Raw genomic sequence first — 72,089 nt, 5'->3', positions numbered from 1 at the left:
AAATATTGCATTTAAAAAATGTAATTATGGTACAAGGTGCTCAGGCAGCTGTGGTGACGTACATAGAGGAAGCTCTTGTCCTATTTTCAGTATGGGGAGAAGTATGTGGACCTCGTCTACCACCCTCGCCTGAAGCAAATAGTACATATTTCTGTGAAAGGTTCCTATTCCCATTCAGATGATATATATGGTAAATCTGAACTCCAGCAGAACTACCTTCAGTTTGTAGCGTTGTCAGGCTCCTCTCCTGTACTGAAATTGCTTACTCTGATTTTGCTGCACACTGTGAGCTTCTGACAGTGTGCATTAAAAGCCCACCTCATTTCCTGGCTGGAGGATGCCCAACACTGCCTAGTCCAGGACTACTGAATTAAATTCATTGAAGTCCAGTTAGTAAAAATGTTTTCCAGCAGATGTTCAAATCTTTGTGCAGTGACTCAGATCCTTCACCCCCCCCCCCCACCACCATTACATAAGTGTCCAATTCTCCTCTGCACATCACAGTCCCCCCTTTACATCAATGTCCTCGATCCCCCCCACCACTTTACATCAGAGCTCCCCTCCATATCGCAGCCCCTTGCATTACAGTTCTTTCCTCTTCACAGTCCCGCCTCCACATCATAGCCCCACCTTCACATCAAGATCCCCCCCCTTTACGTCACAGTTTCCCCTTTGTGTCAGTGTCCCCCCTTCACAAAAGTGCCCTCAGTCCCCCTTCACAACCCTACTTTCACAGGGTGGAGGGCAGGAGGTGCAGCAGGTCTGGATGGAGGGTGGGAGCTGCCCAACTTTTGATGTTCAATAAGCTGGTGAGTGGTTGCTGGGACTGCCATGCATCCCAGAAGCCAAGCACTTACATAGTAACCTGAAAAGTTAATGTCCAGACTTGCTGCACCTTCTGCCAACCATATAGCTGTGAGGACGGCAGTAGCCGGGAAGCTGAGGAAAAGAACCTGCAGAGGGATCTTCAGGGTGGCCAGACAAGACAGGGAGAGAGAGAGACCAAGCTCCTAAGTGCCGTGACTGCCACTCGGTCCGGATCCGTACCGAGGCTCGTCATTTAGTGATTCTGGATCTAGCCCTTTCCTCCCCCGCCTGACAGTCCATGATCTACCTCTTCCATTCATTGGGTTTCAATTCCTTCAATTTTGGTGGCTTAGCATCATATATGGGCATTACCTAGTGCCGTCTGCATGCAAATGCTATCTAAGAATAGAGGAGGACCTTTCATTTATTTTTATGGCACCATCAATTTATGCAGCATTTTACTAATCGGCACTCCAGATGAATGCATATGACAGGTCCCTTGGCTCTTTTAACCCCTGCGGCAACGAAAGATGATGGCCACAGGGATGGGGGGCCTGTCTGAAGATTTCATTTAACCCTTGTCCTACCGCCCTATAGCAGATATGCTGCTAAAGGACGGCAGGGGTGCGCAAAACCACGTATATACGCGGCCTCGGCTGTCAACGGGTCCCGGCCGGTGATTACTCGCCGGCACCCAGTGATCGAGGAGCGTTACCGACAGAGGGAGAGAACTGTATGTAAACAATATATGGCCACATGGCATTATGTGGGAAACCTGCCCCTTTGTTTACATTTATCCTCCGAGCCTGGGAGATGTCTTTCAGCAGGAGCGAGCAACAGTAGATTGTATCAATGGTCAGTGGGATTTTTTTCTTGCGGTGGGCTAGTGGAAATTGTTCTTAGATCTTCATTGCTGGATGATGTCATAAATGATAGATGTACATTGTGTGTCATGTTTTACATGACTGTCATATTGACTGTCATATGCCTTTAAATATATTCTATATTTTGTCTCTGCTCCTCCCTTTCCTTTGGTTTAGTTAATATTGTATCGATATCCCTCCCCCTTTCCCAGAGATGCATTGCAGCAAGCCTGATGGCATGGAGCAAGAAACAGTAGGATCTTTTGACCTATAGAATGTTCATTGTTGTAATATTCTCTGTTTATGGAATAAACTTCACAAGATCTACAAGATGTCATTCTCATTGAGTCACTGACTGTGGTATCCAACTGAGGTTGAAGTTATCGCTATCTCATCACAACTGTAAGTTACAGAGATCACACTATCAATGCTTAGATTGGAGAGACAGAACATTTTGGGACTTTTTGAGTATTTTATTCTTTTTAATCGTTTTCCATCCGCCCTATAGCAGTATTGCTACAGGGCAGCACGGGTGCGCAAAATCACATATATATATAGATAGATAGATTTTGCATTTCCGGGTAGGGGGCACACACGAGATGCCCTACCCATGCCACCATTCGCACCCACGGCTGTCAATCGCCGGGTCCCGGCCAGTGATCACTCGCTGGTGCCCGGTGATTGCCGAACATCTCCGATGGGGGGGAGAACTGTGTGTAAACAAAACAGTTCTCTCCCGTCAGCTCCTGCACACTGCTTTGCATGGCTGTGGAGGTTAAAAAGATCATAAGCCAACTTTTTAACCTCCACAAGATTCTTATTTCTGTTCAGCCTTTTGATCCAGGCATCCCTGCCCCTTGAAGCAACAAAGGACGCCACTTGATTACAATGTGCAGTGGATACCTCTGTTCCAGCCGGGGTTTTCTGAGCAGCTGTATACCTACACTACTAAGGTCTGCTGCCGACCACAAATTGCGAGCTGTTGGAGAAGCATCAGGCCAACCCCCTTTGTGCTACCATACTCTCATATTTGACTTTTATTTTAATTAATGTGTCTTTTTATAATACATAAGATCTTTGTGCCCTTTCTCTTCTTGTTTGTTGGTCCTCATACACACTGGACGTTTTTACAGTGGCTGTTTTTGGCTTTTGATGTTTTTTTTCTACAGCCAGTAAACTCCCCAGCATGTTATTCTATGTGTCCATGCACACATAGACTGTAATCAATAGTGGTGCACCGAAATGAAAATTCTGGTGCCGAAACCGAAAATTCAAAATGCACTTGTCCGAAAACCGAAATGTGCAGTTTTTAAAAATGAATATATATTTTTTGGAAAAAAATACACTTTGATTAAAAAAAACAATATATACCCCAAATGTTTTGTAAAATATGTAAGAGAATGTTACAGCGAGCAAATAGATACCCAACATGTCACGCTTTAAAATTTTGCACGCGCATGGCATGAAATTGCAGTACTTAAAAATGTCCATGAGTGATGCTTTAAAAATTTCTACAGGTTAGCAGTATAAAGTTAGAGAGGAGGTCTAGTGCAAGAATTATTGCTCTTGCTCCAACGTTCGTGGCGATACCTCGTGTGTGGTTTGAACACCATTTACATATGTGGGCATGGCCTACGTATGCATTCACCACTACATGCGCACTGGGGGACGGGGGCACTTTAAACTTTTTAAAAAAATGTATTTAATGTTTTTTGGTTTTGGTTTTGGTTTTTTTGCGCTGTTCCTTTTAAAAAAAATTGGAATCACTTTTTTTCTTATCACAAGAAATGCATGCATCCTTTGTAATAGCAATAATTAGTGACAGGTCCTCTTTACGGAGAGATATACGTTACCAGTGTTATCAAAATGCCCCGTGTGCATGGAGCCTTACTAATGTGGTATAGCATATCTGACGTACCCTACTATCCCAGGGTGGGTGCTTCTACGCAGAGAATTGCAGAACACTCTTATATAAAAATAGATCTAGCGCGTTTTAGCTATGTGTGGTACTACACCCTAAAGGGTTGCTTAGTAATTTTTGGGTTACCTGTCAATTTGGACCTCTTTTTGAAAACCCAACCTCTGCTGACACCACCATACCCTGGTGGCCAGAATAAGTCACCACTGGAAAATGGACTTTCACACAGGTTAGTGTAAACCAATATAAAGTTCATATAGGGCAGCACAGTGGCTAAATGGTTAGCACTTCCGCCTGGCAGTACTAGGGTTGTTGGTTCGAATCCCAGCCACGGCACCTCCTGCCTGGAGTTTGCATGTTCTCCCTATGCCTGCGTGGGTTTCCTCCCACACTTCAAAGACATGCTGGTAGGTTAATTGGATCCTGTCTAAATTGGCCCTTGTATATGAATGTGAGTTAGGGACCTTAGATTGTACTCCCCCTGAGGGTTAGGGACTGATGTGAATGTACAATATATATATAAAGTGCTGCATAAATTGACAGTGCTATATATGTACCTGAAATAAATAAATATTGAATTTAAATGTAGCATTGTCAGAAAGAACAAAATTCCATTGGCATACACAGCCAATAAGATCACTCTTGTCAGTTTTGAGCAAAAGTGACAGCATCCAAAGTAAAATACCAGTGAGTGTTAGCAGACCTCCTTTCAGAAATAATCCAATGCCTCCAATTTGAGGGGACTGTTGAATAACCAGTGAGTGAGAACAACTATGAAGAAACAGGTAAGCTCATTGTGGGTCCTCAGAACCTGATGACAAGGATTTTATTGGAAGTGTAGACAGCTCTCGTTTATAATTGACCAATGTCCCTTTAAGCATACTATTGAGTGTTCTGCGTGCCTGTTGGGGCCCAGTTGGTATGAAGTTGAACTAGGGTGTAGATCATGGTTCCTCAGGATGATAACACAAGGGATAATGAGGGAAAAAGGAAAGATTTAGTATTTCTCCTTTTGATGGTAGTAAATTAATGCAAGGTCCCCTTTAATGCACTAAATAAAGACAGATTTGGAATAGGGAGCTGTAACAATCGGCATAAGTGTCTATGTAGCAAGAACAACTCTAACTGGGTGTCAAGGACCAAAGGCAACAGTAGTAGAAATCCCGTTCTGCTGGAAAGGGTAAATTGTTGTTTCAGTTGGCACTGCTGTAATTGGGGATGCAGCTGTCTGTCCTGTGATCAGCTTGGATGATGAGACTGTAATGCAGATGTATCCCAACGATGGCAGCTGGGAGAACTAGGCCGAAAACTGGGGTATCTATGTGTAACGTCCACAACTATATGCAGGTAAATAGCAGATGTGATGAAATTGTCAGTGTTCACTTGGTCAATGGTGTATGGGACTCTCTTATCAACGATATCCAGCAGATCATAGCGATCCGTCTTTCTCTGCAGATGGTGGCCCCCATACTCTCCAGTTTTGTTCCTGAGTCCTGTCTGGTCTCCTGCTAACAGATTGGCTGGGTAGCATGGCAAGACAGGCTCTTTCTGCTCTTCCTCCCTCTCCAACTCTGGCTCCGTGGCCTGGTTCAGTACTCCAGCTGTCAACACACTTCCTGCTCTCTTGATCTCTCCCCTCACACTTCCCCCTCAGTCTCCCACGCTTTGATATTTATATGCCCCCACCCATACGCAAGCTCCCCTGGGAAATGTAGTTTTGCAGATGCACTGTTCTTTAGTAAAGTCCTGCAATTCAGCATACACGTTTCATTTTGCACTTTGTGGCATTATTTTTGATGATATCTCAAATTCTATCTCTGTTTTTCTTTTCGCTTCTTCCTTCCTTTTTTGAGGTTAATTACACCATTTGGTTTATCATATATTTTATATTGATTTTCATGTTAATAATACAATTTTATATGTTTTTACACACCCTTTTCTAGGAATGGTTTTAGTTATATATATCTATATATATATATATATATATATATATATATCTATATATATCCCTTAGTTGTTTGTACTTATATAATTATATAGATATTTTGTTGTATTTTTATACCTGTATTATTATTAGAATATTATGATCATTATGTATTATTTTGTATGGCCTTTGATCACCCAGTGCTGCTAGGACTTAATTATCTCATTAAATTATTTTAATCTTTTTAATATAGACTGTTTTATGATTACTAATGTTTGATATATACTATCATGCATTTATGGTTAATTCCTTTCAATTATACATTGGCTTGTCCTTATTTTGGCTCCGCTGGCACCTGTTGTTCCCCAGTACCACAACAAAATGGCAACCGCGGTGTTTATAGCCTTTTTCTATTTCATATTTTAGTTATAAACGACTTGCAAGGTTTTCATATTCATTTATGATGTTATATACATTCCGGTAGTTTATTTTTCTTAATAGATGCAAGTTTTCATGAATTCTCTACGATCCGGTCCTTGTTGATGTTTGGGTGATCCTCTGGTCTTCTTCAAAATGGCGCCCGACCGCGCACGCGCTCGGGGCTATATAAGGCCATGATGTTGGCGGCAGGCAGATCCCTTTGACAACGTGCATGCGCACGAAACGCATCAGAGAGGAGCCTTGCCATACTGATGTCACACCGCCGAGTCCGCATGGAGGGCCCGCTGCCATTTTTGTGAGTGTTTAGCTGCCAATTCTATGCTTTTATCCATGTGGATGCTTTGCTTTATTCAATAATAAAAAATACTACACTATCAGTATTCCCATTGTGGCTTGTTTATATGAGTCAGTTCCCTTAAGGTGAAACATATCAATTTTGACATTGTTTATCTATGGTGGAGAGGGACCATTGGAGCTATCCCTGAGAGAGGCCAGTGTTTGATATACGGTGTCTTCCCTATATACTGCTAATAAGCCAGTGGAGTTCCTTTCCTGTGTCCACACTTACATCGCGGAGGATTTGGATATGATTCTATGTGCATTTATAATGCTCTTCTGGTGAGTGCATTCATACAGCAGTCCCTTAGCACGGAGTCACTTGCACGGATATTTCACAGAATGTATTGGACTTTGTTCATTAATATTTACCTTGCATTATACCATATTCATGCCGGACTATTCACTATTGTCACCTTTATATATATATATATATATATATACCACTAAGCAACTTATCCACTCCCTTGTTATATCTCGTCTTGACTATTGTAACTCCCTCTTCATTGGCCTACCTCATCGCAGGCTATCCCCTCTTCAGTCTATCATGAATGCTGCTGCCAGACTCATCCACCTTACTAACTGTTCCATATCTGCCACCCCTCTCTGCCAATCACTCCACTGGCTTCCTATTGACAAAATTCAAAACACTAACAATAACGTATAAAGCCATTTATAACTCTGCCCCAAATTACATCACCGATCTTGTCTCTAAATATCACCCAAACCATACTCTCCGCTCCTCGCAAGACCGCCTACTCTCTAGCTCCCTTGTCTACTCCTCCCATTCTCATCTCCAGGACTTCTCCAGAGCTTCCCCATCCTCTGGTACTCTGTACCCCAATTTATCAGACTATCGCCTACTCTGCTCACTTTTAGGCATTCTCTGAAAACCTATCTCTTCAGGGAAGCCTATCCTGCCCTCAGCTAATACTGGAATCTTCTACTCTTCCAACCAGTCCACCCCACACAGTTACTACCTTTTGTACCACTAGCCCCTCTCTCCTAGATTGAAAGCTCCAAGGAGCATGGCCCTCCTATCCCTCTTGTATTGAACTGTATTGTCTCCTGTTATATTGCAAAGCGCTGAGCAAACTGTTGGTGCTACATAAATCCTGTATAATAATAATATGTCACTACCATCCTCGCTAGGCTCTTGCTTGGCAAGAGACTTTATTGCATAGTGGTCACTTTAGCGCTTAATCATTTGCGCTTCACTTCTGTATATAGTCACTTTTGTCACTTTCATTTATTGATCATATCACATAGCGTTGCTGTCAGACACCGCCTGGCGGCACCTCTAGCAATTCACAGGACAGGATTCCCCAGGGCGCGGGGTCTAAGCCCCAGTCTGCTTGTTCACCAGGGCCCCTGATGGTGGGGGTGGACTTGGAGCAGACAGCGATCAGGTCGCGGCCCCTGAGTACACCCGCCTGTGGTAGAGGGATCCGCCAGAGGTATATACTGGTAGAGAGCCTGACGTGAAGAGGTGGATAGGCCTGAGCAGCGGTGCCGAGATCCGTACAGGATGAATGGATGGCAGGGTAGTGAAGCGTGGTCAGACAGGCCGGGTCGGTAACAGTGGGGACAGCAGACAAAGAGTAGTCAGGTCACTCGCCGGGTTCAGTAACAGGAGTTCAGATCAATAGGGATATCCAGAAGAGTAGTCAAACGATCCAGGGATCAGAGCAGGAGATAGTCAGCAGAGGTCAGGATCAAGCAGGGTCGGTAACAAGTCAATCAGCAGGAACACACGAGCAGGAACAGGGTAATAAGACCATACGGCAACTAGTGTCTGTGCAGGGCTGGTTTAAATAGTGCGCCCTGCACTATCATTGGTGCCTGGTGCGTGTCCGCGATCGCTAGTGCGCATGCGCCGCCGCAGCTCTCTAGGTCCTAGCGCCTGCCGATTAGAGCGCATTGGTGTTCTGCGCATGCTCAGACCCGTGTGCCGCCGTGATTGCTGACAGTTGCATTCTACATTTGAGTTACATTTAACTTCCATATGGCTGCTCTTCAACATGTGGCTGCTGCTGTTCTGCAGAAAACTGCCATTTTGTGTTAGCTTCAACATCCTGCATTATACATTTATAGTAGGGTGTTACATATGTTTAAAGTGTCTAGTCATACTAGGCATCAGAAAAATTGTAGATGAAAATACTTTTGTAAAAAAAAACCCTATATATGTGTTTTGTGCAGATTTTAATTTTTTCAATTGAAAAGCATTTGGGTTATGTGACCTATTCAGATCCACACAGTGCCTGACAATGTTCTTCCATAGACTGGTAAGACTTATTGGGACTTGTAGTTCCCAAGCAGCTGTCGCTCCATTGTCAGCACACCTGCTGTATACTAAGGACATCACTGGTTTTAACAGCTTCCCGCCCGGCCTATAGCAGATTGACAGCTGGGCGGAACACTCGCCATTGTGACTGGGTGTCATGATGTCCTGTCAAAACAAGCCGCTCATGCAGCAGCGCACCGACGGCACGATCTGTCACTGGCTGTGTCCACGGGGCACAGCCGATGACATATCACTACCCCGGTCCATTGCCAGTGTCATGTGACCAATCACAGAAGATCACGTCAGTTGTATACAATGGATGGCTTCCATTCATACCATCCATTGTATACAATTATGTTGTTAGCTGTGACTGGTCAAGGCAGTCACATGATACAGACAGGGCCAATCACAGGCCATCTGTATCATGTGATCAGCTTTGCCCAATCACAGCTAATCACAGCAAAAGACTGAATGAATCAGTTTCATTCAGTAACAATCAATGATTGCAAATATCAATTAAATACATTGGTATTAGCAATAATAATGTGTTGGAAAAAAAAATCACTTGCCCAGAGTAGTTCAATGTTACTATGGTAGCATTGTATTGCTTTAGTAACAATGTGCTGAAAAATAAAATAATAAAAAAAAGAAATGTAATAAAAAAAGAAACATTTGAAAAAAAAATACAAAATCAAATTTATATTTTCACCAAAGAAATGTAGCAGAATACATTTTGACCTAAATTTTTTGAAGAAATGTTATTTGCAAAATTTTATAACAGAAACAAAGAAAAGTGTGAGGTTTTTTTTCAAACGTTTGGTGTTTTTTGTTTCATTTAGCAGTGACTAAATGCCACCAAAAGAAATCTCTATTTATGTGAAAAAAATGATAAAAATGTCATATGGGTACAGTGTTGCATGACCGCGCAATTGTCATTCAAAGTGAGACAGCGCTGAAAGCTGAAAATTGGCCAGGGCAGGAAGGGGGCATAAGTGCCTGGTAGTGAAGTGGTTAAACACGGCTTGTCTACATCCAGCAAATGGCATTGTGTTTTGCAGATTAGGCTTTGCATACGTTTGCATACTATACAAGTCTCTTTTGCATTGTAGCTACAGAGGCTGAAATACCAGAAATGTATCAGTTGGAGATGTTAGCCACATTTTATCAGAAGAGGGAGCTTAGGTGAGTGAGGGGGGCAAAAAACCCCTAGAAGAAAAAAAAAAACCTTAAAGTAATGTATGTGTACAACTGTTACACAATTTTGGAGTTAACATTACTAGAGAAAGAATGGGAGCGATAGAGAGGAAGGAAAGATCTCCATTGCAATTGTGTCATACCCACTTGAGCTCCGGAAAGGTTTTACCATCTTCATGACCAGGCAAATTTTTGCTATTCAGTATTGTGCTACTTTAACAATTGTGTGATCATGCAACACTGTACACATATGAAATTATTTTTTTCCACACAAATAGAACTTTCTGTTGGTAGTATTTGATCACCGCTGGGTTTTTTTTTTATCTTTTGCTATATAAACAAAAATAGATTTTTTTAAAAAAGTGATAACTTCTACTTTCTGTTATGAAACGTATCCAAAAAAAATACATTTTTTCAATAAATATAGACCAAAATGTATTTGCTACGCCTTTGGTAAGAAAAAATTCCGATAAGTGTTTAGTAATTGGTTGCGTGAATGTTATAGCATCTACAAACTATGGTATATATATCTGAAAATTGATCAGTCCTGGTGTACGGACGGTCGATCTCATTTCTTGAGACTCTAAAATTTCAGAACACATAAACCCCCCCCAAAGTAGACAATCTGAGGTAAAAGGCATGGTGAATTTATTGAAGTTGTAATTTTTTTTGTCCTAATTGTTTGGAAGATAACATTTTTTCAGTTTTTTTTTTTACATACTGTTACCAATGCAGTACAGTGTCGTCATATGACTAGTGTGGCAATGATCAGGAATACTGACTAATGATAGTATGTAAAATAATTTTTTTAAAATTAAATTTATATATTTTTTTTACATCCTGTCATCAGAGTAGATTAGCAACACCATAGTGACAATGTACCATTCTTGGGGGGTGCCCGCCGTCAGGGATTTATTTTTACACACTTATTGCTTATACAGTGAAGATCACTATACGAGCAATAGCTTTAGCTGTCATGAATGGGTTTCTCATTCATCAACAGCTTGCTTTTGATTGCCTAAGCTAATCACATGGTACAGGTAGCCAGGTACCATGTGACTGCTGTGGGCCAATCACAGATCACAATCAAAAGCAAGCTGTTCATCAATGGGAAACCATTAATGACAAGTTGCTTACATTGTTATCATGTGATCGCTACGACCAATCATAGTGATACCCAATTACCGGATTCCGGTAACAGTGATCCACCCCGTGCAGGAGGGGAGTGCTGTGTGCCCCTTAACAGGTGCAGGCCTAATCACGTGTATATACATGACTGGGTCCGCACATGCTGCCCTGCCGCATTAAATGAACAGTTGTCTCTTTTCTAGACCCCTTCATCATGGGATTGCCTCACTAAAATACCAGGCATAAGGGTTTTAACCTTTATTTGTATGCTTGCAGCTGCTAACCTCTCTATGATTCTGTGTATTTATGCCCCTGATTAGAAGCAATACTTGAAACGTGTCAGCATTTTCTACATCAAGACTGTTACCCCTAAGCCTATCAGAATGATAGATATGGGGTTTTGCTTCCCTATGGTCTATACCAGTGGTGTCCAACTTTTTGACTTTTCTGGGCCATATTGAAAGAAGAATTATCTTGGGCCACGCATAAAAAACACTAACAATAAGGAGAGCTGATGAGCAGAAAAAGTTACCAATCACAGATATAATGTACTAAGATGAGTAATAAACAATTTTTTTTATTGTAAAAGAGGGCAACAAAACTAGTGTGATATTTGACACGGTTTTTGATAAACTAGCACATCAATATCTGGTTCAATGGCTATAATAGCAATTCTCAATTACTTTTCAAGGTGCTCATATTTCTGGTTCTAATTTTGCCCTTCGTGTGCTTCATCCTTGAAAACAGTTACTCACAAATATAGGTGCTGCTGAATACTGACGACATGAATAAGGCACAATTGTGAAGAGTGGGAGACAAAACTCATAGAAGTCCATTACAGAGATGTTGTCAAATCTTTCTTTGCCTGCATGTGTTCCCCAAGTGTAAACGCATATTTAAAAAAAAAAAAATTTATATATATATATATAACAACCTTTTTAAGTTTACAATTTTGTGTTTGGCCACATTCATAGCTGTCTTGGGCCGCATAGAAGCCATGGGTTGGGCGCCTCTGGTTTTTGAATATTTGGTGCTGGGAAAGTCCCATGATACAATTTGTTGGATAGCCCACACAAAGTCTATTTTGTCCTGTATACAGCAGGAAAGGGTTAGACAGGGTCAAGACAAGGGGTAGGCAGAAGGGGTGATTTGGAGGAGGGTTTTGTACAAGGAGGGTGAATTTTGTGTTTGGGGGGGGGGGGAATCAGTGCTAGGAGAGAGGGATTTAGAGGAAGAGAGGGGATGGATTAATACTCAGAGGGGGAATTTGCACTGTAGAGGTTTGTGCAAAGAGGGGATTTGGGGAGTGGGAGGATTTAGGCTTGAAAAAGGTAATTTAGGCTTAGAGTGAATTTAGTCTAGGGTGAACAGTAGTGCTGGAATTTGTTTTTTTTTTTGGGGGGGGGGGGGGGGGGGGTTGCCAACACATAATGCTCATACATTTGGCATTTTTGCCCTGGGCACTCGATCTTTCCCCAGGGTTACAGACTTTGTCAGAGTTTTGTTACACTAACTGTAGTTAGTAGAGTAGGGGTGGGTCAGATTTTTTTTTTTTTTTTTTATCCAGTGGCATCACAGCAGAAATAAATTGAACTACACAGAAGATAAATGGTTAGCACTCCTGCCTAGCAAGTACTAGGGTAGTCGGTTCAAGTCCCAACTGCTTGCAGTTTGCATGTTCTCCCTGTGCAGGTTCCTTCCACTCTCCAAAGAGACATCGGTAGATTAATTGGCTCCTGTCTAAATTGGCCCCAGTATGTGTATGAATGTGAGTTAGGGACCTTAGGTTGTAGGCCCCTTGAGGGTTAGGGATTGATGTGAAGTTGCAATATACTGGATGTAAAGCACTGCATAAATTGACAGTGCAATATAAGTACCTCTAATAAATAATTCATCTACAAGAGTTTGACACCTTTAATACAGCCTTGCGGAAGTGAGAGGAGACAAGCCACAATGGGTAATTTGCCCAGAGATACAATAGGGGGCACGCGATTCAACATACCAGGGCCCATGCAAAGCATTTTTGGGTGGGACTGACCTTTAAACACATTTCTTATATAGCCCAGGCATGTTTGTAATAGGTTCTAATACCCATGAGACTTCTGTCACCGCAGACTGCCTAGTGTCATGCCATCCATTTCCAAGGGAACCCTAATGTAAAGTATCAGCCGCTCTGGAGGTGTAACCGAAGCATTGCATTGTTCAGAGTTTGTAATTACACACCGCTAGAAACTAGTCAATGTAAATATGTGTCACACAACCACCATTAGTAATAGATCATTATCACATAACTTTCTGTGGCTGTCTTTAGTATACGTTAACCTCCCTGAATAAAGTAAGTTCAAAGGCAATGAGGATATGCTACTGCCTATTAAGCCAGTTTGACCAAACAGATCACAAAATTAGAGCCAATGACTGATCTCCATTACAGGAAGCCTCTATGACCAATAATGAGTTACAAGAGGCAGGCCGCCTCATGACTTTCCTGTATAAATGGTCTAAAACTGCATTTTGAGGGAAAAAAAAGTGCTTTTGTAATACAGAGTTCTAGAGAAACTAAAAAGGAAAGGGGGGGAAAAAAAAAAAAAAAAAAAAAAAAAAAAAAAAAAAAGTGCTCAGCCCTATGATAATGGATCCTGGTTGGCAGTCCCTACATCTACACCCATTCAGCTTTCTAGTGACCATTAAGGGATCACAACTGGCACCTCTTGCGGATCTCTTCACATTCACAGCCAATTACAATCATCCTTCGGTCACTAGAGAGCATTTAACAATGCACACTATTCATTGTAAGGAAGTTTGGTTTAGAGATTACCTGTGATCTCAGGCTTGCAAGCAGCTCGGAATAAAACACATAACACCAGTCATTACAAATACAACAATTTCTTATTTGAACATTAGTCATTTAATTACACTTGTGTATATCTATATAAAAAAAAATAAATGGCATTGCACATTTCTGAGCTGCCTGGCACAGTCATGGGTTTTTTAGGTTAACACTTTTTGTGCCCTCAGCTACTTGTTCACTTGCAAAACATTCCTGTTGAAGAATTATAACGAGTCCAGGGTAGAGCCATAATGATGCAACTGGGTTCAGCCACAGACAGAGAAATTCCCTACATTGTGTCTTAATTACGCTCTCACATTTTGTAGTTCCTGATCTGCAAAGGTTTTAAGCCTGGCTCTACCAAGACTGGTTTGGACACATTAAAGAAAAATACAGGAGTCATTCTTTCTTCTAGGAGCCTGTAGGAAGTGTTCAGGAACATGGAGTTGAAGAATATGCCGACACCTGCTGTAATTCTTTAGAAATAATGCCCAACTTCGTTCTGGTGTTTGCCCAGACCTAGCCTTAGGCTCCAGGACTTGTTGAGCGGCTGTTAATCAAGCCGCAGGGCAAGATAGTCCAAAACGATCCATCTGAGCAAGGACCACTTTTATATCAACCCCACATTTGGCTAGTAAAATTCAAGCATATTGGCAACCTGGTACAAAGGACAGAATTTCAGGAATACCATTGAACAAACATCTAATAAACATTGACAAGGAGAGAAACATCAATTTAAGAATACACTGATTTAAAATACAAACAGACTACAAACATCCTTTCAATACCCAAGCTTACATTTTACCACAAAAAAAAAAAAAAAAAAAAAAAAAAAAAAAAAAAGTGACCGATACATCCTACAATGTATGTGATTTTTAAGGCATAAAATCAATTGAATAAGGCTTTATCAAGGGTTTTTTTTTTTGTTTTTTTAAAACCTCACTGCCAATTTTTGGCAGTTGCATCTACATTTGGCTGAGCTCTCTTGCCTTATACCAAGTAAACACCAAAATGACAAAGTTCCATCAAGAATCTTGGCAGGACTACCTGTGCATTCTCTCTTGGGTTAACATCTTCAGAACGACCCTCTCAATAGTCTCAGGAGGCACAAATACCATGTAAAAGGTTACAATTACCTTCCAATGTCCACTCTGTTCAACAGTTCCGTCTGCAGCTGACATTCGACACATCCGAGTGTGTTGAATGCCGTCCTCCCCACTGAGTGCTGTGGTTCCATCTGCCATCCCCTAAAAGACCCAGTAGTGAAAGAGGACAGTAAATTAAACCACAACATTCAGCTAGGGACCAAGAGTTTTAAACAGTGGTCAGCAGATTGAACTAAGCATCCCAACACACCTGAAATGTAATTATGCCAGTGGCAGTCATACCTCATGAGCAGAGTGTAGATTGGAGTCACTACTTGCCTGACCAGTACAAATCTTGTACATGGTGCTTGCCGCTAGGTTTCAGGACTAGAGAAAGATTGGATTTAATTTTAAAAAAGTCCACTGTGTTAATTTTCCAACAACTTATACCCCAAATAATCATGCTTGGTTGAGCTTGTTCCCACACAAAGATAGTAAGTTCCATCAAGGAATTTGACAAGAGTAGATGCATTTCTTTGGGTTTAAATTCAACAGTTTGTACTAACAGCCAAAGGGAACCTGGATAATTCTAAGGTTCCACTTTTTTTTAAGGCTTCCAGTTAAACCCAACAACAAACTGCCAGTTTTACTATTAAAACATTTGTTTTTAATCAGTTCTATAGAGTACACCACTCAGAACTGCGTTTTTCTTTAGAATTATTGCAGGAAAACTTACCAACTTCCTCATGCTTTCCTACTATTTCTCGATATTAACCCTCATTAAAAATGTAGTTCCTTCATCTTGCAGATCTGAGCCAGACATTAAATAATATCTGATCTGCTACCGGAGTGTTGAATGTAAGACATTAAATACTGTCAGTATATATATCATATTTAAATGAATCATATTACTAAGAGGCATCAATAATTTAGCCAACGAGGTGCCCCATATAGATTACTGCACATATTAAAGACGTGTAAGTAATATTTAGTGATCATAGTGCAGATTTAAAAAAAAAAAAAAAAAAAAAAAAAAAAAAAAAAAAAAACACAAAACACACACATTCACAAATATTGTACCAGCTAAAACAGGTGCCTTGGCATTAAGAATACTACAAACAAAATTGATCCAACAATTCAAAAACTGGTTCTCTTGTTTAAAGTCTCAGACTATTTGGCAACTGACCCTACCCAGAGAAGGCAGACCAGTCCCTTGTGATTGCACAGAATGGGATCAAGAATCCCAAGTAAAAATATTGCTTTAGAAAACTTGAGTTTAAAGTTTTTACCAACAAAAACATGCAGACATTTTCTGCTCCTCAATCATCTTGGGAAATCTTTTTGTTTTGTAGCTCAGGAGAGAAAGTCACCACTTGGCTAGACCAAAGTTTAAGAGGAGGGGTTTTTTCTTTAAGAGATGACACAGCAAGGCTTTCGACAACAAAAACAACATTTGCAACAACGGTAGCAGCAACAAGGTTTTTCTTCATATTTTGGAGGCTCTCTGGTGTATTGTTTGTCCAGATCAATGGTGTACATGGAACTGGGGTGGCCTCCATTTTGAGGCTTGTCAGGAGCATATGGATTATATGGTCGCCTCCATGATTCTTGGGTATGGATCTTGTTACCCTCCCACGAAGCAGAGTTTGGGGATTGGATGTTGACCCTGTCTGGTGTGGAGTAGGGGGGGTAGCTTGGTACTGCTGAGGGGTTGGTAATAACTACCCCATCAAGGTCCTCCCCAATGGTGTGCCGGACAAAGCTGCTCTTGAGTTGTGCTCGAGGTATATTGACCCCTGCATAGGGATTTTGGATGCTGGCTCCCTTGTCCATTTTGAAGCTGGATGGATTCAATGTTAGTCTCTTCTGTACGCAGTGAAGGGTTTCAAGTTAACACCTAGGAAGAAATAATAAAATATATTAAAATAACAGATACAAAAAAAAAAAAAAAAAAAAAAACCTAGTACAGTGTATATTGTGCAGCATCTTGTAAAGTTTGAGGATTCAAGTTAAAATGGAACCTCAACCAATATGTTCTAACCTCGGCCAAGTGGAAAAGAAATTCTGGCCTGGGAGACTATGAAATATGCCACTTCAGTCTAAGTTGAAGAGTGTTACCAGTCAGAAATCATGACAGCAACTTGAAAACATTTGGTCTAATGCTGTATAGTATGAAATGGGAGAAAGTCTCTTGTACCTGCATCTGGGAAGGCCATTATGCTGTTCTTCCAACCCCCTCCCTTTTTTTTGGTGGGGTAAGAGAACAGGTATCAAAAACCTGACATTAGGAAGACATAATGCAGCTTAACCACTTCCCGTCTGGCCCATGTACATAAAAACGGATGGAAGCGGGTGGCCATTTATAAATGTCCTCCCGCATTCCCTGCCTGTGCGTGCTCGGCACCTCCTCCGGACACAGCGGAACACCGATTACTGTATGGGACCTCTTTGTGAGGTCCCGGTCATGTGATCACATGAATAGTAGTAAGCAAGATGTCACTTCCTGACATCATTGCTTACTACTAGTGAAATATGTGAATGATCACAGGTCACATGGCACAAGGCTATTTACAACAGCCTTGTACCATGTGACCAATCACAGCTCTCAGTAATTTTCAATGGCTGCAAGAATGCAGCCAGAGAGGAGAAAAGGATTGCTTTTATGGGTGTAAAAGCAGTGTAAAAAAAAAAAAAAAAAAATCTTCAATCACACCCCACAAGTAGTACAGTATGAGATTATATATAACACATTTTTTGGTTATAAACTAAATTCATTTTTTTTTGTTTTACTAAAAATGATAGCTGAATACATTTTGGCCAAGATTTGTGATGAAAGATTATCCATTTGCAAAATGTTATAAGAAAAACATTTTTTTCATCAAAATGTTTGGACTTTTATTTATATAGCAAAAAAATAAAAGTCCCAGTGGTAAATAAATACCACCAAAATAAAGTTCTGTCTCAAAAAAAAAAAAAAAAAAAAAAAAATTAATATGGGTACAGTGTTGCATGACCGCACAATTGTCATTCAAAGTGTGATGGCACTGAAAGCTGAAAATTGGCCTGGACAGGAAGGGGTGAAAGTGTCCAGACTTTAAGTGGCTAAAACAAGAATGTCTAGGTTTTAAACACATTTACCATCTGCTTAATGCAAAACAATGTATACTTTTTTTTTATTTTACTTAAACACTCCACTTGCGTCTATATATATACACGTTCATGTACATAGTCATATTGACTTATTACTTATGCAGGCTCTGCTCCCTACTTTGGAGGTCACAGGCACTTACAATAACATTTGTTTTTTCTTGCACTGAAGGCCTACACCCAAATGAATTGGGCCAGGTACCTAAAGTGGCATAGCAATGTTTTATTAATGGCTACAATTAGTCACCATTTTATATTTGTATAGGGTTGTATCCATGTATTGTAAGCAGGCTAAAAACAGTGAGAAACATGACTGGTATGTAGGGCAGAGTGATGTCATTCAGCTCATAATTTTATTGCAGAAAATTGCTTTGTTCCTCCCAACCCTCTTACTAATATCCCTAGCTGCCTATTATACGGTGTGGGCTTCTACAAAAGGGAATAGCAGCAGAAAAACAGAGGCCTAAGGATGCTTGCAGCGGCTCTGGGGAAATAAGAAGAAAAAAAAAAAAAGAAAAAAAAAAAGGAAGGGGGTGAGTTGGGGGTTAGAAGAGGCATGGCTTGACCCTAAGACACAAATGGAGCCACACAGTATCATTGCTAAATTGCAGTTTCAGATGGACTTTAAAAAAGTGTAACTAAACAAGCAACATTTTTTTATCCATCTCTATTCAATTGGACACACACCACAATAGAAGTACAGAGGGAAAAAAAAAACCAAAAAAAAACAAAAAACAAAAAGCTAATAGCTAGAGCGGGAATTATGTGCACAACAGGGCTGCAGACCCTGGAATTCAGGGCAGAGATCTCATATCGATTTACTAAAACTGGCAAATGGTTTAATTCTCCAGCATTTTCTAAGCACTAAAATATCAGCTTTGGGTGGACTGACCCTTTAAAAATTACAAAAAAATGATCAATTCAGTTGTTACAGGATATACAGGGATTGAAGCAATACATTTGTTTTCAAATCTGTGCCAAGATCTTTCAGTCGCTGAGAGATATGTCCTCCCCCAAAGGCCACATTAACCCACAACAAAAAATTTAAAAGGAAACCTTTTCTAAAAGGTAGACATGATGTCTGCCATTTGGTACTGCAGTACTGACTTTTACCTTTACTGATCTCCAAAATTTGTTCCTGGACAGCAACCCCCAAATCACTGTTATTCTCAAGTCAGAATAACAGCCAGGCAACTAGCAGAGCAATGGCAGCCCCATTCTGCCGTTATACATAGAACGCTAGAATTAAACATTTTCCAAGGACAATATGAGGCCACTATTGCCATACTATTTGCCTGGCTGTTATTCTGACTTGGCCAGTACAATAATTTTGGAGTTGCTCTTCAGGAACAAGTTTACAGATCAATAACGTCAGAAGTCCAGATCAGTAAAAAAAAAAAAAAAAAAAAAAGTCAGCATGATGTCCAGTCAACATTTGCAGAACCCCTCAGACCAATCTTCTGTTCCTTAATTGACTATTGTTGTGGTCTGGGAGGCTGGTTAGCAGAATATGTTTTCAAGCTCTGTAGGGCCCAAATAATTGGCTGCCCTGTCCTTCCATACAATGGTACATTGAGCTATTGTCTGGTTACTGGACCGTTAAGAGTGTTCATGTTGCTAATGCACAGTACCTACACATTTATCACTCCATCTCACAAAAGCCATTGTATTCCTGAAGAATTGGTCCCAAGCTACAGTATCTCATCTATTAGGAGGAAAAACCGGCTCTGCAAGTTGCTACTCTCCATGGTGGCACATACACATGATTAGGGATAAATTAGGAATAGTTTGACAATAGGGTTGCCACCTTTTTCTTTGTACCAAACCAGAACACTTTACGGGCGTACAGCAATTTTTTTTTTCTAAACACCATAGAATTGAAAAAACCCTGGGACACCTTTTGGGTGCCCAAAAAAAAAAAAAAAAAAAGAAGGGGGGGGGGGGGGGGGGGGGAGTAGTAATGTGATGCACTTAGCATGCCACAGTGAACAGTGGGTGTGGCAAAACGGTGTTAACAGATTTGCGTTTGACATTCCTGGTTACTTGGAAAGCCACAGTCCAGTCTGAATAATGGACTGAAACCCAGACACACGATTCAAAACCCAGGCTGTCTGGGTTAATCCAGGACAGATGGCAACCCTACATGGGTCGCTCCAATGTCCATGGGGGTAGCTCTAAAATCTATGGGGTACTCAGTTTATGGGGCACCCTAACCTCCATGGGTCACACCTTGATAGCGACAGATCAGATGAACAGAGGTTATAGAATGACCACTACAGAATACAGCTTCAGTTGTTGAGAGCTTCTAGTGTGCAATAAATCTTTGATTTTGCAGTTCTGATTTTTACCGATTAAAGAATTCTTATTTTCAGGGAGTGTGCACTTGAAAGCAACCTTTGAGGTCACTTATGCATTTGTCTTCCTGTTCCATATTTGAAGACCATTTCACCTGTAGATCAGTGGTTCCCAACCTTTTTTCCACTTGTGTAACCTTCGGCAGTCTATTTCCATCAACTGTAAGCCTTCCGCTTTTTGTGAATCCTTAGCCCTAACCCTCTCTACTTGAACTTTTGGTCCTGTAATAAACTCTTTAAGACACCCCAGTGACTGGCACCCAAATTTTTCCACCCCACAGAAGGTCAAGGGTTCCACCCCAAGGTTTGAGATGCTTGCCCATGAGCTTCCTGGAGGTCTCAAACTGCCTCCCATGGGTAAGGGGGTGGTATAATAACACTGATGAAGTACAGAACATATATACAAATGTGTTTTATATATATATATATATATATATATATATATATATATTTTATTTTTTTTTTTTAACATTGTTGAAAATGAAATGGAGTCACCATCATTATTAATACTTTTTCAAGTACGCCGGGGAAACTTGGCATGTACTCCAGGGGGTATGTCTACCCCAAGTTGGGAACCAGTGATGTAAAATAATTCTCTGTCCTGTGGTTGTCCTCAAGTTACATTCTGAAGGACCACAGCATTAGTCTTATGGACAGTGGCATATAGAAAAAAAAAAAATCAAAACAACCACACATCCAAAAAACGCTTTCCTGCCCAGATTACAGAGGGGCTTTGCCCTTCCTATCTGCAACACCAATATACAGAGCAGAAAGATTTCATGTAACAGATCCACCTGCCAGGTAACCTATTCCATGCGTAACATAACTCGAGAGCTTGATACTGACACCGCTTGCTGGGAAAGGTGATGTACCATGGCCGGAAGGTGTATGCAAAGCGAATCCTAGGAGATCAACCACAGGAGATAGCAAGGGACACCCATACAAAAACAAAAAAAAAAAAAAAAAAAAAACACCACACACAATCAGGTTTTACAGACCAGACGTAAACCAAAATAAAAATCAATCACTTTTCCACATTTGCTGAGTAACCAGCAATTGAAACATTTCTGGTTTCAGAGTCCCCAGCTGAAGGGAATTGTGGACATGAAGTTATCGAGATCATGGAGGACGTCTTGGAAGAGTCATTTACATGCCACATTGCAGACAAGTTTCTAGATTGTGGTTTATGTCAAAATGCTACACGGGTGAGAGTTACAGGAAGGTTAACATAACTAGTGGCGAAGCCACTCTTCCTCTTGTTTGATGGCCACAAACACCCAGCTCATTGGACAGTAATCAGACCTCTGATAGATAAATTATGCACTTTCGAAATGGCTGAGCTCATCCACATTCCCTTTCTCCCACAACTTGACAACACTCCCTATCTAAGTCTGGAGTCACTGGGTAAGTATATCAACACGCAACCACAGAAAAACTTTTCACCCTCTTATGAAACTACTGTGGCTTGTTTGTAAAGAAAATTGGTGGTGGTGGTGGTGGGGGGTTGGTGACTACATCCAATATGGAAAAAAAAAAAAAAAAAACACACCACACCTTTATGGCCATACAAATAAGAGAACAAAATCTTATAATCATGCTAGTCACCCCTAGTCTGCCTTATTCATAATTTTCCCAATGGATCAGTTTTGCCAGTGCCAATTTTGAAAAATGTAATCGATGGACAGCTTCTTCTCTGCTGGTCCACCAATGACTCATCTCAAGTGTCTCATCTCAAGTGCACTCTTGAGAGAAACGGAAAGGATTTGTAACACTGTATGACACAATATTTTCTATAGGTTGAAATTCTTAGAGACCCCATTACCAAACACTTTGCAATTAAGAGCAAAAAGGGGATTACTATAGAACAGCATGTTTAACACAGAGGAGACCTTGATGAAAAACAAAACAAGACGAAAAAAAACAAAACAAAAACACAACAGGTCCTGTGGAACACCTTTTAAAGGCCTCATGCACACTGAGAAGCTAAAAAACATTTTAGCTACAGGAGGTTTCTGAATATAAAATGTGGTAAGCTGCATTTTTGCATTCGCGTTCCTGCATTCAATTGCCCAGAATTTTGATCATTAGAATTCATTAAAAGCATGCTAATGCATATCTATGCACACGAATGCACTTTTTGAGTGTTTCTTATGCCCAAAAAGCCTCTCTCCTAAACACACAAGTGGTTTTTTTTCTCTGCCTGTAAAACTCCCCTACCACTAAACTCTTGAAAATGCCTATAGTGTTCATGGACACATAGGCCAACATGGAGGAGTTAAGAGGCAGAGAAAAGTAAAAGCTCAAACAGCTGTAGGAGCAGCTTTGAGCTGCAGTGTGCATGACGCCTGATAATGACTATATCCACAACTCAGTGCTCATTGGCATGGTGGTTATAAGGGACGAATGTTCCTTAAATGGTGGCCATGGGGGGCAAAAAAAAAAAAAAAAAAAAGTTCTCAAGTAGTGAGGCTTTCCCTGCTTGTTTTTGTGTAGGGGAGAGGAGAAAGGGGGTATATATACCTATTCCTCCAATCTTCCCAGCAGAAGACTGGTTTGGCACCCTTGCGATCCATTGGTCTTGAGATGTGAACTGTTCCTAACGTCATCAAGTCCAGAGCAGACTCTCTAGACCAAGAACAGTCCACCGCTGGACTGTGGGGGAGTGTCATTTGGACAGAACCAAGGATCAGGCGAGGATCTCCACCCCTAAACAAAAGGAGCAGGTGACCTGTGCAGTGTGGGCATTGGTGTCGCCAGTAACATGCTTTAGGAGGTAAATATTTTTCAAGGACACCCTTGCAACCTCTGATGGAACCCTGGCTGAGAAAGGCTGCTATACCTCAGTCTGCTGACCAGAGGCAGACTGACAACTGTTGGGGCCCCTGTGTCCTAGCTCATACTCAAACAAGCCTATGGGGGGAAAAAAAAAAAAAAAAAAAAAAAGTGTACCAAGGGCATCTCATGGAGCTCCCTTCTGATCCCGGGCCCTCGGGCAGCGCCCGAGTGGTCAGTCTGCCCCTGACATCACAACGATGATAACACCCAGCAGCAGTCTTGGACTTTTGGATTTTCTACACAAGGTAGGCTTTTACAGTTAAATAACATGCATAAAATAGAAAAAAATGCCCATACAAACCTACGGAGGCGATTAGTAAGGCAACAGAGCATCTTCAAACAAGTGCAGGTTGCGTACAAAAGCCACAACGCACTTCAGTTTTGGTACCTGAAAACTGGCAGCACACGGCACAGAGGCCTACACGGGGACGTGGTGCATGCAGCCCAGCCTCTGGGTTCTGTGACAATCTGGGATTTGCCAGGATTTACAATTACAGGTAGCTCATATTTCCACTAATCCATCTCATTTAAAGGGCTACTAATGTAAAAAGTTACAGCCTGCTTTATGTGAAGGATCTACTAACATCAGTCTGTTGACAACTAGGTTAACCTTAGTATGACCATGTTGCAGAATTGTCCAAATTGAAAATATGAAGATTTGTTCAATCTGCAGAGAATCATACAAGTCATGATTTATAGTTGCCTGGATCCTTAAACTGTACAGCTCACATGTAAACTGACAATTAAAGTTGTTCATCCTTTACATCCGCTCATCATTACTCATCAGTAATGAATATTTCTGAGTGTGACGTAAGGTCATTTTCTATGTGCCACTTCAGGTTTGAATTCTATTAGATGTAATGGCTGACACCAGTAACTACAGGCTGAATCAGCCTTTTTAAAAGATATATATATTAATTATATCTCATACATACAAATATTTTTTATTTTTAATAATTTTAAAATGCACACTCTTTTTAAGGAAAGAGGGGCATGCATTTAAAATTCCTCTTTTTTTGCGCTAAGAGCCTGCAAAACATTGCATCCAAAAAACTTCAGATCACGGGTGCAATGCAAGGCTCCTACAGACTGTCAGTGTATCTGTGCGCTCGATCGAGCAGGCAGTTACACAATGACAGGAAGCATCAATGAACTACCTAGAGCACTCATCAGCGCCCTGGTAGGTCATTGGGAACTACAAGCCTACAGCTGCAAAGGCTGATGGTACTTTAGTTCTCCCATTCACAGAACTCTGTGAATGAATGATGAGACCGGGTGGGTGGAGCCCCGCATGGCTTCGTTTTTTTTTTCCAATTATGACACCGAATGTGGGGAGAGGATCCCCAACGAGCTGCAACTGTAACATGTTACACCTGGAATATGCATTTAACAAGAAGTGAACGTCTCCTTTAACCATGAAGGAACCATTGAAATAACTTTCCCGGCTCAGGGAACCCCTGCTGATAATTACTGCATCTACAGCTCATGGTACATTAGTACGATGGTCAGTGGGAAGAATGCGCCTTACATTTGTGGTCTTTGAGCAGAATTCCCCCTTTACGGACAGCTAAAAAGATCATTATCAGTGGGAGGATCTGAGAGGCAGAAGTTCAGGTACTGCAAGTCCATTATGGAGGCAGAAGTTTCTCCTTGATCAAAGAACATCTAGCAACCTCTGAAGGAACCCTAGGATTCCACAGAAACTGGATGAGAAAGGCTGGACTAGATTGTAGTTGAATGTGTAGGCCAGATCTAACCACTGGACAATAGTAAATTGTTATGCAATCATGCCATAAACAGGTAGGCTCATGTTCTAGGAGCAGACATGTTTGATTTGTTGAGTAGACGCTTAACATCCACTGGATCTGGTTTGTTTTTGGGGAAAAGCAAAAGATCTACACAATTTAACTTTAAAATGGCCAACCATTCCCCGCGAAGAATTGTCTGGGGTGGTATTCTGCCACCCACAGGGATAACGATCTTCATTTGAATCAAGTTACCCTCAACTCATGTGTACAAGTACCCCAAGTTTTTTCTTCTAACAGGAACATATTTATTTTCTTCTGTAAAGGGTGTGTGCGCGCAAGATTAGGAACCTTTTATTGCTGTGTGTCCTCACTGGGAAGTTTGACCCTCTCCATTTGGCCTGAGGACCATCAGTACAGAATGTTATGGGAAATTCAAAAATTGTCGTCACCAGAACAAGAGGTGATGGGAAGTTTTCCCATAGGGGGGACACCTGTTCCAGAGGGAAATTTCCCTCACTTTTTAGAGATTTCCTCACTTCCTGTTGAGTTTTTGAGGCAGGAAACAGACAAATCTACCCAATAAGCAGCAGCAGCTGTGTGACCTGAGGGACCCAGACCAAATTATACTCCGCCTTGAATCATAGCTTCAACACGTCCTTGATGTCATCTACAACATATGACCTTTTTGTTGACCATTGATGCATCACATTGTGGAATGCTGTGAGGGAGCCAGAGAGCAGAAGGTAAGCTAGGGCATGTTGTCCCTCGTTAGGAAAGGAAGTAACCCACAGACTGGTCAAATTCAGCCAAGTCCGAGCAAGTGCATCTCAAGGGAGGAGTCAACCAACAAGGGTTAATTACGTCATTACGTCAAAATATGTCATTGTTCCCCAGGAAGGTTGACTCTGGAGGGGGCTGAACACGTTATTAATATGCATACCTAATCACTGCAATCTGTGCATGTGCACTCAAGTGTTCTACAGAATAAAATGTATACCAGTTGTATGTTTTGATTGCTGCTATATTAGCTTAAAACAGCATTAAACTTTGAAAAATATACAAAAAAAAAAAATCCCCTTTTCCATTCAACTGTGTAGTCTTAATTCAAGCAAATCCCTTCTGTTACTCTCAGCCTCCTTCAAATTCCATTTTTCTGCAGCTGTGGGTTGGACTTCCTGTTAGAGGGTGGCTACGGTCATTCTGTATGGTCCCACTGTATGTAGGAACGTTGCCCCCCTCTCTTGCTCACATCTGAGATAGACTAGGGGGTTTGTAGTGTGCATAGAGCAGTGCACATGACCACAACTAACTGGCACTGCCCATTCCAAAAGGACAGAATTGAGTGGGAAAAGAAGCGGTTCAGTAGCTCACAAAGAACATTACAAGGCGACAGAAAAGCACAGTAAGAAACCATTTTCATTAAAGATTAGATTACAGGGCCAATAATAAATACAGGATGGGTATGGGTTATTTTTTGGAGAATTGTTTGTCATTTTAATTCTAAGACAGGTTCACTTTAGATATCTGAAGCTCTGCAGATGAACATTTACACCTATGTGATTAGATTTTCTTGGATTACAAAAAGGCACGACTCAAATATTGGCAATTACCATTGGGAAACCATCTGCCTGTGTATGAGCTTTGGTCTGAAGCATGTCTGGGGAAGATCAAAGCAGCCGATCAGACTGGAAATACTAGGACAAGGTTGGCCAACAGCTTCCAATCATTTGTTGAGGTTCTGATGGGTAGATGGACAGAAGAAACCAACATCGAATTGTGACCGACTACAAAGCCACCCAATAGATTACCGACTTTTTTTTTATGTAACATACACAGACCTTTACTTTCACATACAACCAATGTATCCCCTCCCCAATCTGACAAACAGGTGTGACCTAGAAAGTTCTTGATCTGTCCATATGGGTACAGAGCGACTACAGCCCAAAGTTTCTGATAGATTACCGGCTTTACAGCCAATAAAACAATTCTGTGGACCGATCAGAGTACAAAAAGAGAAATGATTGCATGCAGGGACAAAGGGCATTTTGCACCAAACAACATCCTGGAAGTTGAAGATAAAATTGTACACTTCAAGAATGGCACAAGCCCACCAAAGTGACCTTGCTGATCGTTTGGCTCGGGGGCCAGGGGTCAACTTCCACCAGTACCTGGAACTAAACTCAACATTCCGAAATAGGACGTAGGGAAACCTTTGATCAGCCAGAACGTCAGGTGTACAGTCTACCTGGCCAGCTCAAGTGGGTTAACAGTGGACTTACCTGCACTGTGATCATTCCAGGACTATTCCAGATCCATAGGCAGCAGGCTGTGGGTGGAGGAGGATCCTGGTTCCGGGTGGAGAAGCCAAGGAGATCGGGAGATTTGTCCCTCTGGATGTGGAGAGGAGTGTGCTTGGAAAGTGTTGCACCTGCTGAGTTTTCTCCGTCAGGGGGAGGGGAGCCAGTATCAGGCTGGGTGTGACATACAGGTTTCACATAGCTGACTCTACAGTGCCAGGGCCACTTATTGACAATTCAAATCAGCCTGCAAGCCCCACCTGGGTGGAGGGAGGAGGCCATGGGCGCTCCTCTGATAACCATCACAGCTCATCCACCTGGAACCAAACCAGGATTTCAGGCTCTGAAATAAGAACTGTCTGTGTTGCCCAGAGAAATGAATCTGATTCAACCTGCCCTGGAAAATGCCAGCTAGAGAATTATGATGGCCATAGATGTAGCAATTTTTAGGCAAGTTCAATCAGCGTGTAATTGTTATTATGATCAAAGGAGACTGACCCTAGGTTCACACTTATGTAGATTTCACTGCGGTTTCAAGTTTGCAGAAATGCACTACAGTCCATTTAACATGATTTTCTATGGATATGATTTGAGCTGGTGCATTTTTTGGAAGGGGTCAGGAACTATTTTTTCTGCAGCAGATTGCGTTTTGCATGTAATAGACTTCAATGGACCCACACCAAAAACGCAAGTGTTGCGGGATTTTTTTTATGCGATTTCTGTTTTTTTGCCAATAGGAAAGTATTGACTTTGATGGGACTTTGGATGTGTGCAACGTTGATGCGACTTTGGATGGGTGTGACTGTGATGCGGCTTTGGATGGGTGTGACTGTGATGCAGCTTTGGATGGATACGACTTTGATTCAATAGGAAAGTATTGACTTTGATGCGACTTTGGATGGGTGTGACTGTGATGCGGCTTTGGAAGGGTGTGACTGTGATGCGGCTTTGGATGGGTGTGACTGTGATGCGGCTTTGGGTGGATACGACTTTGATTCAATAGGAAAGTATTGACTTTGATGGGACTTTGGATGTGTGCAACTTTGATGCGACTTTGGATGGGTGTGACTGTGATGCGACTTTGGATGGATACGACTTTGATTCAATAGGAAAGTATTGACTTTGATGGGACTTTGGATGTGTGCAACTTTGATGCAACTTTGGATGGGTATGACTGTGATGCGGCTTTGGATGGATATGATTCAATAGGAAAGTATTGACTTTGATGGGACTTTGGCTGAGTGCGATTTTGGATGGGTGCGATTTTGATGCGGCTTTGGATAGATACGACTTTGATGCGGCTTTGGATGGATACGACTTTGATTTAATAGGAAAGTATTGACTTTAATAAGACTTTGGATGGGTGAGATTTTGATGCGACTTTGGATGGGTGCAACTTTGATGCGGCTTTGGATGGATACTACTTTGATTCAATAGGAAAGTATTGACTTTAATAGGACTTTGGATGGATGCGACTTTGGATGGGTGTGACTTTGATGCGACTTTGGATGAGTGCGACTTTGATGCGACTGTGGATGGATAGAACTTTGATTCAACTTTAGATGGTGTGACTTTGATGTGACTTTACACTCTCTGCCATTCAAGGCACATCAAAGTCGACACCCATCCAAAGTTGCATCAAATTTGACACCCATTCAAAGCTGCATCAAAGTCGACACCCATCCAAAGTTGCATCAAAGTCAATACTTTCCTATAGGCAAAAAAACCCCAGCAAAATGCATGTTCAAATCGCACCACAAAATGCACTGTGTAATCGTACAATCTGCATAGATATGAACCTAGCCTAAGGGCCAGTTCACACCACATGTAGTTCAGTGTGTTTTTTTTTTTTTCCTGTATCAAAACCGCATGTAAAGTAGGTTATATGGTTTCCAATGGCATAGCTCTCACCAGTGAGGTCAGTTCCAGTGCGTTCCAGTTCCAGGAAAAACAAAAGTAGAACATGCTGCATTTTTTCCTCCACTGGTCTGCACTGGAATGCGTTTTGCATTCCAGTTGCACTGCTTACAGAAAAAAATGCAGCATGGTCTACTTTTGTTGACTGCCCTGGTGTGCACTAGGGCCATTGGAATACATAGAAAACACTGTGTATGCGTTTTTGATGCAGATTAAAAACACACAGGACTGCTTCTGGTGTGAAGCAGCCCAAAAAGAAGTGAAGCCAAAGGGTTAGCATCAGAGCCAGGCAATTGGCATTTCAGAAGTGGCCCAGCAATGGCAGCCACTGTATATTTTTTCATTACGATACTATGTTGCAGCTGAATTTCATCCATGTATGGCCAGCTTCACAAGCCACAAATTAGGAATACAGTGAGATGAAGATCTGACTTTAACAAAGTTACACTTTCTGGATTCAGGATTTTTTTTTTTGTCCTGGAGTTTTCCTTTACTAATTATCACAGTACTAAGGCAGGCCATAGATGAGCAAAAAATAAAAGATCGCTCAAAGGAAAATTGAAATTTCCATTTGATTTAACATGTGATAGCCCCATCATTGTAATTTCGCTACACAAATTTCCAAAACAACATTTTTTTCAATTGTTTTCAATATAGACATCTTTTATTTTGATCGATTCCTTCAGCTCATGTGCATTAATAATTTTTTTCTCGAACAACTCCCCTATTAACAATTAAAAAATCGTTCTTGCTGAAAAAATTTCTAACACGTTTGTTCAGTTCAGCGGCAGCAAGGAAATTACCTGTCACAACAGAGACACTAATTATGTGAAAATCGAACTATTGGTCTATCTACCTGGATTTCCGTTCGTTTATCTACTCATCTATGGCCTGCTTGAGGCTAGGCTCGCACCTCCACGTGCAGGGGCGGACTGACAACTCATGGGGCCCCTGGGCAATAGGGGATCATGGGGCCCCTATGTCCTCGCCCACACTCAAAAAAAGCCTATAAAATGTACCAGGGGCATTTCATGGGCCCCTACTGACCCCGGGCCCTCGGGCAGTGCCCAAGTGCTCGAATGGTCAGTCTGCCCCTGTCCACGTGTTGCAATTTTGGTGTTTTTCTGGCTTTTTGTTTTGCCAATAGCAAAGTATTGACTTTGATGCAACTTTGGAAGGGTGTGACTTGGATGCTACTAGAGTGCCAGAGAGTGTAAAGTCACATCCAAGTTGCACCCATCCAAAGTCACATTCATCCAAAGTCGCATGCAAGTTGCACCCATCCAACATCTGCTCAAAGTCGCACTACGTGAACAGAACTGTCATAGTTTCCTATTGGCAAAGTCGCACCCAAGAGTCGCATCAAAGTCCATACTTCCCTATTGGCAAAAAATGCGAAACACATAAAAAACACACTAAATGTGTTTCTGCTGCCAGTCTGTTGAAGTCTATTGAATCAAAAATGCACTGTGTTGCATTTAGAAAAGTCCCTGACCCATTCCAAAAACGCATACATGCCCCATAGGAAACCATGTTAAAGGGACCGTAGTGTGTTTCTGCAAAATGCACTAAAAACACATAGGTGTGAACAGGGCTGCTGTTAGAAACCACAGGGCCCCATACAGCCAACCTAATAGGGGACCGGGACCCCCCCCCAAAAAAAAATCATCGTTTACTATGCTTCATTTATAAATGAACACAGTGAATGACCGGTGCTGATCACTCATTGTGTTCATTCAAGAAAAGAAGGGGGCTGGTAAATGTGACGTATTTACAGGACCCTTCCCCCACTATCCTGAAGGGTCCATGCTTGCAGCTGCCGCTGGGAAGGAGAGGAGGGAAGCTGGCAGCACTGTGTGGATGGGGGCACACGGGGGGGGGGGGCTGGGCAGTAGGGGGAAACATATAGTGCATAGGGAGGGTGGTCAGTGCATTGGGGGGGGGGGGCACATACTTGAACCAAACCCCTGTATGGCTCTCTCTGAAGAAGAATCTTTCAACTGATACAGGGGATCGATTCCAGTATTTTCTACCCCACTCTTCCGTGCCCACATTTAATTGAGCCAGCTGCTTGGCACCCCTGCTGGCCTGGGCCCCATACAGGAGGACCACCACCCCCTTATCCACGGCCCTGAGTGTGAACCAGGCCTAAAGCCTATTCCCTTTTTTTTTTTTTTTTTTTTCTTGAGGATGGGAGGTGGTAAAAGTAGGCAGCCAGACAAGGATTTTAAGGGTTTAAAACCAGTACTGAGATGACAATATATTGCCGCCTGTCAACCACCCTCTGAAAAGTGATCCACCACAGATTGCTTCTCAGAGGGGCAGCAAGGACTGCTACGTGTGTAAACACACCCCAACAATCATCTTCTCTGAGGCTGCATTCACACTGTAGTATGTACTAGACTAGTGCAAAACCCCCTCTCATATTGTAATGGGACTCAACTTGTATTTCCAGATGGGGGCTGATCCAGACAGTGGTGTAAATAGGTCATATTTTGATATTACAGTTAGGTTTTTTTTTTTTTTTACTAAACTGCGGAATTTTAATCCTACCACTATGGTACAAAACACGCCCAGACTTGTGCTGTAATTGTTCTGTTTCTGAAAAGCAGGTGAATGGTTGTGCTTTTGTTTCTATTGCCCTGAAAAGTGCACTGCCTTCAACAGAACAATGCAGAATAGAGCAGAACAATACAGAAGAAGGCTGCTTTCAAACTGATCCATTGAAAAAATGCGTTTTTGATGCATTTCCGGTGCATTTTCTGGGTGACTCCCAGCATGCACCTGTCAAACATGGACACGCGATTCAAAAAACACACAAAAAAAGCAAACGCTATGCATTTTGATTGGTTGTTGATGTGTTTTCTATTCATTTCAATGGGTACATTTTTTTGTGCGGTTTTGAAAAGCGCACTAAAAATGCAGCAAGCAGAACTAAAAATAGGTGGTTGAGATGCGTTTTTAATGCCCCTTCCCCCACAAGCTGCTAAGGCAGTCTTAGGCCGCATTCACAATTCACATAGCGGAAATGCACGGTTTTGAATGTTTTTTATGTAGTTTCATGCATCATATATAGAGTAGTCCGTTGACTTGAATGAGCTGCTCTACATGCGACACACGTTACTGAAGCCCCACAACCTTTTTGAGCATGTCGCATTGGTTGCATTGGCCATTAACAAGAAGGCTCCATTCACACCCGGACATTTTGAATCGTGGGCAGAATTGCCGCAATTCTGCCTGCCATTTCAAAACGCTGTGCTAAAATGACAAATTGCACAATGCGAATTTCAGACGCCATTTATTTAATTGCACCTAAAACCGCAGTGTGGTTCTGCCACGATTCTCGCATGATAAAACGAATCGCGCAAAGCTTCTCGCCCAAAAGAAACTTCTGCTCCTTTTTGGGTGACAATCTTCGCACAATACTGTTTGCTGCAATTCATCACATGACATAAGCGGCAGAACCGCACAGCGTTCCTAGATGCCATTAAAATGACAGGCATCTGAAATTCATGTTGTGCGATTTGTCATTTTAGCAGAGTGTTTTGAAATCACAGGCAGAATCACGGTGATTATACACTTCAAAATGCCCAGGCGTGAATGGAGCCTTAACCACTTGCCTACCAGGCACTTCTACCCCCTTCCTGCCCAGGCCAATTTTCAGCTTTCAGCTCTGTCACACTTTGAATGACAATTGCGTGGTCATGCAACACTGTACCCATAATATTTTTTTCACACAAATAGAGCTTTCTTTTGATGGTATTTAATCGCCGCTGGGTGTTTTATTTATTGTGCTATAAACATAATAAAAAGCGAAAAATTAAAAAAAAAAAGTTTCTTTGTTTCTATTATTATAAATTTTGCAAACAAGTAATTTTTCTCCTTCACTAAAGTGTGTTGATGAGGCTGCACTGATAGGCAGCACTGATGAGGAGGCACGGATAGGTAGCACTGAAATGCAACAATGATGGGCACTGATGAGCAGCACTGATGGGTGGCACTGACTGCTGGGCACTGATTGGCGGCACTGCTGGGTGGTATTGATGGGGGGACACTGCTGGGCACTGGTGGATGGCACTACTAGGCACAGGTGGGCGCACTGCTGGGCACAGGTGGGCAGCACTGCTGGGCACTGATCATCAGGGTACTGATGATCGGTGTTGATCCATGCTCTGACAGTTTCCAGTTATCGGCAATACTTTCCTCACGCTGTGACAGCGTGAAGAAAGTGCATCTGATAACCAGCAACTGCATCTACCGGTGATCTGCTGTGTCATTGGACACAGCTGATCACGTGGTAAAAGGCCGCTGTGATTGGCCTTTTACCAAATTACGTGATCAGCTGTGTCCATAGGACACATTGATTGCGGAGATCGCCGGGTGCATGCCCCCGGGGGCGCGCGGGAATGTGTGTTCTGGGAGCAGGGGCGGACTGACCATTTGGAAACTCGGGCACTGCCCGAGGTCAGTAGGGGGCCCCATGAGATGCCCCTGGTACCTTTTCATAGGATTTTTTGAGTTTGGGCAAGGACACAGGGGCCCCATGATCCCCTATTGCCCAGGGGCCCCATGAGTTGTCAGTCCGCCCCTGTCTGGGAGGACGTTATATGACACCCTCTCAGAATTGGCAACTGCACTGTAGCTGTCATTTAGCTATAGTGAGGTTGCCAAGTGGTTAATCAGATCACAAGCATGATGCGTGTTTGCAGTGCATTTCCAAAACCTGCAGCAAAATGCATGTTTTCTGTGTAATTTGTTGCACGTTCCATAAATGCCAAGTGTGAATGTGGACTGCTTAGCGGTGTGGCAAAAATGATCCCGTCTGTCGCATCTAGCGAGCAACACACAACCTATTCAAGATACACTATATTTCCAAAAGTATTGGGCCAGCCCTCCAAATCATTGGATTCAGGTGTTCCAATTCCCTCCATAGCCACAGGTGTATAAAATCAAGCCCCTAGGCATGCAGACTGCTTCTACAAACATTTGTGAAAGAATGGGTCGCTCTCAGCTCAGTGAATTCATGCGTGGTACCGTGATAGGTTGCCACCTGTGCAATAGCTAAAGAGTCAATAGCTAAAGACCTCCAAACTCCATGTGGCCTTCAGATTAGTATTATTATTATTATACAGTATTTATAAAGCGCCAATGGTTCGCTCAGCGCTGTACATTACAAAGGGGGGCAGAACATGTGACAGAACAATACCAATACAATGCAAAACACGAGGGGATCGAGGGCCCTGCTCTTTCGAGCTTACAATCTAGGAGGGAGGGGGTGGTGGCACAGGAGGAGATAGCTGTGGGGGATGGAGTGGTAGGAAGAGTGGAGGAGGTCGGCAAGTTAGCAGGGGGTTGGGTAGGCTTCCCTGAAGAGATGGGTTTTCAGGGTGCGCCTAAAGGAGAGGAGAGTAGGTGATAATCTGATGGGTTGGGGCAGGGAGTTCCAGAGGATGGGTGACACCCTGGAGAAGTCCTGGAGGCGGGCATGGGAGGAGGAGACCAGGGAACTAGAGAGAAAGAGGTCTTGTGAGGAGCGGAGTGTGCGTGCTGGGCGGTACTTGGATATTAGGTCAGTGATGTAGTACGGGGCAGTATGGTGGACAGCTTTGTACGTCAGTGTTAGGATTTTGAATTTGATCCGTTGCACAATCGGAAGCCAGTGGAGGGATTGGCAGAGGGGGGTGGCGGAAACGGAGCGGTTGGAAAGGTGAATGAGTCTGGCAGCCGTATTCAGGATGGACTGAAGCGGGGATAGCCAGTGGCGAGGCAGGCCAGTGAGGAGGGAGTTGCAGTAGTCGAGTCGTGATATGATGAGGGAGTGGATGAGCTGTTTAGTGGTTTCTAGAGTTAGTACAACAACAGTGCATAGAGAGCTTCATGGAATGGGTTTCCATGGCTGAGCAGCTGCATCCAAGCCTTACATCACCAAGTGCAATGCAAAGCGTCAGACGCAGTGGTGTAAAGCACGCCGCCACTGGATTCTAGAGCAGTGGAAACGTGTTCTCTGGAGTGGTCAATCACATTTCTCTGTCTGCAATCCAATTAACATGTCTGGGTTTGGCGGTTGCCAGGAGAATGGTACTTGCCTGACTGCATTGAGCCAAGTGTAAAGTTTGGTGGAGGGGGGATTATGGTGTGGGGTCATTTTTCAGGGGTTGGGCTTGGCCCCTTAGTTCCAGTGAAGGGAACTCTTAAGGCGTCAGCATACAAAGACATTTTGGACAATTTCATGCTCCCAACCTTGTGGGAACAGTTTGAGGATGGCCCCTTCCTGTTCCAACATGACTGCACACCAGTGCACAAAGCAAGATCCATAAAGACATTGAGGAGCGAGTTTGGGGTGGAGGAACTTGACTGGCCTGTACAGAGTCCTGACCTCAACCCGATAGAACACCTTTGGGGTGAATTAGGCTCCCTTCACACCAATGCGTTTTTTTAGTACTTTTTGCAGAAACGCACTACAGTCCATTTATCATGGTTTTCGTATGGAACTTGTTCACATCATTGCTTTTTTGAGCTACTGCATTTTTGGAAAGGGTCAGGGACTTTTTAAAAGCAAAAAAACAGCATTTATGCTACGATAGAGTTCAATGGAGAATCTGCTGAAATGCATAGTAGTGCATTTTTGTTGTGTTTTGTGTTTTGCATTTTTATTCTGCCCAGCAAAAAGAATTCCACTTTAAAAAAACAAAACAAAAACTGAACAAAACCCAGTAAACACATGCGATTTGTGTGTGGTGCGATTGGAGCCATACATTTTAGATAGCTCTAATTGCACCACACCCGCGCCAAAAAGGTGCAAGACCCTCTTTTTGGTCCACACTAGAATCTGATCGCATGGGTATTCATACCTATGCGATCCGATTGTGCACATCGCACCGCGTTTTGCGGACCGCTTTCGTAGTGTTGTTAGCTTAACATACACACCCGTAGCGTTTCACATGAACGGGGAGCGATTCTGATGCGGTGTAGAATTTGCACAGAAAACACTGCGATTTCCGCATCACATCAGTATGAACCAGGGCTCAGCAATCAGTCTCTTGTACAGAATAATATATTGTCAATTAAAACGTGCACTTGGAAGATTCTCCACCGGAGAATGTTTGCTGAAAGTCTCTTTAACTGCTTGCTCCAGATCGGTGACTCAGAAAACCTCTAGATCAGCATGACAGCCAGGCAACTGACATTTTCATAACAGCCAGCAATGGCAGCACATTTCTCTGCAGATTACCTCTGACATTCCTCTGTATTAATATGTAACATCCAATAAGATAAGACAGGGTGTCACTCCCAGGAGACACATTGACCCGATACCTCTGTGGTATCTTTGGTAGCCAGGTAATGATGACAGGTGAATTGTGACCACTCAAGAATACAAACAGGAGAAGCTGAAAGGACAGGATCCACCAAGCAGAAAGGTGCTTGGATCGATTCCTGACAGCTCTAAATTCATGAAATAACCCCTACCAGCCTTTTGGTTTTTTTAGTTTTGGATAAAGTAGAGAAAAGTTAACATTTCTGCTAGCTTTTTCTTTTTTTTTTTGTCTGTGACTCCAATGGGGCTATTTAACTCACTTCCTGTCTCTGTGACAACCATACCAAGGAGGGGTTGTGTATTTAACTCACTTCCTGGCTCTGTGACAACCATACCAAGGAGGGGTTGTGGTTGTCACTGGGACAGAAAGGCTTAAATGTCCTAACTTTTGTTTGTTGTTGGAACAATTTTCCATTACTTCCTGTGCAACAGAAAGTGAGTAGAAATCTCCCTAATAGGTACACAAAAAGCAAAGAAAAAACCAAGCTCTAACCCATATATTGGTACAACTATGGTCTCACATTAAAAAAAAATGTGCTACATCACTTTCATCTGTACTTACAGTGTTCTCTCCCACAAATAGCTGTTGATCCTGCCAATGAAGTCCACCAAATGCAGTTTCCTGTGATGGGGTGACAATGATGCTGCACTGCTCCTGAATTCAGAGCAGATGTGTCCTTCTCATGTAGGCTGTGCCAGCTTGCCCTACAGTGAGATGAATAAATGCTGCAGGGGGTGTGGCTATGGGCATTGTCATCACTGGTTCACAAGCTTCTAGTTTGACACATAGCACCTGGCCACACCCAGCCCTGCCCACTGCTTTCTGAATGGACAGCACTGCCTCTGTTGCTGGGATCCTCCCACTGTGATCTGCAGTGCCTGGGAGGGGGAGCATGTGAGACACAAATTCAGGAGGATTTGACTGTCAGGGAAGGTAAAGGAAGTCTCCTATACTGTACATCACATAATAACTGGATTTGGGACTTGTCTGGACTTTAAGCTACATACAGGACTCTTTAGCTTTACATCAACCTCATGACATCAGGAAGATCATTAAAGCTTAGGCTCAGAGACAGCTTGAACGAGTGCTGGGAACACACCCTTACACCTCTGCTGCCACAAATGTGCGGTGGATGAGTGTTCTAGCCCACTTTTTCCATGTATGTGTTACTCAGTAGAGAAGGGGTTAAATAGGAAAGCTGCTCCTATGAGCCTAACATTTTGCTGTAGTAGGATCTGAGACTCGTTTTTTCTCATCTGCTTGTAGTGCAAGAAAGGTATTCCCAAACACTCCCAATGTAGGCTCCTTACTGTGTCTCATTAAGGATTCCTTCAGACAGGCAGTAAGCTTACTGCTCTCTGAAAAATGATCCACAGTGGATTGCTTTTTAGAGGGTGGTATAGCAATTGCTAACAGGAGTAAAGAACAAAAAAAACAGAGCGCACCAACTTTGTGCATTACCTCAGTATGCAATTAGTAGATTTATTGATATAGGAAATATAGTCACAAGAGTAGCAATTTAAAGGCATATAAAATCCCAAAAATGAGCCCCTGGATTGGGAGACATGTGCGAATCCCACCAAGAGAGGAGACTCTCAGGATGAAGCTGACTTGTTTCGAAGGGTGGTCCTTAATTCGTCAGAGCTCAAGGACCTCCCTTCGATAGCGATTGTAAATCAGAACCACTTGCAGAATTGAGTGATAATGATTTGCGGGGAAATTCGTCATCAGACACTGAAAACGATTTTGCGACTTTGCTCAGTGATGTGCGAACTTGGTGCTATATTTCAAATTTCAGTGTTTTCGGTTTGATTATATTATTGAATTAAATGTAATATTATTTTTATGATTATTTGTTAAATTATAATTTATGATTTTGTGTTTCAAATTTTATCATACCCGGGATGTTTAATAGACTCTTGTTCGGACAGATTTCAGTGAGTTATTCCTAAAAATTACAGCCTACAATAAAAAAACTACATAACTACACATGCAAAATAATGGTACCGCTTTCAGCACCAAAAATCTGAAATAATCATACCGCTAGGGAGGTTAATTTGTCAGAGCTCAAGGACCTCCCTTCGAAAACCCCCCTTTGAAACGCATCAACTTCATCCTGAGAGTCTCCCCTCCTGATGGGATTCGCACATGATTCCCAATCCAGGGACTCGTTTTTGGGATTTTATATGTCTTTTATGTTGCTACTCTTGTGAGTATATTTCCTATATCAATAAATCTACTAATTGCTTATGGAGGTAATGCGCAAGGTTGGTGCGCTCTGTTTTTTTTGTTCTTTACTACAGTTTGTATCGAGCTTCCCCAGCTTCATGTCAGAGCCGCACAACCTTTGGTCGGTCCTGGAGGAACTTCCATATATCATACTTTACATTGGTTTATCGGCCCTCTACTGGTCTGGGTTCCCGAGTGCAGGAGGTGTTGTATCTGTGTCAACTGGAGTTTAGGAGGCGCTACTGCCACTTCCCGACACCTGGGTGTTTTTTATTTTTTTCTTCTTTTTTTACTTTTTTTAGTAATTGTCAAATGGCAATTACAGTTGTGGTGCAGCACCATTGATTTCAATGGGTGAGTTTGACAGGTGGTACTGCCTGTCAAGCTCTATAGTCCACATCTGTACAGCCGGTGAAGAGCAATAATGTCAGAATTCGTGTGGGCGGCCTGGAGGGCAGTAAAGCTGCGGCTGAGCCCCAGAGCAATCATAGTAAAGAGCCCATACAGAAAACTAAGTGCGCTGACTTTGCTGACTGATTACATCTTCAGTTCAGCCATTGGATGGTGCATTTGCAATTTGGAATAATTTCTGACACAAAGTAGTATTTACAATTTTGAGATTTTTTTTTTTTTTTTTCAGGTTGCAAAAGTTAAAGTATTTTCTACGTGACTTATTTTAATAAAGTCCCTTTGTATCTTTCTATGGTCAGATATTGTCACCTTTCTTTGTTTTTGTAATGAGTAGGTCTTTGTTGTTGTTGTAAGTTACCTGACCAGATCCTCATGGTGTATCCAGAAAGGGATCTTGTCAGGTTCCTCAAAATTCCAGAAATTCTTGTGATGTGGCTCCTAGGTTGTCACTAGGAGGGACACAATGATAGAATCCTGGAATGTAGTCATGCAAGAAATGTTGATTCCGCCCATTGAACTACATATGCATACCTGAGAACTGAGTCAGGATGTGATGCTGAGGTTCAGGACTTCTACGTACATCTCAGGAGTTCTGACCTCACTGGCTGCCTACCTCTTCTGGGTTCCCACTGGAAATGTGAGTCTCGGCACTGGATGTTTGGCACTTAAGAGGTAGATTTACTAAAACTGGTGCACTCAGAATCTGGTGCAGCTATACATAGTAGCCAATCAGCTTCTAACTTCAGCTTGTTCAATTAGGCTGTAGCAATAAAACATGGAGCCTGGGTTCACGTATATCGCATGTAATTCACACAGGAACCGCACTGCATTCCTGTGCAAATCACATTGCGTTTGTGTGCGGTGCGATTGGAGCTATACATTTTGTATGCCTCTAATCACACCGCACCAAAAAAGGTGCAGGACCCTTTTTTCTTGGTCCATACTATAATCGGATCGCATAGGTATTCACACCAATGCGATCCGATTCTGCACATGGCGCCGTGTTCAGGGTGTTTTTAACTTAACATACACGCACGCAGCGGTTCGAATGAACTGGGTGCGATTCTGATGCGGTGCAGAATTTGCACAGAAAATGCTGCGAATTCCACACCACATCAGTGTGAACCAGGGCGGAAGCTGTTTGATTTCTATGGAGAGTTGCACTAGATTTTACACTCTCCAGCTTTAGTAAATAAACCCTTTACTATCCTCGAAAGGCTAAATGAAAGTAAAAGTTTTCCAAAATGCAGCAAGATCCACAAACGGCATGCTTCAGCAGTGGCAATTTATTTTTAGTTTTAATTTATGATCAATCTGAGTTTGTTGAGGTTGAACCGAAAAAAAAGGTCACCCACATAGACCTTAACCTGATTATGTCCATATTTCTGTGCTCAAAGCGGTAAATGTTTTGCATGGAAATATGTATTTTTTTATTGTAGGCCTGTAAGTTTTAGGAATAACTCACTGAAATCTGTCCGAACAACAGTCTAGTAAACATCCCGGGTATAATAAAATTTGAAACACGAAATCATAAATTATAATTTATTAAATAATCATAAAAAATAATATAATAAATTTAATTCAATAATATATTTAAACCAAAAACACTGAAATTTGAAATATAGCGCCAAGTTCGCACATCACTGAGCAAAGTCGCAAAATCGTTTTCGGTGTCTGATGACGAATTTCCCCACAAATCATTATCACTCAATTCTGCAAGTAGTTCTAATTTACTATCGCTGTTCTCTAGCTGGTCTAAAACCACTTTTGACCTAAAGGGACGCTTTTTGGACGCAATGGACATTTCTCAGTTTCCAGGCAGAAAGAACAGTAAAAATGCAGGCAGGGCACAGGACAAAGCACTCGGGACAAAATGTATGTGAAATGGTTTGATACAGTAATGTTTTACTATGTGATTTTAGTGTATTTAGTGAATGTCACTTTTTGTCATTTTCAAATTTCCCGCCGTTCCGTCCCCCGTACATCCTGACGTCGCAGGGAACGGAACCCAGATGACAGATGGCGGCATGCGCCGGAGGACATTACAGGGGACACTGCAGGATGGACATCGCAGGAGCACAGGACAAGGTAAGTGAAGAAGAGATCCCGGAGCAGTGCCGCATGGTAAGCCCGAGTGTAGCTCGGGGTTACCGCTTTTGGTACTTTACCCCGAGCTACACTCAGGAATACCGTCAGGGAGGTTAACAATAGTAAAATACAAAACAGAAAATACAGAATTAGGGTTAGGGGGAAAAGAGTAAAAAAAGGGGGAACACATTAATAAAAGGGGAGGGGGAGGAGAGATAAACACACAAAAAAAGGGGGGGGGGGGACAACAGATGAAGAAATAAACAATAGTAAACAACAACATCCTGGAGCTAGATGACAGCAGTGATTGACAGCAAGTACAGAACCCATTAGTTTTACTTCAGTTAATTTAGTTTTTGTCCAGAGTTTAGGTTTAATTTCTTTATTTAAAAAAAAGGCTAGATTTAGCAGCGACACATATTTTGTCATCATGTGATAATAGGCCTGCTTTGACCAGCAGATATAAATTGACCAGTATTCATTGAGAATATCTCTGTTCTCTCTGATGCAAAACTATCCTACCGCTGGCCACTTTCTATCAAACTGTCAGATACAAGAGCGTAAAAATTGTCCAGCGACAGGACAGTTTTATTGAACAAGAACTGGCAGAGATGTAGAGACAGCAGACACAGGTAGGTGTTTTCCTATACCATAGATATTACGGCAGTCAGTGTAGAACCAGCCAGCAGCAGGACAGTTTAGTCAGCAAGAATAGGCCAAAATGTACAGACAACATGAAGCACAGGGAAGAATTTCCATATAAGAATTGAAAGTGAATGTAAGGTGGTTTAGGTGAATGCAGCGTTTTCCCCTTTTATTGATTTTCAGCACGAATAGACAAAAACCAAAGTCTGGAAGCCCAATGCAAGCAGGGGCAGGCTATCCAGAGCAATACAAGTACATTGTATCAAAGTATTTCATTACAACAACAACAAAAAAAACAAGAAAAATAGGAAAAAACAAGAAAAAAAGGTGTGAACATATATTGCTCATGTTGCACCGGCTGAGAATATAGAATTTCCCCTTTTTACACAGTTTTTGTTCTTCCTTCAAATGATGCAGAGTATTCTGTGAACAAAAGGCAGCTCCAAGAATAGATAGTTAGCAACAAGTATGGCTACATTCACACTGGTGATAGGGGGGCTCAGGGGCAGACTGACCATTTGGAAACTCGGGCACTGCCCGAGGGCCCGGGGTCAGTAGGGGCCCCATGAGATGCCCCTGGTACCTTTTTCATAAGCTTTTTTGAGTTTGGGCAAGGACACAGGGGCCCCATGAGTTGTCAATCTGCCCCTGGGGGGGCTAAATGCAGTCTCTGGATGCAGCTGCACTCTGGGCTATGGATGAATACAAACTGGCCAATTAGCTGTAACCAGTTTGTGTATGGCCAGAAATTCAGCAGAAACGCCAACCCTGGACCAGGTTTGTCTAGGGCCAGTCGGTGGCTTTATTTGCATGTGATTGCTCAGATGGCTACATGTGAACAGTGGTAGTGCCAGCCATTGATTTGTACAGTGTACAAATCTGACAGCTGCTGCTGTTTAAACACACTGGTTACCTGCAGCATTTCAATTCGCCAGCAAGAATTCATTGATTCTCACTGGGGGCTGCCCCAGGCCACCTATGTGAATGTAGCCTAAATGCTGTGCTTTGGGCACCCCAAGCTTAACCCCTTCATGTGGAAGGTAAAATGAAGCTTAATGACTGAACCCGTGTCTCTACAACTAACTCTACAGCAATTATGGGCTCATAGGCCAGAATATGAATTCATTCCCGCCCCCCCCCCCCTTACCCACGGAAGGGATACTTCCGTGGGAAAGGGACAAGGGCAGCTGTGTCTTACCTGTCTTACTTCGATCCGGTCCACGAGGCGCTGATGGAAGAGGGGTAGAGAGGTTGTCCAGTCTGGTGTCTTCATCTCCCTGGATCTTGGATCATGATGTGGGCGGTATGACATGTTGCCCCTTTCATCTGGCCACACCCCCAGGATCACTGGAAAGTTCTTGATTATCCCAAGATGCCTCTATGTGGGTATATGGGACGGTCTTACCACTATGCAGTCGTCTCCGTTGCAATATAGTAACTTGCTGCCAAATGTCCAATACGTATCCTGTCCAAGTAACCACTTGTCTCATGGAATGGGCTTTACCCATCCATGCAATACTTTTTGGTTTCTGTTTTGGTCTATGGTTTAGATGGCAAAGCTTTTAAAGTGAGGAGGCAATCAGTGATTTTTCATAATTCCCTCTAATTTTTTTTCTGTTAGAATATGCCTTGGGATCAAGCCTGCATGCCTGTCTCTATAGAAAGCAACTTTCTATGGTGTCACTCAGAGAAGAGGAGGAGCCTAGAGCACTGGTGGGGGCAGCTCATTGCAATACTATATTGCATAGAGCAGGTAAACATAACATGTTTGGTTTTTTAATAAAAAAAAAAGAGTTTTTCAATTACTTTAAAGTAGTTGCTCTGCTTAGCAGTAGCTTTTGGCATTGGTTAGCCAGTAGGAGTATCACACTGGTTACTGTGATTGGCTGTTCCAATGACTGCATAATCAAGAATCTGTCTTAGAAACCCCAGGTTGCCACTTTGTGACCGGAAGCTGTCAGTGACAGTGTGGTCAGAACGTTGGGAATACACAAATGAGCGCACTCCTGATACAAAACAACGATGCATATACAGTATGTGGTATTACTGGAATAAGGCCCACCTCTATGCTGCCACATACACTGATCAGCCATAACTTTGTGACCACTGACAGATTAGGTGAATAACATTGATTATCATGTTACAATGGTATCTGAACGTCGGTGGGATATATTGGGTAGCTAGTGAACATGTTGTCCGTGAAGTTGATGTGTTGAAAGCAGAAAAAAATGGGCATCATAGTTTGTTGTGTATGGGGCTGTGTAGCCGCACACCAATCCAGGTACCCGTACTGACCTGTGTCCACAGCCAAAAGTGCCTACAATGGGCATGTGAGCATCAGAACTGAACCACAGAGCAACGGAAGAAGGGGGCCTGCTCTCATGAATCACGTGTTTTACATCACGTGGATGGCCGGGTGCGTGTGTGTCACTTACCTGGGGAAGGATGCAGTATGGGAAGAACCAGGATGTTTTGGGCAATGTTCTGCTGGGAAACCTTGGGTCCCACCATTCATGTGGATGTTACTTGATATCTACCACCTACCTAAACATTGTTGGTGGCCAAGTTCCCACCCTCATGGAAACACTATTCCCTGATTGCAGTGGCTTCTTTCAGCAGGCTCTGCCACACTGCAAAAATGGTTTAAGAATAGTTTCACAAACACATTGACAAGTTCAAGGTGTTGACTTGGCCTTCAAATTCTCCAGATCTCAATCCAATCAAACATCTCTAGGATGTGCTGGAAAAACAAGTCTGATCCATGGAGGCCCCACCTCACAACTTAAGGGACTTAAAGGATCTGCTACCGACAGCTGGGTGACAGATACAACAGCATACCTTCAGAGGTCTAGTGGTCTCCATGCCTTGATGGGTCAAGGCTGGTAAAAGGGGGACCTACTCAATATTAGGTGGGTGGTCATATATGTTTATGGCTGTTGTAAGAGGCCCACATCCAATCCCTGTCCAAATCATGCCGCCTCAACCTCCGCAACATCTCCAGAATACGCTCCTTTTTAACCAATGATACCACAAAGCTCCTAATTCACTCCCTGGTCATCTTTCGCCTCGATTACTGCAACTCCCTCCTCATTGGCTTACCTTTACATAGGCTATCCCCCCTCCAGTCCATCATGAATACTACTGCCAGGCTCATCCACCTTACCAACCGTTCAGTGTCTGCTACCCCTCCCTGCCAATCCCTCCACTGGCTTCCACTCGCCCAACGAATAAAATTCAAAATGCTAACAACAACTTGCAAAGCCATCCACAAGTCTGCCCCCAGCTACATCACCAACCTGGTCTCAAAAAATCAACCAAACCGCTCTCTTCGATCCTCCCAAGACCTTCTGCTCTCTAGTTCCTGTGTCACCTCCTTCCATGCTTGCCTCCAGGACTTCTCCCGAGCTTCTCCCATCCTATGGAACTCCCTACCCCAGTCTGTCCGGCTGTCTCCTAATCTAGCCACCTTTAGATGATCCCTGAAAACCTTTCTCTTTGAAGAAGCCTATCCTGCTTCTACCTAGTAAACCGACATTTATTTCATCCATCAGCTCATCCCCCCACAGCTATTACTTTTTTGTATCACTCAACCCTTCCTCCTAGATTGTAAGCTCTAACGAGCAGGGCCCTCTGTTTCCTCTTCTACCAAATTGTATTGTAACTGTAATGTATACCTTCATTTTGTAAAGCGCTGCACAAACTGTTGGCACTATATAAATCCTGTATAGTAATAATACAATAACAATAATAAAGAAGCCCTATCAACATTATTTATCATTTATTACAGGATGACAGAGCACTGACCATTCACACAGTACTTTACATACTATACATTTCAGTCCCTGCCCACAAGAAGCTTACAATCTAAAACAGAATAAAAAATAATATACCTTGAAAAGAAATGAAAACCCTCAGTGCCCAGTCATACCGGTGCGATTTGGGAATTGAAATCGCATCTATTGAATGTGAATATCAGTGTCTTAACATTTGCGATTTGCTGCAGCGCAATTTCGAAAGTCGTTCTTGCATTACTCTTTCTGCAGTTTTGTTGCGATTTCACATACATAGAATAAAATGGAAATCGCACAGCAAATTGTAAGAAATTGTTGAATATCTTCACAAGTAGCAATAAAGTCTTTAGAAATCGCGCTGAAATTGCACACAAATCACGTGATTTTAAATCGGTGACTTAGTGCTTATTCAGACCACTATGATGTACTGATTGCAGCCGCTTTTGTGTGCCAGGAGACAAGGTGCTGATCCTGGCATATCGCACGGTTTACTTTTTTTTTTCTTCCAGAGAACTTTATTGAAATGTCACAAATGACATTTTAATACAATGTTACTCACCACAGCAGTGTTGCAAATTGATAATTTGAGTTGCAGCAACCTATTCAGTACTTTGGCAGCTCATCCATTTTGGTGACATGTACAGAACATTCAGTTATATAACATAACTTGGCCAAAGTCTGCTGCATATCTTCCAGATGAATCACAAGAGATCCCATTCCTCATGACCGTAAACAGAAAGATCATTTGTTTGTTGCATAACTGTCACGCAGTCACGTTTCTATTTTTACAAAAATGATAGAAAAATAGTAAACATTTTTTAACCACTTGCCCTCCAGAGGATTTACCCTGGAACACACTGGAACACACCAAAACCGCACTGGAACGCACACCACTTGCCCTCCTGAGGATTTCCCTCCCCACCTTCTTGACCAGGCCATTTCTTGTGATACAGCTCTGCGTTGTTTTAACTGACAATTGTGCGGTCATGCAACGCTGCACTTGAAATGAAATTTATGTTCTTTTTTTCCCACAAATGGAGCTTTCTTTTGGTGGTATTTGATCACCTGTGCAGTTTTTATTTTTTGCGCTATAAACACAAAAAATCGACCATCTTAAAAAAAAAATGTTTTGACTTTTTGCTATAAAACATGTCCAGTAAACAAATTTAAAAAATCTAATTTCGTCATAAATTTAGGCCAAAATGTATTGTGCGACATGTCTTTGCTAAAAAAAATCCCAAGACGTGACGAATGAATTGGTTTACATGAAAGTTATAGCGTTTATAAATGGCGGTATGTATTGATGACGGCGATCGGCGACTTATTGCTGGACTGCGGCAAGCATTTTGACACTGGGGGGGAACTGACTAACTGTCACTGACATCCCCAGTGACACCAATACATTGATCAGTGCTAATAAAAAGCACTGACACTGTGCTAATGGCACTGGGCAGGAAGGAGTTAACATGTAGGGCGATCAAAGGTTTAACTTTGTGTGTTTTACAGTATAAGCACATTGCTTTGTATGGCTCTGCTATGCAGAGCCATACAAAGCAGTGTGCTGGAGCTGACAGGGGAGAGATCTGTATTGTTTACATACAGACCTCTCCCCCATCAGTGATGATCAGCGGGTGCCAGCGGGGAATCTCCGGCCGGAACCCGGTGATCGACAGCTGAAGCCGCCAATGGCAGTGCGGATAGGGTGCGTGCCCCCTACCCAGAAATACAAAATCACATGTATATATACGAGCCCTGTAGCAGTAGTTCTGCTATAGGGCGGTCGGGAAGCTGTTAAGGATGATCATTTTCCTTCAAATAAAATCAAAACAGGAGGGGGACACCTATTTAGGTTTATACAGGTGGCAAAGGGGTGGTAAAAATAAATGGTCGATTTGTATTTATAACACCCCTAACTGCCTACCTGCAAATTAACTTGAGGACTGTTCATATTTGATCACATCGCCACGATTGCAATGCTTTGCGTGGCATTTGCGTGACATTTGTGTGGCATATGTCATGTTTGGCAAGTGGTGACCCATTGAAGTTTTGGGACCACGCCACAACCAAGTACCTAATGTTTTGTGTGTGCTTGTAGGGTGGAATTAAAATGTGAAATTTCCCTTAGGATAGAAGAAGCCAGGCATTCAGAAGGTGGCAGTATCCCCTCCTGGAGACTTGCAAACCGCCGCTTAACAGGGGTGACAGAGTCCACTGCCTGTGTGAAAGGGCCATAAAAGAGCCATAAATGTATTCATTTTCCCAAGCTGGCTGTGACAACATTCAGTGATAAATATGAGTCACGACTCCGTGAGAACATTATTTATAAAGTAAATTTGTCACGGCACTGACAGCCAAGCATACAATGACACAGGAAGATATTCTGGTCACAAGAAGAGGTGACCACAATAATAACACATACAGAGATTTATCAGCAGCTGAAGTTATGTGCAAATCCTGAATATTCCTCTGAAAATCTAACTAGGTCCAGCCCCCGGCGAATAATCTCATTTACTAATAGAGAGGTTTGAAAAGTGGGAGGTGCGTGGGCAATCTCAACGTTTAAGGTGCATTCACACTTCCGAATGTACCCTGCCTGCGATTGTATGCGAGAACCCCAGCGGGGGTCCCCTCAGTTGGCTGCGATGGACAGCCCCATTGAAAGCAATTGGAGGCTGCTTTCTCCCCCAGTTTATCATGCCCACCTTCATGTGATTGCTGCATAAGGGATTACATGCGAGTGGGTGCGATTAGCTGATGGAGTCGACAGTCTCCCTTTTGCTTTAATAATGGAGTTGTCCCTTGCAACTAATTTTCTAACCCCCCCCCCCCCCCCCCGCTGGGATTCTCACATATAATCGCAGGCAGGGTACATTCACAAGTTTGAATGTACTTTTACAGCTGAATATGCTTCCATCGGCTGGCTGGTCACTGGAAATAACTGCTACGTGTGCGATTTCCCATAATATTCTCAGTTTAAAGTGGTTGTAAAGGCTCAAGGTTTTTTTACCTTTTTTATGCATTCTAAACCTTCTGTGTGTGGCTATCCACCCAGTCCCCCCTAATCCTCACCTAAGCCCCTTCTCGATCCAGCGCTGTGCTCTGGAGTCTTGGCTATCCCAGGACTCCCTCTTCTCATTGGCTGAAACAGAAGCAGGGGCCATTGGCTCCCACTGCTGTCAATCATAGCCAGTGAGCCAATGAGAAGAGAGAGGGGGACGAGCCACAGCTCCATGTGTGAATGGACACATGGATCAGGAGGTGCCCCCATAGCAAGCAGAAAGGATGGGCCAGGAGAGCCTGCGGGGAACCAGAGAAGAGGAGGATCTGGGCTGCTCTGTGCAAAACCACTGCACATAGCAGGTACGTATCACATGTTTATTTTTTCTTTAAAAAAAAAAAAAAAAAAAACCTTTCAGAATCACTTTAATTGATGAGGTTTGTGGCAAACTCACTTTAACCCTTGCTGCTGCCCCTGTAAAAGGGTCCTAATGCTGGGAGGCGGAGGCAGGCTTCCCAAACATGTGACGGTGACCGCTGTGATTGGCTGTCACCATGGTCACATAATCGGGAGCTACCTGTCCTAAACAATGACTGGGAGCTGTCAGTGACAGCTTGCTCACTATGCTGGGGGGTGTGCAGTGAGTGCAGATTGGTGGTTCCCTATGGGAAATAAAGTTAAATGGAAAAAACAATTAAAAAGAGTGAAAAAAAAAATCAAAAGCCCCCCCATTCCACTGATGTATCCATGTAAATGCATATGTAAACAGGGATTGCCGTGTTCTCTGCCGGCTGTGTACCGCTCACTGTCACCTTACACCCTTACATCCCCTGCTCGCTCCTGCTCACCCTCTCTCCTGGTAGCAGAGGACCTGAGCCAAGCAGGGGGAAAGAGGATTTACTATGCAGCCACCATGGATTCTAGGAACTGTAGTCCTCAAAGGGGCATACAATACAAGTCAATGGAGGCTAATAGAGCTGCAGACTTAAATACCCAGGATTCCCTGCGCAACATAGGAGGGAAGACAAAAGACTTTTCCTAGGCAATTCTAGAGATTGGGGTCCTTTGTGAAAGGACGATGAGCTATACCGACCAAAGCCAGAGTTTTTGCCATGCCAGGGACCAGAAAGTGTAGACCCACCACTGGGCTGTCTGTGTACTATACCAGAAAGGACATAGACCTGCTGCTGGTGACTGAGCATAGCACTGGAGAGACTGAGCCATTGAGAGATTGCTTGCTGAGCTAGGACTGGAGCTGAAGGAACCTGTTGCCATGAGTACCTATAGAAGAAGCAAGGACCAGAGCTGAGAGATTGAACCTTGTGATAACCTCTTCATGAAGACTGAGTCACCGGGTCCTGGGTACCTGAAGACAACAGACCGTCAAGTGATCTGGACCGAATTCCTGTGCACCAGGAGGGGTGAGCTGAATCATCTGCATATCTCAGCACTGACACAGTTAAAGCAATAGAGACTGCTCCTTACTTAGCAGCTCATCGGCCATCCCTTGCACACTCTTAAAAGGACAACTTCATGTGCACCACCTCACAGAAGGGCCCCAACGTCAGCCAGCGTAACATTTCACACTAGGCAACAGGTACAGTATCACTACAGAGTGCACTCCAAGTCACTTTCTTTGAATTGGTTGCTACAGAGTTACTGATAACCTGTAAGGGCTTTTAAGCTGTCATCTATGTACAATTTTAGGTGTCATAGTTTGTTGCCATTTCACAGACATGTGTAACTTTAAATCTTGACATGTTTGTATCTATTTTCTTGATACAACATCATCTTTTATTAACATATTGTGTTTTTGGGCACTAAAATAAATTTAGGTGATATTTTTTTTTTAATTTGAAAATTTGAGTTTGAGAAACAGCTGCTCAAATACCATGTGATGTAAAAACAAATTGCAACAGCCATTTTATTCTCCAGGACCTCTACTTTCAGAAAACCTATAGTGTTTGTGGGTTCTAGTTAATCTAGCAAAGAACGCATATTTTAACATGTATGTGAAAAATTCCAAAATTGCCCCAGATGGCAGGTGGTTAAAATAGTCAGGAACTGCTCAGCAACCAGCAACTGTTGAGACAATGCACATTTTGGTGAGAAGTACTGTATGTAACATCTAATATAGTGTATACAATGTAGAACTCTGTAGAAGAGAGTGTAGAGGTCAAGAGTATGTAACGCACCTCAGGAGTGTTGCAGTCAGCGCCAGGTTTAGGAGTTCATAACACACACAGAGCAGGGGTCAGGAGTATAAAATGAAAAGAGTGCAAGAGTCAGGGGTGGCTAACGCAATACTCTTCCCCACTTTACCCTTTCAGTAAAAATCACCACTCCCCCCCTCCCTAAAAATCCAGTATGAATCTGCAGGGCTTACCTCAATCACCCCTTCCAACAGAAATCCTCTGCCCCTTCTAGCACAAATTTTACTACCCAAAATCCCCCCCTACCAGAACAAATCCTCTCCCCATCCCCAGTACACCCTTTTAAGCACAATCCCCCCCCCCCCTTTACAAGTCCTCTCCCCCTTCTAGCACAAATCCTCCTCCCAACTTCTCTCCCCCCCACCTTTCAACACAATCACACACTCCCTATTCACTCCTTCTAGCATAAATCCTCCAGCACAAATTTTGGTTACCTGTAACACCCCCCCAGGTTATAATGTCCCCCCCAAACCTCAGACCTCAGATCAACATGGCTCACTCTAGGAGGACATCCTCCCGGGCTCCTCCTCCTCTTGTGTCATGATGCATGTCTGTGCGGAGGAGGAGCCTAGGGTAAGCTTTCCTCGGCTTTGAGGTGTATTATTGCAACAGGCAGCCAACATTTCATCCCGCTAGCTGCCCGTCACAATAATAGAGTGGGTGATCTCTGCAGCTGGGATCCATGGCACCCCGCAGGAGATTTGGGGTAGGTGCCCAGAGCATTCGGTGCTAGCCAGGTACATTAGTGGAGCCCAGTGCTGAAACTCATTCCAGCACTGGGCTCCAGGACTCCAGCCCAGCTCCAGGACTCCAGCCCAGCTCCAGGACTCCAGCTCAGCTCCAGGACTCCAGCCCAGCTCCAGGACTCCAGCCCAGCTCCAGGACTCCAGCCCAGTTCCAGGACTCCAGCTCAGCTCCAGGACTCCAGCCCAGATCCAGGACTGCAGCCCAGATCCGTGGAGGCGGGATTTAGTTGAAATCTCAGAATGGTGGCACGAAATCCGGGACAGTTGGGAATTATGGGATCTTCCCTTACTTTTCAACTCACTTCCTGTTGTGTCTTAAAAGGACATAACCAGCATAAAAAACTAACAAATGATGGTGGGGGGGATTCTAAAGAATTCTTCCTCTATGGAGAAAAAAAAAAAAAAAATGTTTAACCTGGATATATTCAAAGATTGGACGTCTCATAACCACCCTGGTATGATTCACTCAGAGCCTTGTCACGCTTTCTGTCTCATTAAAAGAATGTTATTGCTTCAGGGAAATCGTTTTTTTCTGTGTCTTTATTAGTGTTTATTGTAAACGGTATTTTCCTTATAACTCGTAACAATAGAGAACAAGAAAATCTTTCATTGTTTTCAGACAACAAAAGGTTCCGGTGTATACAATATAAAAGGACAGTCTAACCTGTCATCATTCTGGTAATACATCCATGTGTTACAATCTGAATGGACAATTTCTGTACAATCTCCTTTAAGATGAGTGTGCAATATGACTGTACAGTCTCCTTTTAGGTGAATGTGTACTCAGTACAATCTGATTGTACAATCTCCTTTAAGTTGAGAGAGGAATGTCCATTCTAATTGTACAATATCCTTTAAGATTGCACAGTATGCACTCGTCCTAAAAGAGATTGTACAATCTCCTTTAAGAGCAATATGCACTGTGCAATCTGATTGTACAATCTCTTTTAGAATGTGTATACTGTACAATCTGTACAATCTCTTTTAGAATATGTATACTGTACAATCTCCCTTAAGCCTAGTGTGCACTGTGCAACCTGATTGTACAATCTCCTTTATTTATTTCAGGTACTTTTATAGCGCTGTCAATTTATGCAGTGCTTTACATATATATTGTACATTCACATCAGTCCCTAACCCTCAAGGAGCGTACAATCTAAGGTCCCTAACTCACATTCATACATACACATACTAGGGACAATTTAAACGGGAGCCAATTAATCTCCCAGCATGTCTTTGGAGTGTGGAAGGAAACCGGAGTACCCGGAGGAAACCCACGCAGGCACAGAGAGAACATGCAAACTCCAGGCAGGTGGTGCCGTGGTTGAGATTTGAACCAACGACCCTAGTACTGCCAGGCAGAAGTGCTAACTATTTAGCCACTGTGCTGCCCAAGATGAGTATGCACTGTACTATCTCCTTTTAGTATGAGTGTATACTGTACAATCTGATTGTACAGTCTCCTTTAGGTTGAGTATACACTGTGCAACCTGACTGTACAATCTCCTTTAAGATGAATGCATACTGGACAATCTAATTGTACAAGCTCCTTTAAGATAAGTATGTACTGTACAATCTCGTTTGATATGAATATGCACTATACAATCTGATTGTGCAATCTTTTAGGGATGATTATATTCTGTACAATCTGATTGTGCAATCTCTTTTAGGGATGATTATATTCTGTACAATCTCCTTTTAAGATGAGTGTATACTGTGCAATCTGATTGTACAATCTCATTTAGGGATGATTGATTATATTCTGTACAATTGCCTGGTCATGCAACTCTGCACCCAAATGAAATTTACGTCCTTTTTTTCCCCACGAATTGAGCTTTCTTTCGGTGGTATTTGATCGCCTGTGCGGTTTTTATTTTTTGCGCTATAAAAAAAAGACCGACAATTTTGAGAAACACAATATTTTTGACTTTTTGCTATTAAAAATGTCCAGTAAAAAAATTTTAAAAATCAAATTTCAACATACATTTAGGCTAAAATATATTCTGCTCCATGTCTTTGCTAAAAAAAAAGTCCCAATACGTGTAAATTAATTGGTTTATGTGAAAGATATAGCGTTTACTAATGGCGGTATAGATACTGGAAATTTTTTATTTTATTTTTACTAGTAATGGCGGTGATCAGTGACTTATAGCAGGACTGCGGCAGACATTCTGACACTGGGGGGAACTGACTTGGTGTCACTGACATCCCCAGTGACACCAATACAGTGATCAGTGCTAATAAAAAGCACAGATACTGTACTAATGGCACTGGGCAGGAAGGGGTTAACATCTGAGGCGATCAAAGGGTTAATTGTGTGCTGTGTGCTTTTACTAGGAGCTATGTCTGTGTGCTTCACTGTAAGCACACAGCTTTGTATGGCTCTGCTATGCAGAGCCATGCAAAGCAGTGTGAAGGAGCTGACGGGAGAGAACTGTTTTGTTTACTAACAGTTCTCCCCCTCGTTGGAGATGCATGGCAATCACCAGGTGCCGGCGAGTAATCACCGGCCCAGACCCGATGATTTACAGCGAATGGCGGCCACGGCAAGGTGCGTGCGCCCAATACCTGGAAATGCAAAATCACAAATATATATGTGATTTTGCGCACCCGTGCCACCCTGTAGCAGTATTTCTGCTTTAGGGTGGATGGGAAGGCTCAAACCCACGGGTATCAAACTGGCGGCCCTCCAGCTGTTGCCAAACTACAAGTCCCATGAGGCATTGCAAGATTGATAGTTACAAGCATGACTCCCAAAGGCAGAGGCATGATAGGACTTGTAGTTTCGCAACAGCTGGAGGGCCGCCAGTTTTACACCCCTGATCTAACCCTTCTCCAAAATAAAAAAAAAAAAAAGGTTTTGGTTGGAGTTTCACTTTAATATGTAAGACAACAGCAAATCACCAACATATATTTTGTACATACAATCAGCAATAATAAAGATGTATTGGCGGCCATACACACTTCCATAAATGATGGATTTCTTTTCTGATCCATCTCTCCCGAAAGAAACAATCGGTCAATAGTTGACATCCCATTCAATCCATATGACACACATGGAGGTGGATTCAGATCGATGGAAGACGCGATTGTAAGTTATTGATTCTTTGTATTCCCTATGCTACCGCATATACTGATCGAAATATAAATAAACAGCGCAAATCAAAACCCCCTCATACAATGAATAACATAATTAATTGCCATACAGTGCAAAAATCAATATAAATATAAAATAATAAAGTATCCTCAAAAAAATTCATTTTTAAATTATTTCAATCATATTAAAGTGTCCAAAAATATATAAAAATTAAATAAACAAAAGTCCTTTCTCCCACATAAATAGTGTTTTTTTTGTAAAAAACTTTTCAAAAAAGATTGTGCTTCCACCATCCACCAGTGAAAAACCAACATCAACCGCACTCACCAGATGATGGTGAGTAATGCGCCTTTTAGGATTTTAGGGATCCTAAACCCCCATTATAGCCTCCAGGACTACTTTCCACCATATAAGAATTAGGATTCTCCTTCCACTCGCTCCTGCCTTCTCCTTTCACCAAACTCCACAGCAGTGCAGGGTAAATAGCAGTATCACACTATTTTATATTTTTTTCCCTTGCACTGCTGTGGAGTTTGGTGAAAGGAGAAGGCAGGAGCGAGTGGAAGGAGAATCCTAATTCTTATATGGTGGAAAGTAGTCCTGGAGGCTATAATGGGGGTTTAGGATCCCTAAAATCCTAAAAGGCGCATTACTCACCATCATCTGGTGAGTGCGGTTGATGTTGATTTTTCACTGGTGGATGGTGAAAGCACAATCTTTTTTGAAAATTTTTTTTTTAAAAACACACTATGTGGGAAAAAGGACTTTTGTTTATTTAATTTTTATATATTTTTGGACACTTTAATATGATTGAAATAATTAAAAAATAATTTTTTTGAGGACACTTTATTATTATTTTATATTTATATTGATTTTTGCACTGCATGGCAATTAATTTATGTTATTTATTGTATGCGGGGGTTTTGATTTGCGCTGTTTATTTATATTTCTTTTACTAATTGGTTCATTATACCTGTGCGCAACAGTAATCTATACCCATATTATACCCTTAGAGGTTTTTTTCTGTGTGCTGGGGTTTGTTATATATTCGCATATACTGATCGATTGAAATACAATCAGATTAGTTACCAAAGCATCTAACGCTGCTGAGTGATGCAGGACAATCGGTCATTTTCTGCCCTGGCTTGCCAATCGACTTAGTTTGATCAAATGTGATGTAACACACATATAAATCATTTGGAGACGAGGTTATGTCTATTCGACTGTTTGCCAATTCGATCACAATAATTGAATTAAAAAAAACCCACATTATTATTATTATTATACAGTATTTATATGGCGCCAAAGGGTATGCTCAGCGCTGTACAGTAGCAAGGGGAACATAACATGAGACAAGACAGTAACAATACACTACACGAGGGGTTCGAGGGCCCTGCTCTTTCGAGCTTACAATCTAGGAGGGAGGGGAAGGTGTCACAGGAGGAGATGGCTGTGGGGGATGGAGTGGAGGAGGTTAGTTGTTAGGTGAGGTCGGGTGTTAGGTGAGGTTGGGGTAGGCTTCCCTGAAGAGGAGGGTTTTCAGGGTGCGCCTGAAGGTGAGGAGGGTAGGTGACAGTCTGATGGATTGGGGTAGGGAGTTCCAGAGGATGGGGGAAGTCCTGCAATCGGGCATGGGAGGAGGAGACCAGGGAGCTAGAGAGCAGGAGGTCCTGTGAGGAGCGGAGGGCACGGGTAGGGTAGTATCTGGGTATCAGGTCAGTTATGTAGTTCGGGGCGGCATTGTGAATGGCCTTGTAGGTCAGGGTTAGCAGCTTGAACTTGATACGTTGGGCAATCGGGAGCCAATGAAGGGATTGGCAGATATGGAGCGCTTGGTGAGGTGGATGAGTCTGGCCGCTGAGTTTAGAAAAGACATAAAAAAAGACAAAAAAAACCACAGGCAGACTCAATGGACCACTCGGTCTTTTTCTGCCATCACTTTTCTATGTTTCTAAGTGTGTGTGGCCACCATTCATTGCTATATCTCTAAATACCACTTCCTTAAATACAATAAGTGACAAATTCAAAAAATCAATTAAGACAAAACTTAAATCCCCATAGCACAAATAACACCTTCACCCTTGAAGATATAAAACAATAATATGAAAATGTGCCAAAATTATACAAACTAATATTTATACAATCCGCCCCATAAAACAAATATATATATACTATAAATGTTCAAAATAAAAAAAGTCCAAAAAAAGTGAATATAAATCCAAAAATTATGAAAAAAATAAAAATGAAAATGAAAATCCTTCCAATCCTTTCTCACGATAATAAACCTCAAAAAAAAGAAATATCACATAGTGTATTATCTTTATAATACAATACAATATTCGTGACAAGCTACCATCCAGGAAACATCATGCTGGATGTTTCCTGGATGGTAGCTTGGCGGTTTTTACGGTATTTGAAAAGCGGTTTTGAATTATCTAACAATGTGAGCAGTTAGAATAAAGTGTCTTTCTGAATATTACGGTATTGGCGGTATTACACTATTTGTCCCTCATATGCTTTTGTTTATATGGTGCCAATGATATGGAGACATGGAATATCCTGCTTAAATAGTGCCTTGAATGCAGTGGAATCTGGGGGAGCACTATAGGAGGGTCCCATCCATATGATACTATAAAATACTGAAAGCAGGTTTATTGAGGAGTGTTGGTAAGGGTATGCATTCCTTACTATAATAGAAGTGGCACGGTGTGGATTTGTTTTGGAGCACTGTAAAAGTGATTCACAGTACACAGTGTTTTGCACCATTTTTTTGAATTTATGTTTGTTCACTTGATTCACTTTTTACACTATTTACCAAAAGGAAAAAAAAAATTATATTCCTATTTGGATAATCACCAGAGTGTTGTCACGAATATTGTATTGTATTATAAAGATAATACACTATTTGATATTTCTTTTTTTTGAGGTTTATTATCGTGAGAAAGGATTGGAAGGATTTTCATTTTTATTTTTTTCATAATTTTTGGATTTATATTCACTTTTTTTGGACTTTTTTTATTTTGAACATTTATAGTGTATATATATATTTGTTTTATGGGGCGGATTGTATAAATATTAGTTTGTATAATTTTGACACCATTCATTGCTATCCAACCATACCGGACACCCTTGTAAACTTTGTGTCTGTACCTGCTCACTCTGCTACATCATGATGGCAGGATCAGACCCCTCTGTGTCCTGGTACAGACTGATGACTCTCTGATAGAGGACGGAATACACAATGGGATCCAAATTCAATTGTCTCCTGACAGGTACACTGGCCATACATTTTACAATTTTTTTCAATTTCCATTAGATTTACCTTCAGCTGTGGAGTGCAAGGGCCTGCCTGATTGCATACAAATTGAAAGTGTTCAGGTTTGACCTCCTATTATATGATTTTGGTAAACCTAAAGGGAAATTGTACAAGAAAATTGTATAATGTATGGCCATCCTTTGAGGTGCAGGAACACCATACAATGTATATATACATTTCCTTCACAGAGAATGCTGACAATTTTCTAAAATGAAAGTATCATTTTTTTTTCAGTTATGGATAGATTGAAGAGGAATAAGAACCACTGTTAGGTTGGCTGCTGTCCCTGTTAGGTTAGGGTCATATCAGCCCATGCTCTGAAAAGTGATGGCTTTTCAGAGTGCAATTAAACAGCCGCCGTCAGCCGTTCAGTAGGCAATCCTGAAACAGGCTGAATTTTTTCAGGCACTTCGTAAGAGGGCTAATGTGCTGCAAATGTGAGCAGCTATGGTGTGGCTCCATTGACTTGTATGGCCAAAGTGACAGGTGGTGCTGTCTGTCAACTTGGCATGGTGCATTAAATTAGCCTCCGCCTTGATGCAAAGTATGTGAACAGCCTCCTCCAGCTATATTTTACACTTTAGGTGGCTGGGGCAGGGGGCTGAGAAATCCACTTCTAAGTGGCCTGTTTTTACCGCCCCCAAGTTAAAAAGGCATTAGGGCAGGGGTGTCAAACTCCATTTCGTCACGGGCCGCATCAGCGCTCTGGTTGCCCTCAAAGGGTCGGTTGTATCTGTTAAGCCTAGTACACAGCATCAGAAAATCATACGATCAATACCGCTTTCGAAGCGATTGTACGATAATCTGATTGTTAATACACGGCTTTCATCTGAAATTTTTTAAAGGGACAAGCACAAAAATGTTTCTTGTACGATACCAGATCGTACGATTTTCGTTTGATTAGTACAGATTGCGTTTGAAAAATACAATACAAATACATTATATCACTTCCAAATTTTTCTTTCTGTTGTACTAGAATTTTCTTTATTTTATTACAAAAATCCGTTATCTCAATACTCCTAATTTACAAAGAAATATTTTCCGTTTCCTATTTCACCCAAACTCCACCCCCCCATTCCAATCCTCTCCCCCCAACCACCCCTACCCCTTTTTTTTCCCTTTATCGCCCCGTACTTTAGTAACCTCTTCACTTTCCATATGAGACCAGCATGCAAACAACAAGGGCCGATTATTTGTCCAATATTCTCATTGTTCTTAAAGTAATTCTAAACCCAGGACCCTGCATTCACTATATATGGTCTCCCCGGACCTTGCATTCACTATATCTGGTCTCCCCGTACCCTGCATTCACTATATCTGGTCTCCCACAGTACACACAACATGGAAATGCAATTATTTTAGTAAATATAAACTGCTAAATACATTTTTCTCATCAGCAGTTAGAGCAGTCTTATGACTTCTATCAGTGTTCAGCCGAGCACATGTTAAAGTTTGTAGGAGGAGTTTTCTTTCTTCTCTAGGAGGATACAGAACCCCTGACCTCTGTCTGGACAGTGCTGATTGGCCCTGTGCTGATCACATGCACTCTCCCAAGAAAAAAAAATCTCTAGCAATACACACCAAACTGAGCATGTGCAAAATGCCTATGGTTCAGTTTGTCTTATCAGGAGAGAAGAGGTGGTCACTTGAAAAAGGGGAGGAACAGAGACAGGATCAAATGGCCTTTTTACACAAAGCAGAGGATTAACCCCTTAGGTTCTACAGGTAGTATAACAAGCATGCTTTCCACTCAGCAAAGGTTCTGTGTCTCTTTTACCTACAGGTTTAACGCAATATTCTGTTGGGGGAGGGCCATTTCTCATACCCCCACCAAAAGAGGGCTATATTTGGAGGCACCGCTGAGGTTGAAGTTGGACTAACAGTAGTATGGCAGAGCAATATAATCCAGAGCAATGTCCTCAGCCTACTCCTAAAAGGCATAACCTTCTTCTAGATGCATTGGTACTGGTTAATGTAAAAAAAAAAAAAACTCTCTAGCAACACACACCAAACTGAGCATGTGCAGAGTGACTGCACGCGATATGTCTTATCTGAAAGAAGGGGAGGATCAGAGAAAACAGGATCAAACAGCGTTTTTACACAATGCAGAGCATTAACCCCTTAGGTTTCACAGTGAGTATAACGAGCATGCTTTACTGCATGTACAGACTGATTCTACTGTTGTGCGTTTAGACACACTTTAAATCTAGATGTCCGGAACACTTCACCCCCCCTTACATAAGATGTCAACAGACCCCCCCATCATCAGAAGTCTCCCCCACCCTCCCTTACATCACAGTACACTCCCCTTAACTTATGCTGATGCCTGGAAGAAGCTGGGAAGCAGAAAGTGCAGGGTCTGGAGGAGGACCAGTGGAGGGCTGGAGTCAGCTGCCAGAGTCTGCTGAATGCAGAAACAAGGTGGGGGCAGAGATGAGGGGGGTGCTGCAGCTGCAGGAGAGGTGCGAGGGCCACATGAAATGGCCTGGAGGGCCAGATGCGGCTCATGGGCCTTGTGTTTGACTAATGTGCTTAGGGAGATTTATCCTTTCTTAGTCCTGTATACCCTTATCATTGAAAATCCCAAATTTTGTGTTTTCACCCGAACAGGAATAGAGGGGAAAATTTCCAAAGGGGACACTGGCTCTTGTGACAACCAGGGATTCCTTTAATTTATATATACACACGTGATTTTTTTATTTCTGGGTAGGGGGCATGCCATTGGCGGATAGAGGTGTCGATCACTGGGTCCCGGTCGGGGAATACCCGCCAACACCCAACGATCAGTTGAACACTTACAAGGGAGAGGTCTGTATGTAAACAATACAGATCTCTGCCCTGTCAGCTCCAGCACACTGCTTTGTATTGCTCTGCATAGCACAGCAGTACAAAGCAGTGTGCATACACTGCAAAACAGCACACAGTTAACCCTTTGATTGCCCCAGATGCTCCCCCTTCCTGCCCAGTGCCATTAGTACAGTGTTCGTGCTTTTTATTAGCACCAATCACTGTATTGGTGTCACTGGGGATGTCAGTGGCAGTTAGTCAGTGGCAGTTAGTGTCAGAATGCCCACCACAGTCACGTTATAAGTCACTGATCTTCGCCATTACTAGTATAAAAAAAAAGTAAAAAAAAATTCCAGAATATATATATTCGCAATTTGTAAACGCTATAACTTTCACGTAAGCCAATTAATTTACACGTATTGGGATTTTTTTTTTAGCAAAGACATGTCGCAGAATACATCTTGGCGTAAATTTATGATGAGATTTGATTTTTTAACTTTTTTTACTGGACATGTTTAAAGCGGAGCTCCACCCAAAAGGGGAAGTTCTGCTTTAATGCTTTGTTCCCCGCTCCCCATTAAGGATTGGCACCTTTGGGGAGCGGGTACCCGAATTTGACAGGTACCCGCTCCCACTTCCGCTGCGATTGCCTAGGTGATTGGAAGCGGAAGTTGTCCTCCACCTTTGGGGAGCGGGTACCTGAATTTGGCAGGTTCCCGCTCCCACTTCCGCTGTGATCGCCTAGGCGATCGGAAGCAGAAGTTGTCCTCCTACCCTCCCTCCTTGTAGTCTTCTAGGACACGTGACAGGTCATTCACAAAGTGCAGCGCTTCTTGTGCATGCGCAGTAGGCACCCGGCTAAAGATGCCAGCGCCAGGGAGAGAAGACAGCCGGTGAAAGCAGCAGTGGTGAGTACACAGCTGGACCGAGGGACAGGTAAGTGTCTGCATTTTAAAAGGCAGCAGCTACAGTTGTTGCTGCTTTTATTTTTTTTTTGAGCTGGAACTCCGCTTTAATAGCAAAATAGTCAAAAATATTGTTTTTTCTCAAAATTGTTGGTCTTTTTTTGTTTAAAGAGAGGGAAAAAAAATGCACATGTGATCAAATACCACCAAAAGAAAGCTGAATATGTGGGAAAAAAAGGACATAAATTTCATGACCGTTGCATGACTGCGCAATTGTCAGTTAAAGTAATGCAGCACCGTAATGCAGTAAATGGCCTGGTCAGGAAGGGGGGGAAATCCTCTGGAGGGCAAGTGGTTAAAACTAGGACACTTCCTGTGGTCCCTGTAGATACATATAGTGACACTCCCATGACAAGCTGCTAAATGTAGGTGGGGGCCCCATTTGGGGAGCCAGGACGGAGGTTTGCAGTGCCTCTGGCATGTGTGGTATGTGGTTATAGCAGATTATCAGGTCCCGCTCTCTCTGGAGACCTGGAGCATCTCACTGGCACGCCTAGGGCTCACAATGCCTCCATTGTCCCCTCCGGCTGAATTAGTCACATCCTTTCTTCTGAACTCACTCAGTTTATTGGACTCCAGTCAAAGGCCTAAATACACATTTGAAGCACATATAACAAAATCGTTTTTAGCTGACAATACCGTAGTAAAGTTCTATACACATCATTATGTTCCCTATAACCATGCTGGACTATGAGGTCACATAGCAGATCTGCAGAGTCAGTGCCACTGCCCCGCCCTCTACATGATCTTCACACTACACTCTTCACCCCAGTAATGCGGATACCCCCTCCAAGCCTCTTCATTCACACAGCAGACCTCAACTCAAAGCTTATACAGGCCATATATACACAGGTCAAATTCTGAATTAATTTTCTTTAGAAAATCGGAATTTTCGTGCATTTTGTAATCCAATGGCGCCACCGTTGAGTTCAAAATTTGACCAACCAAGCCTTTAATTTTGTGTTTCTACAGAAAATAATTTTCATGGCCAAGAATTTTCTTTTCAAATCACAACTCGCATTCATTTTTTTTTTATTACATTTCTTACACAATTCTCCCAACATTCATTAGAAATTGGTTAATTTTAAAAAAAAATTCCAACATGCCCAATCACTCAAATTTGATGGTCGCTCGAAAATTGGGCATTGCTGTGGCCCACTAATGGTGCGAAATTTGAACGAAAATTCTTAGAAAAGATTTTTGAAAGAAAATTTGTTCGGAATTCGACCCATGGCTATAGAACTAAGGCTGGTCATACAATATACAATTTTCTTGAGAATTTTGCCAAAAACCATATAATATGAGGTCAAACCTAAACCACAATTTCAATTGTATCCAATTAGGCGGGCTCTTGCACTACATAGTTGAAGGTAAATCTAAAGGAAATTGGACAGAAATTTGTAAGAAAATTGTATAGTGTATTGTAAGAAAATTGTATAATGTATGACCAGCCTAAGTCCCTGGTCATACTGGATGTGATTTGCATGGTATGCGACATGAAAATCGCATGCCAAGTCGCACCCTATTCTCCGCAATTAGAGCGGTCATATCGGTGCGATTCCAACTTGCTCGGATCCGCACCGATTTCTAAAATAGTACATGCACTACTTTTGGTGTGATTTGCATAGACATCTGTGTCAGATGTATTGCAAATCACACCTTAAATCGGCATGTCCCTCGACTTTGAAATCGTGCGACTTCACTGTAAGTTGCGACTGGGGTGTAAAGGTGTGTAATATGTCACAGTGTACAAACATCTCAGGCAAGCATAATTAACCCTTTCTTGAACAAATTCAGGGCTCGTTTAGATGGGCGGTTTATCCCATACACCGCGCCAAGCCGCTGGCAGATGCGTGTACATCCACCTTGGAGCTGCGTGCAGGCAGACCATAGAAATGGATGCACATGCAGCGCCGGCATTGACACAATCCAATGTCAGAGTTGGACATGGGGGAAAGGAAAGGATGCACAGATCCCAATGCACTGTCTGCGTTTGTATCAGTGCACCCACTCCTGCCTGCATGTCAAATTTTGATGTGAGATTGTATCTGTGCCGGTGCTGCACATGCATCCTCTTCTATATGTACTGCCTGCACACAGCTCTGAGATGTATTCACACATTCTGTCAGGGTCTCTGTATGGAGGGCGGACTACATTGCCTTCTGAATGAACCCTTAGGCTGCATTCACACCTGAGCATCCTGGGTTTTTTAAACTTTTTTTTTTATGTTTTGACGGACGCTTGATTGAGCGTTTTTAAACTTTGGCATTTTTCAAATAGCCAAGAGAGAAAGATATTCTCTGTTTCATTATTTGTTGTCAGGTTTTTCAGCTTATTCTGCTTTGTCATCAGCTTTTATTTATTTATTTATTGTTATATAATATATTATAGTTATAATTAAAGTTAGGTGTTAGGGTGAGGATTAGGGGTTTGGGTTTTGGTAGGGGGTTAGGTGTTTTAGGGTTAGGGGTTAATATTTTATTTATTGTCTTCTTCTTCTTTATTTTTTGGTAGGGTTAGGGTGTTTATTATTATTATTATTTATTTATTTATTTTTAGGGTTAGGGGGTTAAGGTTAGGGGTTAATTATTATTTATTATTTTATTTATGATTATTTTTATTTGTGTATTTTAGTTATCTAACATTTATTTATTATTATTAATAATAATTATTTATTTTTACACTTTTTCATTTGAGCAGAAAAATGCTCCAAAAACTAATTTACACTTTTTCATTCATTTCTAAGGAATTAAAAAACACTCAAACGCTGCCCCATTTGAGCTTGTTTGAGCTTCAGGCGCTTGGCTTCAGGCGACTTGGAGTGGAGATGTGAACCTTCTCCTCAAGCATTATGGAACTTGGCGCTTCTAGCTACAAATCACTCAGGTGTCAATGCAGCCTTAGGTTAGGTTCACACCTGTGTGTTTTTTAGCGCCTTACATCTACTAGTAGAAACTAGTACACATCTCACATCTACTAAGGCTAGGTTCAAACCTATGCAGTTTGCATTTGATCCGTTTCTGCAGTGCGTTTTTTCACGTGTTTTTGATGCGTTTTGTTTTTTTTTTAAAAAAAACTTGTTGCTGGGCAGATCAAGACACATAAAAAATGCATCAAAAACTCACTACTTGCTTTTCTGCAGCGTCTCCATTGAAGCCTATAGAACCAAAAATGCTACATTTTGCATTTAAAAAAGTCCCTGCCCCTTTTCAAAAAATGCAACGGGTGATAACGCGGAGATGTGAGCCTGTCCCATAGGAAATCATGTTAAATGGACTCCTGTGCGTTGCTGCAAAACGCAGCAGAAAATTCTTAGGTGTGAACCTAGACTGATGCAGTCCCTGCTATAGACACTAAAGCTAGGTTCACATATGTGCGGGTGGTGCGGCTGCGGATCCACACAAAAAGCCGTGCAGCCGCACCACCCACACAGAGGAATGTGGACCCGTGGGCGAGTGCCATTTGTTCTAATGACACGCTGCCCGCACTGGAAAACGCAACTGTACTGGGAACCGAGGTTCCTGTGCGGGCTGCGTTTTCAGAAGAAGTGCAGGGACTTCTTCCCTGCGTGTAACGGGGCACGGGAGTCCATTCAAATGAATGGGCTCTTGTGCCCACGCAAATCGCGGCCCACATGGCCGCATATATGTGAACCAGGGGTAACTATGGGGAATTATTCTTTCCACTGACACCAATTATGGGGCATTATTCCTCCCACTGACACCAACGATGGGGCACTATTCCTCCTACTGACACTAATGATAAGACTCTATTCCTCCCACTCACACCAATGATGGGGCACCATTCCTCCCATTGATACCAGTGATGGGGCACTATTCCTCCCACTCACACCAATGATGGGGCACTATTCCTCCCATTGATACCAGTGATGGGCACTATTCCTCTCACTAACACCAATGATGAGGCACTATTCCTCCCACTGACACCAATGATGGTGCACTATTCCTCTCATTGATACCAATGATGGGGCACTATTGCTCCCACTGACGCCAATGATGGGGCACTATTGCTCCCACTGACGCCAATGATGGGGCACTATTCCTCCCACTGACACCAATGATGGGGGACTATTCCTCCCACTGACACCAATGATGGGGGACTATTCCTCCCACTGACACCAATGATGAGGCACTATTCCAACCATTGATACAAGTGATGGGGCACTAGTCCTCCCTCTGACGCCAACAATGGGACACTATTCCTCCTACTGACACCAACAATGAGATACTATTCCTTCTATAGATACCAGTGATAGGGCACAATATCTCCCGTTAATACAAATGATGGGGCATTGTTTACTCCCACTGATGCCAGGACATTTTCTTCTCCTATTGGCCACAGTCCAGCCCCCTAAAGACACGACTGGGCACTATTCCTCCCACTTACACCAATGAAGGGGCACTATTCCTCATCCTAATACCATAAATATGTTATTTACTCCCACTGATACTGGAACAATTTCTACTCCCAGTGGCCACAGTCCGGCTCCCCGAAACTCTGAAGAACAGTAAACTGGCCCTTTGTTTATAAAGTTTAGAGACCCCTGGTGTAAATCATGTAAGTCAGGGGCTGACTCTGCCCACCAGGCTAAAATGTAACTTTTAGGTGGACTGGCCCTTTAACAACCATTGCCATGTTTTCTGATTAATTTTTTTTAAAATGTTCTGTTTGGCTCTTGTTTGTGTGTTTTTCATTTTTTCAGTTCAGATTCTTTGGCTAGAGGACAAATGTTCCTGAAATCTGATGACATGTGATGGAATTTCACTGCAAATCGTCATGTAAGAGGATGATCACACGTGTACACAGAACTACGTACTTTTTATGTCTAAATTTATATTTGTTTTTATGTCTTTTATATTTATGAAGTGCATAGCAGTCACATTTGTCATACATTAATAATTCATTTCAATAGGCGTTTATATAAACAAAAGTGTTTTTCTTGCTGTGTCCCTGCTGGGAAGATTAGCACTCTCTATGTCTAGATACGTGCGATTTCGTTACAAAACGAAATTCAGATGCAATTTTTGTTATTCGGAGATTTGGATGTATCCGAATTTCCAAATCACAATAGTAATAAATGTCAACAAATCTGAAATCAATTATAACAAAACAAATTATCCTGAAATTAATTTGAAATGGAAACATGGTGCAATAAATACAGTAAGGAATAAAAGTAAAATAAGATGATGATCCCTACTTTGGCTGCTTTATAGAATAGAAAATAGAATATAGTACCATAAAATGGAATAGAAAAAAAAACAGAATAGAAAAGAATAGAATTGTATAAAACAGAGTAGAATAGAAAATAAAAGAATACAATAGAAAAGAATAGAATAAAGCAGAATAGAAAATAAAAGAAAAGAATGGAAAAATAGAATAGGATAGAATACGATAAAATAAAACGAATATAGCCGTCTTCCGAAATTAAAATATAAAAATTTGATTTGAAACTAATGAATATACAAAACGAATTCCAATAACGGATCATTCTAACATAATGAATATGACAAAACTAAATGATTAACTTAACAAATGAATCCAAAACTAAACAAATCAATTTTTTTTTTAATTGTGCACATCTCTATTTGTGATTGTCACCAGGACACAAAGGGATCTGAAATTGACTGTTGTGGGCGGGGCCTACTCGCCCTGCATGTGGGGGACCTTCTTCTCCTGAGCGCACCAATGCCAGGACCAGTGAACATTGAAAGTGTGAACGTCAACATTGAGGAGGAACCCCGGCTTAGAGGGGAGCCGCTCACCTTGTGCATCTGTATAGCCTTCTATAACCCCGATCTGTATGACACTTCGTCCCATAGCACTGCACACCTCTTCTTCCAGAATGTTGCATTTAGGAGGAGCTCTGCTGAGCCTGTGCCCTGCTCCACCAGTCCAGCAATACTCTACCACTGCACTCCCTGTGACAGAATAGAGGTCCCACCATGCTCCAAGCATGGACCTCATGCATGCATATGATCAACTCCTTGTTCACCCATACCATCGGCTAGGTTCATGGGGTCTCGTACTGCGAGTTCAGCCCTGATTACTTCTGGGGAACTGACCGCTAGGGAGGAAGTCAGAGTACCGACCCCTCGCTACTGGAGGACCCATCACCCATGCCTGGCACCACCCTCTGCTGTCTGGCTACTATTACATTCCCACCAGTTCATGGTTACATGTAGCAACTACAGAGTTAACCCTTTGTGATGGCCTTCCATTCCTTCCTCTTCACCTGCTATGTGCTTACAGGCCCTGTTCTTCTCAATACGCTACGTACCACCATGCACCCCTTTAACCACATCGGCAGCAGTCCCGTCTGGCCGTTTATCTACATGGGCCGGATTAGAGTGTTGCCGATGCAGGTGGACGTTTCTAAACGCGTCCATTGCCTCTGTGCAGATCGCTGCACGGGACCTCTGTGTAAGGTCCCGGTTCATGTGATCACTGATTGGCCAATCAGTGATCACATGAACAGTAGTAAACAAGATGTCCCTTCCTGACATCATTGCTTACTACTAGTGAAATCTGTGAATGATCACCAAGGTCACATGGTACAAGGCTATTCACAACAGCCTTGTACCATGTGACAAGCTGTGACCAATCACAGCTCTCATAGTATTTCTCAATGGCTGCAGGAATGCAGCCAGAGAGAAGGAGAAATTATTGCTTTTACAGCCTTTATGGGTGTAAGAGCAACCAATGTAAAAAGAAAAAAAAAATCAGTGCCCTGATTATCAGTGAAGATGTCCCCTCTGAGAAATGCCGCTTACCAGCTCTCCTCTCCTCACGCACTGTCTGCGTGAGGAGAGAACTGCTGATAACCAGCATTTCCTGTTTACATGTGATCAGCTATGATTGGACACAGCTGATCACATGATAGAGCCTACGTCATCAGCTCTTTACTGCGATCGTTGATCCGCTGTGTCCAAGGGACACAGCGCACCAAAGCTGGCCGAGCCAGGTGCCCCCAGGGGCGCACATGTACAGATAGAGTGGGAGGATGACATTTGATGTCCTCCCAGAACAACAGAGCCCCCGTCTGTCCATCATTTCCCTACACTGCGGGCAGGAGGCGGTTAATTCCACTTAATCACGTCCAGTCTGGGCCAATTCTCACATACATGTAAAAAAATCAGATTTTTTTTGCGAGAAAATCCCAAAACAATATACACTCACCGGCCTTGTATTGTAGCCTCCGTTTCCTGTTCTTAGCTGACAGGCGAGGCACCCACTGTGGTCTTCTTCTGTTGTAGCCCATCTGCTTCAAGGTTCTACGTGTTGTGCGTTCAGAGATGGCATTCTGCATACCTTGGTTGTAACTAGTGGTTATTTGTGTTACGGTTACCTTTCTATCATCTCGAACCAGTCTGCCGATTCTCCTCTTACATCTACAAGTCATTTTCGTCCACACATCTACCACTCACTGGATATTTTCTTTTTTTCAGACCATTCTCTATAAACCCTAGAGATGGTTGTGGGTAAAAAAAATCCCAGTAGATTAGCAGTTTTTAAAATACTCAGCCTGTCTGGAACCAACAATCATGCATGTTCAAAGTCACTTACATCCCCTTTCTTCCCCAATCCGATGTTCAGTTTGAACTTCAGCAAGTTGTCTTCACCAAGTATAGATGCCTAAATGCATTGAGTTGCTGCCATGTGATTGGCTGATTAGCAATTTGTGTTATCAAGCAATTGAACAGGTGTACCTAATAAAGGCTGGTGAGTGTATATTTTCTGTAAGCAGAGGCCCTGGGGAATATAATAGTGTGTGTAATTTTTGCACAGCTGTTTGCCAAATACAGATTTTTAGGAAAAATGCACTTTAATGAATTCAGTGCACACAAACATAATATAATACTCTATATTTTTGTAAAATATAAAAGATGATATTACGCCAGGTAAATCGATACCTAACATGTCACACATTAAAATTGTGCACGCCTGTGGAATAGTAACAAACTATGGTACATTCAAATATCCATAGGTGATGTTTTAAAAGCCTTTACAGGTTACCCATTTAGAGGTGGTCTGGTGAAACAACAAAAAAGGAAAATTTCCAGCTCGACCGAATTGTCTTGTCTAACAGTTTGTGTTAAAGACAGGGGTTTAGTTTGCAAACACATAGGGAAGCTGCAGATCCTCTTCATGGCACCCCAGTATTTTCTGCACTCCTAACTTTATCATTTTGATAGCCTCCCATGTGCTCCTTGCTGCAACGGCCACTTATAGATTGGGCCAGTTGCCATTTGTTTGTAGAGTTGGTCTGGTGCCAAAATAATTGCTCTTGTTCTGGTGTTTGCAACAATACTTCACATGTGTGGTGTGAACACAGTTTACACAGGCGTGCAGGACCTACATGCATGTTCACACTTGCACGTGAGCACAAGGGGACGGGGTGCTTTATAAATTTTTTTTATTTATTTTATTTTTTTACACTGTTTCTATAATTGTATTTACAGTATTTTCTGGCGTATAAGACTACTTTTTATACTTAAAAATATACCCCAAAAATTGGGGGTCGTCTTATACGCGGGGTATAAAATGTGAACCTTGAGTTTGTTTGGGTCAAGCTGGCTGGATGTGTGGTAATGTCCATACAGTATACCGCGCTGAGCCAAGCTGGCTCAAAACAAATATCCCTATGACAGATTCATCTGTCAGCCCGCTGAATGTGCGGTATATACAGTGTACTGCACTCAGCCAAGCGGTTTCAAAACGTACTGGTACGTCCCTACTGTAATCAGCCCGCTGGATGCGTGTATGTACGGTAGCTGCGGCTACATACAGTATACGCTGGGCCAATCACAACGAGTGATGTATTCTACTAATGAATACAAAGCCTGCTCGGATTGGCTGAGTCAGAGAGGTGTGCTGATGATGTCACAACCTCAGCCAATCCGAGCAGGCTTTGTATTCATTAGTAGAATACATTGCTTGCCGTGATTGGCCCAGCGTATACTGTATATAGCCGCAGCTACCGTACATACACGCATCCAGCGGGCTGATTACCATAGGGACGTACCGATACGTTTTGAAACAGCTTGGCTCAGTATACTGTATATACCGCACATCCAGCGGGCTGACAGATTAATCTGTCATAGGGACATTTGTTTTGAGCCAGCTTGGCTCAGCGCGGTATGCTGTATGTACATTACTGCACATCCAGCGGGCTGTATATATACTGTATACTGTATGTAGCCAAAGCTACCGTATTACCGCACATCCAGCGGTAACCATCTGACTTGGAATTTGATCCATATGATGACTGTCTTGCAAATGTATCACAAGATGTCATTCATGAACTTATGTCAGAGGATGAACATGAGGATTTTGAAGGATTTTAAGTACCGGTAAGTCATAACCATTTCAATTAAAAAAATCTGATGTTTTTAAATGGTGTTGCCTCGGAAGGGGGGTAGTCTTATCCGGCGAGTATAGCCCAAAACCTATGTTTTAACTGGAAAATTAGGGGGTCGTCTTATACACCCAGTCGCCTTATACGCCGGGAAATATGGTATTTTATGGAGCTTTATTGCTATCATATGGGATGAACAACACAATACATGTTCGGTGGTATCTGCTGTGTAAAAATGCAGCATTATGTTTTTTTTTTTTTAAGCAGTGCACTAATCACAAATAGAGAAAAACAAAACAGAGGGTGCACCGGCCTTGTGCATTACCTTTAAAAATATGTTTATTAAATTTAAAAGAAGGTATTCTACTCACAAAATGTCAGGGATCGCCACGGCGCTGGTCCCGGCGCAGGCGCAGTGCGCCGCCGTGCACGGGGATACGGGCACTAGGTCCAGGCCGGCCGTGGCGAAGAACTCGCGCATGCGCACTAGGGTCCACGGTCGCGCACCAATGACAGCGCAGGGCGCGATATTTAAATCCCCCTGAGCTGTCACTGGTTGCTGTTTGGTCTTTCCTGTTCCCTGATCTGTGTGAACTTGTGTTCTGATAAGTTGCTGACCCGGATTGCTCCTGACATTGCTGTGCTTGCCTGACCTCTCTCCTGGATGCCCCCTGTTGGTTCTGATCTACTGTTGCTGACCTGGCGTGTGACCCGACTATTCTCTACGCGCTGTTTTGTACCTCGCAGACCCCATGGCTCTCGACTCGGCTCATTTGACCCTGCACCTGCTCAGCCATCCATCCCGTCGGGATCGCCAGACCTCCTAATATCAGGCTCTTACTCTGCGGGAGCCCTCGGCAGACGCCTCTACCATTGGTAAGTGTGCCCAGTAGTCGCGACCTGGTCTCAGTGCGCTCCAAGTCCATCCCCACCATCAGGGGCCCTGGTGAACAAGTGCTCCGGGACTTAGATTCCGCACTCTGGAAGCACCTGACCAGTGGAGTGC

General features: G+C 42.5%; 1 protein-coding gene across 2 annotated transcripts; it reads right to left on the bottom strand.

The window, feature by feature from the left end:
* Positions 1 to 13,762: 13,762 nt before the first annotated feature.
* On the bottom strand, positions 13,763 to 37,094 carry CYSRT1 (cysteine rich tail 1). 2 transcript variants are annotated; one of them, XM_089674957.1, is made up of 2 exons: positions 36,983 to 37,094; positions 13,763 to 16,704 (listed from the first exon to the last, which is right to left on the bottom strand). In XM_089674957.1, exon 2 carries the CDS (start codon positions 16,638 to 16,640, stop codon positions 16,218 to 16,220), a length of 423 nt encoding a protein of 140 aa, XP_089531083.1. In that variant the 5' UTR covers positions 16,641 to 16,704; positions 36,983 to 37,094; the 3' UTR covers positions 13,763 to 16,217. The 2 variants fall into 2 exon arrangements, with proteins under 2 accessions (XP_089531083.1, XP_089531082.1); XM_089674956.1 differs by lacking the exon at positions 36,983 to 37,094 and adding an exon at positions 27,171 to 27,358.
* Positions 37,095 to 72,089: the final 34,995 nt, after the last annotated feature.

This window comes from Staurois parvus, unplaced genomic scaffold (assembly GCF_062004578.1).
Source record: "Staurois parvus isolate SC_StPar_1 unplaced genomic scaffold, SC_StPar_1.0 ptg000154l, whole genome shotgun sequence".
Lineage (NCBI taxonomy): Eukaryota > Metazoa > Chordata > Amphibia > Anura > Ranidae > Staurois > Staurois parvus.
The sequence above is the reverse complement of the archived record's forward strand: the minus strand, read 5'-3'. Positions and strand labels throughout refer to the sequence as shown.

Coding starts and splice junctions, on each gene's coding strand:
- CYSRT1 (XM_089674957.1), bottom strand. CDS start 16,640: ATGGACAAGGGAGCCAGCATCCAAAATCCCTATGCAGGGGTCAATATA.